Source organism: Miscanthus floridulus, chromosome 2 (assembly GCF_019320115.1).
Source record: "Miscanthus floridulus cultivar M001 chromosome 2, ASM1932011v1, whole genome shotgun sequence".
NCBI lineage: Eukaryota > Viridiplantae > Streptophyta > Magnoliopsida > Poales > Poaceae > Miscanthus > Miscanthus floridulus.
In genome coordinates this window covers 158,884,142-158,956,230 of record NC_089581.1, presented here as the reverse complement: position 1 = coordinate 158,956,230, position 72,089 = coordinate 158,884,142, and the positions used below count along the sequence as shown (strand labels likewise).

At 46.3% G+C, this 72,089-nt stretch overlaps 2 protein-coding genes across 2 annotated transcripts; one reads left to right on the top strand and one right to left on the bottom strand.

The window, feature by feature from the left end:
• Nucleotides 1–44,450: 44,450 nt before the first annotated feature.
• Nucleotides 44,451–45,116, bottom strand: LOC136537334 (uncharacterized). The gene has a single exon (XM_066529338.1). The coding sequence runs from the start codon at nt 45,114–45,116 to the stop codon at nt 44,451–44,453; it is 666 nt and encodes a 221-aa protein (XP_066385435.1).
• Nucleotides 45,117–54,059: 8,943 nt separating this feature from the next.
• On the top strand, nt 54,060–55,175 carry LOC136540311 (chaperone protein dnaJ 11, chloroplastic-like). The gene has a single exon (XM_066532312.1). The coding sequence runs from the start codon at nt 54,239–54,241 to the stop codon at nt 54,698–54,700; it is 462 nt and encodes a 153-aa protein (XP_066388409.1). The 5' UTR covers nt 54,060–54,238; the 3' UTR covers nt 54,701–55,175.
• The last annotated feature ends 16,914 nt before the right edge of the window (nt 55,176–72,089 follow it).

Sequence of the window (72,089 nt, the reverse complement as noted above, 5' to 3'; positions counted from 1 at the left end):
TGCAGTGGCGGCTTATACTCTAGGTGGCGTGTGGTGGCGGTAGACCTTCAAATCGATGCTCGATGGGTGGGCGGCTTCCACTCGAGGCACTCTGACAGCCGGCTGCGGTGACTACCACAAGTACCTACGCGTGGCATCGACGTACTTCCTCAGCTTCCCTATTGTGGGCTAGCTGCGTGATTGAGGTCTCTTCTCTGAGCATCCATCTGGGTACAGGGGGAGTTGCTACACCTTGGAGCCGATTTCGAGTGAGGGTGGCCTTGGTTTGCTTCAGCGAGCACCTGCTGTGTGTTTTGCCCCCAGGTGTTTGTGGAAATGTCACAGCAAGAGAGTCGACGCCCAGTGCTTGATTTTCTGTCTCATTCAGAAGCGGTTTGGGATGAGGAACTGCAACATACATTTGACGACCAGCATGGTTTACTGAAGGAGCTAGCTCAAGGTGGAGAGCGTCATGTTGGTGAGAACAAGTTCATGGTCAAGGGACCCATGGATGAGCCCACTCTTGACACTGGTGCTCCTATCCTCTTGGAGCTAGGCATGGCTTCCAGTCGATGTGATGTATGACGAAATGCCTCAGCTGGATGTGGTTGGGGATGTTGCACTGTTGCATAACCTTGACTCACAGGATGCATTAGTTTAGCACGAAGCTCAGTTTGATGAGTCCTTGGTTTCGGACAACAGAGCAATAGTTGATCTTGTCATCAATGATTTGATCCCTCATGACAGTGACATGGATACTACAGATAAATTGTTCAATGATATGCCGCTTGAGGTAAGATGGGATGAGGAGAGGCAATCTGACATTGGCACGCATGAAAGCCTGTTGCAACACCTAAGCTTGAGTTTGGATGATGAGCTAACAAAGCACATGGTCAAGCTCAATGCCAGTGTAGTGCTTACTCCTGTCAGCACCTCATGTCTTCTCAACCAATGTATGAATGCTGCAGACCAAGTATTTAATGAGTTTCTACAAGGGGAAGAGTCATGGGACAGTTTATTGGAGTTATTAGCTCATTGGAGAGTGTTCGATTGGCATGGACAACAAACCAATTGCCGAGCCAGTCTCTTTCAAGGCTCCGATGGCTAGGGGAGTTGTTTGATGAAAACCATGTATGGGATGACTGATCCACGGTATGATACTAAGCCACCTGATGACATGAGCTTGGGTGTAGATCATGTGGTAGAGCCACTCACCAAGGACTTTCAGGTACTCCCCAATGTCGAAGGCTCTGCTAACGAGACTGGAGAACATCACAGAGGAGATCATCTTGGTACTATGCAATGATGCATTGTGGGATGGCAAAGTTGCTGGATTATCACTGTTCCAAGAGTCCGATACAGAAGTTGCAGATATCATATCAATTCCATATGCATTCAGTTTGGGCAATATTTTTCCTTTGAGGAATACTGATAATGTACAGGTTGTTAATCTCATCAACCTAGAACTACTGTGACCTGGCACACTTTGGCACGCTTGTTCGGCAGCATGATGCAATCAGTTGTTGGACATCAACCTGAGCTTGGGATGGATGCAGGTGGATACTGTGTTTGATGAAACACCTCCTGAGATGTTTGTACTGGCTGCTGAGTTTCTGTCTGATGTTTGTGCTGCACATGGATTGCTCAACGGCATGCTCTATCAGGATGCGCTATGGGACGATGAGCTATTGCATGGCATCCATGACCTTGATGGTCTGTTGCAACAGCTAGATCCAGAGTTGGATGACTTGATGCAGGGCAAGTTGCTGTCTGAAGAAGTGATTTGTTATAGCATGGTGTGGGATGAAATACAAGCTGAAATTGGCACGCACCATGGTTTACTGCAGCAATTAGCTCAAAGTGGAGATTACTTTGATGAGAAACTGATTGGGTCAGACAAAGAAATACTTTCATCGAGGGCAGTAGCTAAAGACTCAAGAAGGAAAGTTCAGTAACTGAAATACGTTGTAGATGAGTTACAGTTCAAATTTGACTGTTCACTATCTCATCTTAGAAGCATGTGCAATAGCTTGAGGAATTATGAGTGGACGAAATGCCCCTCCTTGAACCTAAAGAAAGAAAGTCTTGCTGGAATCTGTCCTAATGAGAAAATATATGCTAGTAATGGAGATGGAAATGAAACTTATTCCGAAGTTGAGATATATGACCTGTACCTTGGGAAATGGATATGTAGCCCATCTATGTTGCTCTGTCAGTTTGCTCTTGCTGCATCTGAACTAAATGGAGTCGTCCATATGTCTGGTGGCTATGATGGAAGCGTGTACCTGGAATCAGCAGAAAGGTATGATCCAAGGGAGCGTTTCTGGGTCTGGCTTCCAAGTATGAGTACTAAAAGAGGATGCCGCACCTTAGCTGTCTTTGGAGACACCCTATATGACATTGGGAGTGCACTATTAGCAATATGTTTGAATGTACCATGGGATCCAGGTGGCAATCATGACTGCTTCATTCCAGCCATTGCTTGGGGACAAGCAATGTTTTGTGGGGGGCGGTAATGTCATACCTCGTACCACAGGATATATGGGCCTCGATATAATGGGTTGTAGGCCTTGTGGGTTTGTGCTGGCGACAATGAGTGGTGGCTATATAGGAGAGAAGCCAGAGACGGAGAAAAAAAAACAGAAAATATCTAGAAACACGAACGGGTCAGGAAGGTGTTCTTCCTCCTCGCGATTGAGATCATATCCTCTGATTTTCTCCTGTGATAGCTCACGTCACCGGATTGATCTCACCGGCGGCCACGAGTTGTGACAGGATCGCCGCCATCTCCACCGAGGCCGCCATCTTGCGGCCGTTCCATCAGGACTGATAGCAGACTGCATGGTATAAAGTTTAGGCATTACAGAACATACAATGATCAAACAATAACATCATCTGAAATAGACAGAGCAAATTATAAAGTATCAGATCACAGAATCACAAACACCTCTGACGAATCTGCTTGAGTTCCCTAGGAGAGGGGGGCACCTTCGGTAGGAGGCCCCGGCGACCGCTGCAGCTGCGATAACGAGGAGATTTAATGAAGGGGGCGAAGCCTAACCTAGGTCGATGCCACCGCCGTGCCGAGGGCCGCTCCCCCAGGACGACGACCTTGGCTCCCACGTCCTGGGGCTGGAGCTGCGCTGACCTAGGCCAGCGAGCCATGAAGGGCTGCCACGGAGGCAACATGCCGCTGGTAAGGCCAGCCGCTGGACGGAGCCGCTGCCGGAGAAGAAGAAGGCCTGCCACAGGTCCTCCCTCGCCGCGCCACCCGCTGCCCCGAGCGCCTGCTGAAGCCAGCGCGCGGCGGCGCCGGCGTCAACCTTGAGCGCCTTCAGCGCCTCGATCGTGGCGTCCACGTCGGTCTTGGATGCGCCGCCGCCGGCCTTGAGCGCGTGCACGAACTCGGCCTACCTGGCGTCACCTGCACCGCCATCGCTCCCGAGAGGCGAGAGCCCTGGTGAATCTTGCGGTGGAAGGGAGAGGTATCGAACTGTGACTGCGGTCGCGCACGGGCGTGGGAGATGCACGGCTGTTTGAAGCCGCGGGGTGAGAAGCCTGCCATCACACGTCGAACAGTGGCGGTTGGAGTTGGTTCGGGTGTTTTGATTAGCCCTCGATTTTAACAAGGACGAATTTTTGTGTGTATTTTTTTTGTACATGATAATTAGAGGCTTTCAGTGGAGGGCGTTTTCCTAATAAAACCTACTATAATTTTGATTGATCCATTATACTAGAGATATACTGTGAAGCTGGTGCTCATAAAAGTAAGATACGGAGTAAGAATTTTACTGACTTCTAGTTTATTTTAGAAGAAAATAAAAAAAATATTTTAGTTTATTTTAGAAGAGATAAGAACAGCCCAAAGTTATTATAGTATAACTACAATACATGAAGAAATCAAAATTGAAGCTAGCAGGAGGTACACCAAATGAGCCTCCTAGCGTGGCTCTGCTCCTTTTGGTGAGATGGACTTATTAGGTTTTGGCTTAGGCTAGGATAGAACTCGAACCGAATCAAAAATATCCTTTGCCTTACTAGACAAAATGATCTGAAGCTGGATATGTGGGGCAAGTTTGGTTACTTTGCCAGACACTAGGTGACCTCACCAAGCAAGGTTATGGAAGGGTGGTGCTAGTTTGAATACCTAGCTAGAGCACCTTAGAGCTTGTGTTGGCTAGTTTTTTTTTTTTTTTTTTTTTTTTTTTTGCCAAAGCAAGAGAGTGGAAATGGCTTGTTTGGTCTGGCAAGGCAAGATTGCGAAAAGAACCAAACATGCCTCGTGTTTTAGATAATTGGCTAGCTCACCTCATAGTCTATATTAGCAGGTTTTTGCCTTGCTTGGGTGGCGAGCCGGTTCTTCTCTCCTAACTTGACAAGGTTTGCCTCGCTTAAGCTAGTAAGGCAAGACAATGTTTGACAAATGACAATCAAACATCCTCTAGGAGTAGGGATGAAAACAGACAAAAAATTTATGTCACGTCTTGTTCCGTTTTCTATTTTGCTACGTCTGTTTTCGTATTTGCAAGATCTTGTTTTCACCCGGAAGAACCCATGTTTATCCCCTTTTCATCCTATTTCCAATCTATATGAAATATGGCTAGCAATTATATGTTCTTGTGTTGTGTTAATACACCAACTAATCACCAATTATGCATGTTAGTGTGTCAACACACATAACATCCAAGAGAATATTAGACCAATCTTCATATGTGTATATTGTTGTGTAACTTCACATATGTATACTTGAGAATATTATATCACGTGATCCTAACTTATTTTTTGGCTCTCCGGACGTATTTATCAGTTTCTGTATGTCTACATATCCCGATTCCCTTCAAACCCGGTCTCATTTCTGCAAAAAAAGAGGCAGAAACTGGCGAGGGGGTTTCCTGCCTGTATCGTCTCATTTCATCCCTATCTAAGAGCATACCGTGCACAATTCATATTGTATTGACACAGTTTCTATTGTGATAAATATGTTAATTCTTTGTTTGAATAATGACATGTTATAAAATGTCCTACAAATAGTTTGTTTTCATATGCATTTATTACAAGTTTGGTGGTATTTTATTCTTTTAGTATAGATACAACAAAATAAAGAGTACACAGGCAGAGCCTTTGAAGGAGGGACGTACTCCACGCCAAGTCGTGTCTGATTTCCTCGTTCTAGTGAAGGTAGGCTATGAAGCCTCCACCGCATAGACGGGCCTAGCTTGGGATCAGTCAACTAATCAAACATGCTAGGCATGTATGAATCAGTATCGGTTAAGCCTGGATAGCCCGCAGGCCAACCAATCAAACACCCAGGCTTATAGGTGTGGCGGGTAATTACCATAACCTTATATAAGTTTGCCTCCACAAAATGGCTTGGCTTATGCTGATCAGTTGTAATTGCTTCATGGGCTAGTCCAACAAGGCCGTGAGAGGTCTACTTATCTCCGCAAAAAAACACATGTCACCAATGATCCGCTGCTCTCGCGGATCCTACCACGACGAAGGAAGGTGAGTGTTATGTGCTGTTTTGTATTAGATCCGCTCCTGCTTGTATCCTACCCGACGAAGGAAGGTGGAGGTTGAAGGGGTACAAATGAAGATTTGCAACAACAAAAAAAGGCAAACCTTTTAATCATTTTTTGGTAAAAATGAGAATAATGGCATATAGTAAGGGATAGAAAAAAAATAGATACGATGATAGTAAAGGTAAAACATAATTTTAGATTGTAAGGAAAAGTTATAGTACATTCTAATAACATTGACCAAGTTTTCTCCAAGTCAACGCAGCCCTTTCGTCCTTCCAATGGCAAGATGGCAGCAAGTTGGGAGTTTGATTTTTTGGAGGCGCGATGATGCTAGCTGAAAATGCCATTCTTGTCCCTCCGATTATTCCAGTGCCGGAAGGAGTGATGGAGTCTAGAGACCACTAGTGGCAGGGTGCACGCGATCGCGCGCAAATGCGGGCACAAATTCAAAGACAGAGGAATGTATACTTGGCATTGCATGGACTAAGAGGATGTTTGGTTCTTTAGTCGCTCCTAAAATTCATGTCACGTCGAATGTTTAGATACTAATAAAGAGCATTAAATATAAATTAATTATAAAACCAATTATATAGATGGAGGCTAATTTACGAGACGATTTTTTAAGTCTAATTAATCTGTCATTAGCATATGTTTACTGTAGCACCACGTTGTCAGATCATGAACTAATTAGGCTTAAAAGATTTGTCTCGCAAATTAGTCGCAAGTTGTGTAATTAGTTTTATAATTAGTCTATATTTAATACTCCATACACGTGTCTAAACATTCGATGTGACAGGAATTTTAGAAACGCCTGTAGGCCTAATATAACCAGACAAGGCCTAATATAGTTGCGGGTTGAGGCATAATTATACAGATATTATACATGGAGCTAACTGTATAGTACTTGGCAGGAGTTTAGCAGCACATGTTTTTGGGTCTACATATATACAAAGAAAGACCTGGTTTGCTAAACCACGTAGTACGGTAGGTATACCAAAGCATTACAGTTCGTCGGGTTGAACTATAATACAAGGCTAGGAGCAAGTAGATGCAGCAGCGTCTAGTGGGGATTGTAGTAACTATGCAACTTGATTGGAGCCTCTTCTACACTTGGAGGTAGCTGTAGGAACGATCTGTGGGACGTGTTGCTGCGGTCGAATTCCCAGCCTTGATTGTCGTCGTCTGAGGTGTCCATTGAGGAATTGTTAGAAGTGTCTGCACAGATGTAAACATGTTGTGAGGCTGATGATGTTGATAAGTAAACGGCTACAGCAGCGGTAAGGTTGTGCAAATTAAATTTAGAGATTAGGCTTTTGTAGAGTAGGCCAATAATAGGGTTATAAGTCGCCTCCTGCATAGGGATAAGTACATATGGAATGTGTGGTCACTGGAAGTGTAAACGACATCAGAAGAGTTGTAACATTGCTGAGCAATAAGTTACAGAGGCAGTAATGCGCAAGCCTAAAGCACTAAAGTTATCGTTTTTTTAGAGGTTACCATAGCAGTAAGGCAGAATCTGAAATTGCTATTCTCATCGCTTTTTTAAAAGGTACCATTAGAACATGACTCCTTAAAACACATTAGAACCATTCTTAGGCTCCTCAATCTTGGTACCAACCAGATCAGGAAGGTCCCTTTAAGGGTTGTTTATGGATATCTATTTTATGCAACCACGTAATATTTCAAGCAAATGGAAGGTCATAACAAAATAAGAAAAACTGTGTAGAAGATAAAGAAAAAGCAGATGTGTCACTAACCACTTTCTGGAGAGCTGAATTTTTCACAAGGGCTTGACATGTTATTAACGATGTCATTCTAGCTTGCGCCGAAAGCCTAACAACCTGATGATATCAAGAACGGAGAATTCGTAAGAAGGCCATGTGACGCTGACAGGAACTTTACGAAATAAGAGCCTGTGAAGAATTATAATGGAGAGAAGCACATACCTTTCATTTCTGGATTTTTCACTTTGTTGTTGCAAAATCCTCCACCAGACCACCAACAACTTATTTTCATAAGCTGGAACCCGAGTTTGCTTTAGCCCCAAATGAGAAAACATAGTGATACAGGCATGGAAAAATTCTGAGGCTCATCACTGTACAGGAACAAACTAAGATTAGTTATAACTGATTATATGTCTAAATTATGGCGCCAGTGCAGAGTTCTGAACATTTCGAGTTTCAGCACCGAATTAAAAAACTAATCCAGCAAACATATGCATCCCTTCCGGACTAACTTGTATACATGCATACAATTTAGGCATAGATTTCTTTGATCTATACTTGTTAAAATATGTTTTGCCAGACATTCAAATATGTTTCGTTTGACACTGCAATGGCTTATGAGATTCCAAGTCTGCATTAATGCCTTTTTTGTATGCACTGGAAATGTAAAAACAATATTCAATTTTTTTAAAAAAAAAACTCAACTGGTCAACTCCTGTGAAAGGACCTAGGATGCCGCCTAAAGGAAGGGTGAATAGACGTTTCTGAAATTAACAACTTTAAATACGGAAACAATTAATAAAGGGAGTTTCCAAAATAAAAACTCCAAATAAAGAGTAGTACCACCCCTCAAAAGTTAGCCACAGAGTATACAAGGTATAAAAAATATATCTAGAAGCTACAACCCTGCAACACAAAGTTAAAACAGAGAATGAAATTCAGCATAGGCAGGAAATACCGGACGTGTCCGGTATGCACGTGTTCAGCAGAACACCCTGGCACAGTGATCAATACCGGACGTGTCTGGTATACACGGTTTCAGTGGAACAACCCTAAACTTGTTTTTTCGATTTCTAACTTCAAATCAAATTGCAGGTACCTACTAGATATGACAATATACACAGATAAGCTGCACAAAAGTAAGAGCAACACAAATATCGAATGAAATGTGAATTGAGACACGATATTTGTTTTACCGAAGCTTCGGAACTCGTTCGAGTCCTACTCTCCGTTGAGATGGCTGCGGGCGACCCAGCGAAGGTCAGCCCTAGAGGATACCACGAAGGTCACTCTAGCTGGAGTCTTTTTCCAACTCTTTTTTCTCCTTCCACTAGTTGATTCCGAGGACGGCAGGAATCGAACCGTTACAAACTTTCCAAGGCACACCACAATCTCTCGGGTGCTCTCCGACGACGCCTAACCATCTAGGACCGAAGGGTCTAAAGGTAACAAATGCGAATCACTGAAATAGACAATATGCACAAGTGCTCAAGTGGTGGCTTGCTCTCTTTTTCAAATTCTCTCTTAACCACATAATAGGATTTTGCTATTTGGACCACACACTCACTAAAGAGGGTTTGGAGAGAGTTGGCAAGACTCAAAAACATGTATAGAAACCAGCAGAATCAGTAGCATCAGCAGCCTCCAAAGGTGGAGGCTTGGAGGGTATTTATAGCTCCTTTGAAAAAACTAGTTGTTTTATAGCCGTTGCCATACCGAATGCACGTCCGGTATGACTTACACTGCCCCAACGGTAACTAAGTTACAATGACAATGTGAGGCGTCGGAACTCCCGATGAAAGCCGAAATACCCGACCGTCGGAACTCTTGACTCACGTCAGAACTCCCGACCCTCAAGGCATTTTGAAAACTAGCCATTGGCCTCTGGTCATCCATACCGGACACCAGGACAGTGAACCCTCCAAGTCAGTTAAGCGCGAAACGTCGGAACTCCCGACCTATGCCGGAACTCCCGACCGTCGGAACTTCCGACCCACATCGGAACTCCCGACGAACCAACCCGAGAATAATAAGAATTTAATCATGGCTGGGCACATACCGGACACGTCCGGTATCTTGCCAGACCAGCAAAAACAGATTAGCTCTTTTGTCTCTCAAACACTTAAAACTCACATGGGTTGACTTGAGCACTTATGAAACATTATCTATCAACATGATGCATCCCTCTTAATAGTACGGCATTCCTACTAACTCAAATTTAAAAAGTATAACAAATTTAAACCTTTTGAGTTGATCTCTTTCAATCCGAAGTCGTGTATTCCAATCTTCATCAAGTGAGGGTGCCAACATGTTGGTATTGATCTTTTCACTTGAGCATAGCTATCTTGAGCACGTGACTTGATTCCATTCATCAAATTTGAATAATCCCAAATGTATAAAGTCACTTCCATCAAACACTTCAACAGTGATTTGATCCTTCATATTAACATGACCATCATAGCTTGATTAGTACCTCAACTAAATACAAGTACTTTCTTCTTCACCCTAGCTAGGTTCTTCGACCGTCAAGCCATCGCTTGCCCTTCACCCTTGCTTAGTACCTTGAAGCCTTTTCTTGCTATCTTCACCATCTCAAGCCATCAAGTCACATCTTATGTTGAATCAACCATTCATTTGTATTGTTATCTTTTTCATTTAATTTAGCAAGCTTCAAATATAAGACCATTCCATGTGCAATCCCTCATGTCTCATTAATTAATTCTTACAAGCTTGCTTTCACACAGCTACATAGAAAATTCCACAATAAATAAGCCTTTGCATGAATTCCATTTGCATTGTTGTCTTGTGCTTGAACTAGATTAGTTTATACAACAACACATCATTTTGGCTTTCATTAAGTACCTTAAGATAACCTATTATCTATCCACACTTAGCAAACGGGTTAGACCTTTAATCACGTTGTCATTCAATCATCCAAAACCCACTAAAGGGCTTAGATGCACTTTCAATCTCCCAATTTTTGGTGATTGATGACAACTTGATTAAAACTTTACAAAAGAATATAAACATTTAAGATTTTGGGTTCAATGATTTATGAGAGGCTCCCCCTTAATATGTGCTTATGATTAGAATTCACAAAATGACCTCAAATGTCAATTGCACATACTAAAACATATAGGAGACTCCCCCTAAATCATTACATCCGTGGGGTGCATGTGTGTGTGATAAGTAAAACCATGATGCATATGACAAGATATATCACACAAGAATAAATATAAAGACATCACATCAAATATTTTATTCTAGTATGCATAGTCCTTATGAAAATAAATATAACACATGTATGTTACACATAGCACTCATTACATATTTTCTCAAGTCCACAAGCCACTAATATATAAATAAAGATCATGTCACAAGAGATACAAAGATAAAACATAAGTGAGTCTTATCTCTCACATGATACAATCTATTTCAAACTCAAGATATACATCAATGAGGCTCACAAACTATAGCCTGCAGTACATATCTTCAGGTACAAAGATAAGCAAATGAAACTATCCTAAAGCTTTAATCAGTCTCTCTCATAAACTACAGCCTGCAGTACATATCTTCAGGTACAAAGATAAGCAAATGAAACTATTCTGAAGCTTTAATCAGTCTCTCTCCCCCCCTTTGTCATCTATCACCACAAAGGTCCAATAATGACAAACTAAGGACAAAAAGAGACTGCAAGTTGTCTCTAAAAGCTATGATCACTCATCATCATCTTCATCTCTACTAGCATCCTCATCATCTGAGCATGTAGCACCGACTGGATGAGAACCACCCGCACCAGATGGGTCATAGAAACTACCCGTGAGGCCACTCCACCAGTCTAAAGCATACTCGTCTACTGCACTAGAACGTGGCTGAGAGTGAGTAGGCACATGAGCCTATAGTGGTAAAGTGTCATGGTGCTCTGGTGCCTACTGCTGCTGCTGCTGTCACTAAGGAACTTAGCAAACTCTGTGTCGTACCTGCCCTACTGTTGCTCCTCAGTCTTAGGCTCACTAGCTGCCTCATTGATAGTAGAGACCTAGGAGGATCAAGCTCAAGTCTAGAAGCAAGCTGCTTCAAAGTCCGAGTATCCTTCCTCCTAGCCTCCCTCTCCTTCTGCTGATAGGTCTGTATGTCCTTACACATCCCAAAGATAGCACTAAACATCTTGCGAATAGGAGACGAAGGACTATGGCGACTAGAAGAAGAATGTGAAGAAGCATGTGGTAGAGGAGAAGCTCATCCAGCTGCTGCACCACCTACAGGTGAATCTGCCTCTAGTGCTGCTGCACCTCCTCCTGGTCCTATTGGGGGCACCCCAATCTCTGTCAAGTCATCTACAATCTTTAGGACTTTATGCTTCTTGTCATACTCAAATGTGTGTCCTATGATCTTCTCAATCATAAATATGATGTAAGGTGCAAATCCACAGCCCTTGAGGGGCCTCTCTCCCACACTCCTGATCTTTGACCAAATAAAGTCAAACACACTAAATGGCTGAGCATCAGGTGCCATATTATGGAGTAGGTTCCTAGAATAATCTACAATGTTGCCCTTGTCTTCACCCTTGCAGTCAATAGTCCTTCCTGAACATCCTATCTAGGTATCTGTAAGTAGGGTGAAGACCTAGAACCTTCCCCACTGCTCCTCTCTCACCTCCTGGTGGATACATATAGGCGAGCTGCTCAGGAGGTAACACCTGCTCGGTGTGGATCCTGTCTCTCTAGAGGCCTCCTCTGAGAAGCCAAGAAAAGCTGCAAAGGCATCGTAGTCAACACTATACCACTAACCTTCAAGCATCGCCTCGGCTCCTCTTCCACAAATAGAGTGGCCATAAAATTATGCAATGACTTCAGAGTTCCAATCATGCACAAACTCCATGAGCGTGTAAACACCTGTGCACAGACAGGTGGCAATAGCATAGTCAATGGAGGACTTCTATAGCTCTCTGACATGCTTCCAATCTATCCACTAAGACTTGGCTACCATAGGATTCCTAGCAAGTATCACACTAGTATAATAATCTAGATGGAACATAGTGTGAAAGCGATGATCATACTAAATCCTAGGCAAACCTCTGGGATCAATCCTCCTATGATTTCTTGCTCTCATAGTCATACCATTTCCTTTATAGTTGACTCTGACAACATAGTTAGGGTAAAAATGGAGCATGTACTTCAAGAAGGCCATAGTCCATGCCCTGGCATGGGTGGTGCACTAGAGGTGCCTGCTGCTCCTCCTTTATCTCCTTAGAGCTGTCACCATCATCTGACTCTCTGTCTGAGTCTCTGTCAGTGCTCTTCCTTTTCCTATGCTCAAGTCTATAATCCCCTAGTTTCATCACCAGAAGAGGGGCTACTATCACCATCACCACCCTCTTTGTACTATGGAGCGCCCCTAGTGGCTCTAGAGGGTCTCCTGCTACTGCCCTGCTCCTGCTAACTGAATCTGGAATGCATGTCTTGCCTTGCCTTCTTGTGTTTCTCCAAAGCTGGATCATGCCTATGCTTGGACCTAGGCTCCTGTCTTCCACTCATAGCTGTTGTCCTGTATCTAAAGCTTTGTAAAGAATTTTAGATACATGCCCAAACGATAGCTTATTTAGTTAAAATATAGAAATAAGAATAATTATCCTATGCTTTGTAATCACCTTAACCAACTAGGTCAAAAGGTTCATAAAACACAATAGACAATTAAACTTAGTCCTAAGAATCAACCACTGAGAGGATTGAAACAAGGGAGCAAAATCTACTCAGCTGTCCCATACCGGATGCATACCGGTCCGGTATGAGCGGACAACAACCCTAACCGGGGTCCTTGACTCAATCTTCAACCAATCCAATCCAAACTTCTAGGCATTTCTTCTAGACAGGTAATGTAGCATCTCTACCGAAGGGATTTCAAAATCATGCCCTAACCACTTAGATCTGATGAGGTCTGGGATTAGGGTACCTTGAGAGAGTGAATGAGGATGCGATTGGAAATCCAAGTCTCGGAGTCTTCGATCTTGATGCAGATATCCTTCGATCTAATCTCCCTCTCTGCTTTTCATGGTGGAAACTTGAAATCGCCAATGAAGGTCGAAGAGAGGTGGCTGGGTTGGTAGGAAGAAGAAAAAACTAACTTGGCAGAAGGGGTATCGGCTGTTTTTATAATCCCGCTTATACTAAACACGTCCGGTATGCATACCGGACACGTCCAGTATTTACGGCCTAGCTGTCCTTTTTCCAAATTTCATTCACTTAATTCCAATCCCCTCCTCCATCATTTCTTGATCCAAAAACATGTATGTCCTTGATCCAAAGAAGGTGTAAATACCTTTCTTATCCAAATGCTATGAATATCACTTCTCTTTTCCAAATATTTGGTATATATAGATTTTGATTACTTGAGAGAGATATTTTGAGACATAGTAGATTGTGGACTTAAGAAAGCCATGTCATGTGTAATTAGCCAATCAAACAGTCAAGGAGAGCTATAATTATCACATGACAAGGCTAGGTCACAAAGACCAAGATTCAAATAGTTTTTCAAATTCACACCACCTACACATGCTAGTTATGGGTTTTGAAAAACATCTCTTCTGTGTCACATAAATGCACATTCTAACATATAAAGGGCCTTAGATGCACTTACAATGCATGTATGTAAAGACTATACCTTTGCCTTGAGCCCACAAGAATACCACTAAGAAGATATATATCATGATAGTCTTTATGTTGACCTTAGTTGCCAAATAATCATGCTAGATACTAAATCCAAAGGACTACAAAGAATGCTATATAAGTTTGTTAGTCCACAAGGTGCAAAATAGAAACTGAGCTCCCCCTAAATAAGTGCTTTAAGTAATTTGAATGACTTTCAATTAGCACTTTATCTTATTAAGAATTTGGGAGTCAATTTTCTATTTTGAACCACAACCTAAATAATTTGCCATATTCAAGATTTGAGTTCAAGAGATGCTCACAATTCACTTAGATTTGGTAAACCACAAGCTTCTAAGTGACTTAAGGATATGTGAAAATATATAGATCAAAGACTCAGTTGTAATCCAATTAGTGTTCTGCTTCCTAGCAATACCAGGACAAGCCCGGAATACACGTAGAACTAGAAACACTTTCTTTCTGTCCTTGGCCATATCGGACACGTCCGATAGTAATACCGGACACTTCCGATAGGTGCTAGGATAGAAATAAATAATTCGCTGCTTATGATTCTTCATTTAGCTTTATTATTCATTGTATACCTGCATCTCAACAAATGAATTGCTCTACTAGAGAGCTATTAAAACACCATATGGCAAACATGATAATTATCAAGTAAAAACTAATTTAGCCACTTTTAATTTTTCACAAATATGCCTATTTGTGAGTCATTGAGCACAAAACAAACAAAGTGACTATACTATAAGGTTTAGGTACTTGTTACCAATGGTGAGGATGAAATATATGATATATTTATTGAATTATCTTTGGGTCAACCATATAAGAGATTATTATAAGAATTGATTGATAGATTGAGTGAATATTATCAAATTGCTTGCTCAACCACCCCTAAAGCCTTCATCTCATCACCAAGTACCTACATCATTAACCTAAGCACACTTTGGTACCCAACTCTTATTGGGTCCTTTTGAGTTAGTCAACATGTGCTTAGGCACCCAAATGGTTTTAGCACTAGTTTATGGTGAACACATCACCTTGCTAGTGCTAACTCTATTTGTGGTCTTCCTAAGCATATCATTATAAATAAATGTGTTTGGCTTAGGAGCGTTACCATTTGGGCATTCATAGCTTAGATGTCCCTTTCTTCTATAAGTATAGCATATGCAGGCCTTTGTTTGCTCTATGCTTGTTTTGCTTGTATGAATATCTATCAACCTTGTGGCCCATCTCATTGCATCCATAGCATCTTCTTGTTGCAACTTGGGCTTCCTTTCTTGCCTCTTTGTACATTAGGCATTTCTTGGTAGGATGCCCCAATTTCTTACTCATGAGACGAGCGCTTTGTCCATCACTTTTCTTTTAGTTGGCCAACTTGTTTTGAGGCCTTTTGTTCGGCCACTTCACACTTGTTAGCCCAACTCTTATGTGGACACATAGCCCACTCATGTCCATATAATCCACAACTATAGCATAACCTTTTTCCATGTTTCTTGCTCTTGGTTGTGTTGGCCTTGCTTGAGATGTGATTCTTTTGTTGGGTTTTGGAGGAAGCAAGGTTTGAACCCTTTTCAAGCTTCTTCACCATGTTATCACGGTTATCTTGAGAAGGTTATGCTTTCTCCTTACCCTTCAATCGAATCACATCTTTCTTTAATCTTTCCACCTCTTCTTTGAGCTCTATATTTTCTATGAGATTTAGCTCAATCAAAGATTGGCTTGCTTGAGGAGCACATTCATTAGTACAAGAAATATTTAATTGAGATAGGTGTACTAGTGAGTGAATGTGTCAGAGGTTGAGAAAATTTTACTAATGTGATCACAACCTCATGAGCTACCTCAAGCATGATGCTTGATTCTACTACTTCATCATGAGAGCACTTTAGATGAACATAGTTTGCTTGTAGCACTATTATACTTGCTTGATAGTTCATCTAGCCTTGCCTTGAGCTCCAAGTTTTCCTTCTCTAGTTGTGAAACACTAGAAGAGGAGTTAGTAACTAAAGAATGCTCAATTTATCAATTTCTCATACCTTTCACTTAGAGCCTTTAGTTCTTCCATCTTAGAGATGAGAAACTAATTCTTGCTTTTGAAGTGATTGCTCTTGCTTCTCAATCTCTTCTCTAAGCTCATCATTCTTTTCAACTATCTTCATGATGATGAAGCTTGATCTTTGCAGGTTGAGATGATCAAGGATTGTAGTTGTCTTCAACTTCAACATCACTCTCATCTTGATCATCTACTTGTGCTTTCTCCTTTTCTTGATCTTTCTTGTTACTCTTCTTGCTTTTCTTGGCCATGAGACACAAGTGATGAGTATCATGAGATACTAAGGCTGACTCATCACTTGGTCACCATCGGGCTTGAGCATCGTTGCAAACAGTTGCTTGCTGCTCTACTGCCTCGGCCATACTAGACATGTTCGGTAGGCATACCGGACATGTCCGGTATGTGTAGGCAGATAGCAGGTCATGCGCTGCTTGCACTTCTTGCTCTAGCTTGGCGCTCTTGAGGTCTTGTGAGGCTTCTTCGCTGTATGAAGACACAATGGACATATTTTCCATTGACTTGATCTCAAGTGCATCATCACATTTGGATTTTCCATATAAATCAAAAAGTCTAGTCCAAATGAGATGAGCACTCTCCGAAGGTGGTTGTCCATTGAAGATTGCCCTCATCTTGAACCTCTGCACTTAATGTACTCAACATGACATTAATAGCTTGAGCATTGAGTTACACGCATATCTCTTCCTCTTTTGACAAATTTTTTATAGTTGCTCCAATCAACTATAGGAAGAGATATGCTTGTATCCACAATATGCTCAACAAGAGGACTAATATCCCTAAAAGCATTGAGTATATGAATTGACCAAGGTAGAAAGTTTAAACCATCATTTTGGAGAAGCACCGACTGCAACTCGATAGGCGTCGACATCCTTTTCTCACGGTGGTGAAGCTTTAGGTGAGATCTTGGCTCCGATACCAATTGAAAGAACCTAGGATGCCGCCTAGAGGGAGGTGAATAGACGTTTCTAAATTAACACCTTTAAATGTGGAAACGATTAGTAAAGGGAGTTTCCAAAATAGAAACTCCAAATAAAGAGTAGTACCACCCCTCACAAGTTAGTCACAGAGTATACAAGGTATAAAGAATATATCTAGAAGCTACAACCCTACAACATAAAGTTAGAGCAGAGAATGAATATATTCAGCACAGGCAAAAAATACTAGACATGTCTGGTAGGTATACCGGACGTGTCCGGTATGCACGTGTTCAGCAGAACAGCCTGGCACAGTGGTGGCTTGCTCTCTTTTTCAAATTCTCTCTTAACCTACAAATGGATTTTACTATTTAGATCACACACTCACTAAGAGAGGGTCTAGAAAAGTTGGCAAGGCTCAAAATATGTATAGAAACCAGTAGAATCAGCAGCATCAGCAGCCTCCAAAGGTGGAGGCTTGAGGGTATTTATAGCCCCTTTGAAAAAACTAGCCATTTTATAGTTGTTGCCATACCGGACATACCGGACACGTCCGCTAATACTTACACTGCCCTAATGGTAACTAAGTTACAATGACAATGTGAGACGTCGGAACTCCTGATGAAAGCCAAAACTCCCGACCGTCGGAACTCCCGACCCTCAAGGCATTTTGAAAACTAGCCATTGGCCTCTGGTCGTCCATACCGGACACGTCCGGTACGACCAGGACAGTGAACCCTCCAAGTCAGTTAAGCACGAAACGTCGGAACTCCCGACCTATGCTGGAACTCCCGACCGTCGGAACTTCCGACCCCACATCGGAACTCCCAACGAACCAACCCGAGAACAATAAGAATTTTATCATGGCAGGGCACATACAGGACACGTCCGGTATTAGCCAGACCAGTAAAAACAGATTAGCTCTTTTGTCTCTCAAACACTCAAAACTCACATGGGTTGGCTTGAGCACTTATGAAACATTATCTATCAACATGATACATCCCTCTTAATAGTACGACATTCCTATTAACTCAAATTTAAAAATATAACAAATTTAAACCTTTTGAGTTGATCTCTTTCAATCGAAGCTGTGTATTCTAATCTTCATCAAGTGAGGGTGCCGACATGTTGATATTGATCTTTTCACTTGAGCATAGCCATCATGAGCACGTGACTTGATTCCATTCATCAAATTTGAATAATCCCAAATGTATCAAGTCACTTCCATCAAACACTTCATAGTGATTTGATCCTTCACATTAACATGACCATCATAGCTTGATTAGTACCTCAACTAAATGCAAGTACTTCCTTCTTCACCCTAGCTAGGTTCTTTGGCCGCCAAGCCGTCGCTTGCCCTTCACCCTTGCTCAGTACCTTGAAGCATTTCCTTGCTATCTTCACCATCTCAAGCCATCAAGTCACATCTTGTGGTTAATTGTGACAGAACCGCCCAATTTATATAAGATCAAGTACGGTTGTCCCCGCTAACACGTTGACACACCCATACTTTCACTCATATAAACCCGGTAGTCCGCCGAGTGTCCCGAAAGACCTCGGTAAATCAACATCACAACCAAGATCGCGTGATGAAGCAAATACACATCACATACATCGGGTTGCAGCGGAAATAATATTAAAAAGGGGTTAACAAATAATAGTACAAGTTTGGGGTTTTAAAAACTGCTTAGTGGAAAACAACATAGCTTTCAAATGATTACATTAATATAAGTTCCAAATATATTGCTAGCATAGTGACATCATCCGACAAAAGCATATAGAGGAGAAGTAAGTATAGAATCACCGAGCCCACCGGTGGTTAGCCACCATCATCAACAGGTCGAGAACATCACCTGCAACAAGGTGGGATAAACCCTGAGTACTCGAATGTACTCAGCCAGACTTACCCGTCTTAAACCAAAATAAAGCGACACCAAGGATTATGCAAGGCTTTCTTTAGTGGGCTAGCTGACTTATTTGCGAAAAGCATAAGCTATCATGAAGAAACCATTTTGAATACTTTGCATCATCTTTATTATGACCTATCCATCTAGGTAAGCACCTGTACTATAGCAATCACTTGATTAACCAATAACATCCAGTTACCAATTTAGATTTAGCATATCTCATACCATCCAGATAACCATCATTGTTCCATAATAATTACTACGATGAAGTAACTCGAGTCAAGTGCTCACTATCCAGGAGCGATGGCGATTCGAATCGATTCCTAACCAGCTGGTGATTTATTCCTTACACAAACCTCACTCACCCGCTAAAGTGAGATATTGATCACCGAGTCAACTTTCCAGGAATCTCGAGTTTGCCAGGAACCACATGTACCCGGGGGCCGACCGACTGCACTTTGGTCTTATCATCTCGCCCCCGTGTCCTACCACACCTGCTCCGGCACAGTGCGTTGCGGGCAATCTACTCGGCCCGAAAAATCTCCCAGCTTCGCGGTCGGAAGGTACTTTATCCGGCCAGCTAAATGTAAGGCATGCGTTCAACATGACTCGAGGCCCAACAACGGTCGGTCCTTAATCGACACAGACGGAAACTAACAGCACCCCAGAACCCTGTCTGGTTGCCTCCAACTTTTTCCGTCCGGTCTCCAATTATCCATCACATATGGTTAATTCCAGGATATCATTCTTTCCATAGCTAAATTCTTCCAGTAACCACCTATAATGTAGGTGACCGGATATCACCAATCGCTACCGGTCTAAGCAAGGCTAAGCAGTTATTCGATCCTGACCTAACAGGGTAACAAGGTAGTAAGGTAGGCAAGGATAGTAATAAATGCATCAACGGTTTCAATCAACTCCTACAACTTAATGCAACAATATATAACTCATATATAGAAAGAATTGCTTTTATAAATTAGGAGACTTATAATGCTCCGGGGCTTGCCTGGGATCCGACACAAGTCAGTTCAGTTAGCTTGCACCATCCTGGTGACATCTCAGATCCTAGCACTCGCTTAGTCCTTCCATCTTCGGGATAGATACTCCATACATCGTCTTCGGATTCGGCTCCAACATCACGTCCTTCACGTGGTTCATCTAGCGTACCTAGATGAGATGCAAGATGCAAGTGCATGAATATGAAGAATAGTACCATGAGACGCATCACAAATAGCAAGCAAGACAAGCATCGTTTACACTAAACACACTTAAGTACTTTGCGATGCTTAACTTAACATCACACAATCTATCATGCTAAGATAACAAAGAATATTATACATGGCACATAAGTCTCACAAGATCTCAGGTGTATTTAACTTAATTACCAAGGACGTGAACCACACTTAGCAACATGCAAAGCAAGTCAAGGTGAAGCAACAACTATAACCGGAATATGCCAATTTCTGGATTTGCAAACAGCAGCTTCATAAATCAATCATATCTGGAGTTTTATAAATCCAAATGATATGAAACAAGACATTCTGGAAAGCTTAGGAAATTATCTACATTTCATCTTTAATCATCTCAGCATGATTCTCAAGTTAACTAAGTCAAATATATTCATTTACAGAAACTGGTCTACAATTGACAGAAAACAGCCATTTCTGAACCCAACTTTAAACAGCTATAACTCTTAAACTACTTGGCCAAATGACACCAATTTTTAATAGAAGCTAGATACATGAATTATCTACAACTTTTGTATAAACAAGTTTCACAACAAAGCACATTATCATGAAGAACTTTGCTAAGTTCCCAGATCTATCCATAAACCACATCGGCAAGAAAATAATTATTAACTTATGTTGCAAATACATAATTAGGCAAAACCAACTTTACCAACATGTCACACATGACTAAAGAACACCAGAAAACCTAGTGTCCATGACCAAATAAATTCTTTTAATGCATTTCTTAATTTATTTTAGATAATAAGGTGACTTAATGAACATATACCAAAAGTGCACAATAACTTCTACAAACATTACAGTGGCTCACATATCCTCTTAATAGTCTACTGTATAAATTTCACTCCATTTGGATATGTATAGCAACCTCTACGAAAAAGACAAGTTGCTAAAGCAAGAATTCATGTGAGAGCAAGATAAACCAATAACTCACTCATACTTCATCCAATACTCATGAAATTTTTATCACACATCAACTATCATATGAGTAGCATGCCACAAAAATTTCACTCCATTTGAAGCCCTAGATCTACAGTTATGAAAAAGACAAATACCACTAGTATTACAAACCTAGCTGCATAAATATATTTTTACAGCTAAAACTTTAAAGTAAAACATGTAATATTATAGATCTAGTGCATAGAGAATTTCACAAGGATTCCAAAAAGTCCTTATTTACTATTTTACGAATTTTCTACGATTTACTATGAATTTCCAAAGTTCCCGCAAAATAATTACAAACCAGTCCTTACGGTACTATTCACATGAGTCACTGACTTCGCAGTTAGGACCCTGAACTTCGTCGAATTCTAGTAGGAGGTCCCTGACGGGATTTGAGCAGGGGGAGGCCGTCGGAGCTCGCGGAATCCGGCCGGAGAAGGCACGTCGTCGGCGGCTGAGGGGCGGGGGAGCACTAGGGGGCCCTTACGCACCCGCCGGAGGCCTCGGCTCGGCCCGAGGGTGGCCCACGGCGGCTTGGCCACGCGCGGGCGGCGGCTGCAGCGGCGGCGGCCGGAGCTTCCATGGCCACGGTGGCGGTTTGCGACGGCGAGCACGAGCACGACGTGAAGGAGATGGCGGCGAAGCTGCTGGTAGTCCTCAGGAGGAGTGGAGAGGCGCGGAGTAGCGGGAACGCAGTGACCGCGGAGCTCGGCGGCGGCGTCCATGGCGGGCGCGCTCTGGCGCGCGCGTGCAGCGCAGAGGGCGAGGGAGGAGGAGAGCAGGGAGGAGTGGAGAGCGTCTGGGATAGCTCGGCCTCCATTATGGAGCAGCAGGGGCGCGGCAGGGCGGCCGGGACACGCGGCGAGGAGGTGGGCGCGTGGTGTCCATGCGCGGCGACCACGTCGGCAAGCGGTCGAACAGGTGGCGGGCACCGGTGAGGGCGACGTGGGGAGCCAATTTGGGCCACTTCCAGGCCGAATCAGTCCTTGGGCCAAAAATGAAGTTTGTAGTCCACGATCTGCTCTTCATTTTCATTTAGAGACCAAGGTCATTAGAGCTCTTCAACAGCGGGTAATTAGGCCACAAACTGTCAGTGTCAGCGCCTTGATAATGGTCACGGAAATTCACTTTCGGAGGTCAAAACTCGATCAAACTCAGTGCAACTTTTTGCATGCTCTTCTCCATAGTATAACCTTCAACTTCTCTTTTGGACCAACTCAAGTTGCTTAATGAATTTCGGAGAACGCGGAATGCCAACAGCGATGACAATGGATTCCAGACTTAGAAAATTTTCTAAGTACTGAAAACAGCTGTCAACTCAAAGTTCGAGCCTCGATTTGACTTAGTTCCAAGTTGATCTGGCTCTAGGGTCCAAAAACAAAGTTTGTTCTACTCTACCCAATCTTCAACTTTTATTTAAGGTGCAACTCCATGCAAGCACTGTAAGTGGTTGGTCAACATAGGTCAAAGTATCGTCACTATAAAGCTTAAATTAGAGTTATTGACCGATTGAGGCATTTTCTTGACTTCTCCTCAACATGAACCTTTCATGACTTTTGTTGTAGAGTTCATCTAGAGTCATTTGGGCAAGGTTGCAAGATTTGGTTGACGATCAAGAATTCCATTCACTTTATAAAATTATTCAAGCAAGGACATAACTCGTCATTTCATGTGACTTCTTGATTCCAAACTTCACGAAACTTTTCCATGGATCAATATAGATGGGTATTGATGTGAGACACATGAAGATATTCCAATCACACCACCCAAGCATATATCTTGAAAAGGGGTCTATAGGCGAGCAAAGGTGCAATATCCAAGTTTAGGTTAGGGCTCGTTTCTATAGGTTTGACCTTGACATCTTCATCATCACTTAATATACCATAGTTTTAGCTCAAACCTATTGCTTAACTAGTGGCAAACACCTAGGGTGTTACAGCCTTCCCCCCTTAAGGAATCGCGTCCCGAGATTCGATGCGAAAGACTTTGAAGGGAAGAGAAACATGTCATCCAGTTTCCAACATTAGTGATAGCATTAGGCTTCTTAACTTCGGAGCATCAGAGAGCTAATTTGGTCATGACACTTTCTGATACTTGCTCTTCGTCGTAAGCTGTTGTCTGAAGAATTTCCTTCTTCGGCCTTCATGAAGTATTGTTACTTTGGGAGGAATCCAAGATAGCAATGTCCTACGTACTTCGTCCTCGATGTACGAAGAGCGATACAAACGTAGACTAAATACTTGCAGCATCTACTTCCCGAGTGGATATAGCACAGACCATATGGACTTTGCACTAGATGATAATCTTCTGAAGGATACTTGTTGTAATGGTTCCATGTGCGCAGTTCTCTTTCTCTGATAACAATATTGTATGGTCTGAGTCTGCCGAGTGAGTGGTAAACGTAATAGCTGACTCTGTCGGCTCAACGTTCTCGATGATCATTCCTTAGGGAGCCTTCGTATCCAAGTTGCAACAGTGATCTGGGTTGAATCTGATGCAACCTCTTGGGTAAAAACACTCATAAGGTACCAAAGGCATGTCAGCATTGGAGAACCATTGGCGTAGAAGGATGTTAGTGAGGCTTGGAGGACAACACAAGTTGCAAGTAATCACAAAACTAAGGACTAGCTCACTACCAAGCAGGTTAAGTACAATTTGCCTTCGTGGTGCAGTTGCACAGCAAGTTGGGTTGACCTGCATCATAGCAAAAACTAGCTTTCTTACTATATTTGTCATCGAGACTTCCATTCCAAGGCCAATCAATATCTCAAAAACCATAATCCAAAAATCTGCGGTTTTGACATCTTTCCAATTGCTTTCGAATTGCAAGGGCACAATTTTGACTTCTAGAACACCTTGACTGCTCACGCATTGCTGATCTAAGAGGGCAAAGGCAAGGCACATAGGGGTGCAATTAGTCTTCTCAAGGGTATGGAGGGTTGTCTAATCAGCAATACACCTACAAGTTGTAATTTCTTGGCATGAATTACAAACACAACCGTTTAATGCAAATGATGACCGCAGTCACAGCGAAATTGCAGATTCTGTACCCTTTTGTTTTCTATTCATATCTCACCAACTACTGCTCCAATATGCACAAATTTTTGTGGACATGTAGATCCATGGGTCTTCTAACTACTCACCAAAATTCAACTCAAATGGGCACCGTTTGACCATCTAAACAATTCATCTACCAAAACTGCTGTGTTTGAAAATGGCAGCAAACCAAGCCGACAAGATATCTCTCTAATCCGATGTTTTACTCAACCAATACTCAAACTAACTTAAGACATTGAAGGGTCCTAAGCAATGAATGAGATCACCAAGTTTGGGGGTCAATCCAACTTCGTTTGAGTCACTAACCGCCGGCTTGAAGATAACCGGTTTAGTGCCACAAAATCTGGACAGATTTCGTGTCCTCCCTTTTCTTCGCTCCACACGTTGAGGTGTGTGTTTGGCACTCTCTAACCTTTCTCATAGCAGCAGCAGTCTTTCTCTAGCTGAGGATGGAGGCTAGAGTTTTCCTTACATGCTTCTCTAGTAATACTTCAACCATCGTTTTAGGCACCAACTTGACTATGCACAAGCATTGGACTTGTGGGCTGTTTTCGCAGGGCACAAAACATTATTCCACATGTAGGGCATTTCTACATTGACAAGGAACCATTCCTATATATCCTTCGGCACTTCATCCAATAGAGTCCGGACACATGTGTTAGTGGCACCTTGGGGCATAAAGATGCTAACTAAAATCAGGGACGTGCTTTCACTAGCTCCTACCTAGCCGATACCAACGTCTTGTACTATATACGTGATTGTCAAAGATAGAATTGACTAGATAGCACATTTGGAGAAGAAGTAGCACTTGCATTGTGGGGCCAGGTTTGCTGTTTCCTTGATCAACATTGTTCTGTGAAATCTGGCCTTCATAGTTACCAAATAGTCGTTACCTAACTGAAGACTAACTTTCCTACTGGTAACAACTCAGTTGTCCCTCAACACTAAAAAGGTTCCGAATCTTCACTTTTGATAATAAAAATTGTGGTTAAAGCTTATAGATGGTCGCCATTGAAGTCTGCAGAAAGGGGTCACACCAAAGAAGGTCGGTTCGTCTACGTGATCCTTATGCACCTAAAGATTGAGAACTTGGACAGGAATCTCATATATACCAGGTGACCTATTACAGCACATAATCTCCTGGTCCATTTATCATCCGACTGATAACTTGTTCAACCTTAAGTGTGGTGCACCTTTCTGATCCAATGAAAATGACATAAGTTGCTCACTAGATGATTGACATCATTACAGGGACAGTCACGTCGAGTAGAGTCACTTGTCTACCCTCTTGCAGTCTGTTTATGTTCATGTTAGTGACCTGTTCTTCAAAGGTTAACCGTTGGACTACTCCAGCAAGGGAGTCCTATTGCATCTAGTTCGACATATAGATCGCTTGACATGATAAGGAGGGATAACCAAGGAAGAGCTCAAGTGAGAATAACATATCGGTGTAGTTCTATAATGGATCATGACTAGAAACCTCGATACCAGCGCGTGCCAAGCAGCACAGCCTTGTGTGTGCACCCACAGGAGGCTCTCGGTTTCATCGCGGCACCATAGATCGCTAATCATGGCACCATTACTGAACATACAACCTACAAGAAATCTCACATGGCACAAATTGGGTTGCATAGGAGCAAGCACTATGCGAAGGAGGGATAGCAAACAAAGGTAGTCACAAGGTTAGAAGTCAACAAACAGGGGATCCGAAAATCAAAACACAACGCAAGAGAGCATAGCTTAATTGCCAAAGACAACTGAGCAGGGGACTTCTTGCCAAATTTCCATATACGTCTTGTGTCCACCAAGTGATTACCAAAACTTGGACGTGGTTCTAGGATAGCGCTCTTCAACACTCGTATGCTTACCGATGACAAAAGGGGTGATAACTATGGCACTAATTAGATAACAAGCATACATACCCACCACTTGGCTAAACTAGAGGACATTAGAGGTTAAGCATGTAACCACAATTATTTCTAGCAAGGCTAAGCACACACTTTTCTCAAGCACTTCCTATTCAAGCAACATGGAACAAGGCATTCTTGTTTAACTCCACACGAGGAAGATAGTGCAATACATCGATCACAAGTTACTTAGTACTTAGAATAAAGGAAGGGAAGTATATTGATGCACAATCACAATCATGATGCATGCTCGTCCTATTCGTCCTCACGAAATTGCCAGCCTAAGGCGACAATCACGTTTTATGTCGGTGGCATAACACGTACTCTCTCGGTATATAGCTAGTCGTCAGCTACATTCAATCTACGCATTCGTGGTTAGCGTACCTGCAGGCAAATTCATTGCAGCCCATCCCCACAAAGAGATAAATAAGCACATAATGAAAGCAGTAAACTAAGATACTCTCCATATATACATCCCCAGATGTATATACTTCGATATCCATAGCTACCCGATAAATATACCCGCAATTAAGTACCTTCATATATACATGTGTGTAACATGTAAATATTCCAATAACCACAGCTAACTCTCCCCTAGACCGATAGTTGGACGGTCATACTCTCACAACTCACACTTACCTGGGCGTAGAGGCAATTGATCCATACAGTACCATTCAAGCGAATGGCATCCATACAATAGCACGCCGTATGGACGACGAAAGAAAAATTGCAATAAAGTACATCCCTTAAAGTTAGTACTTAGATAGCCACCTAATAGTCCTTAACTGGGCATAAAGGAAGATGTCGCTAGCATAGTTTTGCAATTAAGTTTTGACAAATTTGCCTGTAGCTAAAGTTTTAGTTAAAATAGACCTTTTAAAACCAAAACTTAGCTTTTAAAACTATGTACCTGACAGTATTATGCTTAATCTCGCTCTGATACCAGCTGTGACAGAACCGCCCAATTTATATAAGATCAAGTACGGTTGTCCCCGCTAACACGTTGACACACACATACTTTCACTCATATAAACCCGGTAGTCCGCCGAGTGTCCCGAAAGACCTCGGTAAATCAACATCACAACCAAGATCGCGTGATTAAGCAAATACACATCACATACATCGGGTTGCAGCGGAAATAATATTAAAAAGGGGTTAACAAATAATAGTACAAGTTTGGGGTTTTAAAACTGCTTAGTGGAAACAACATAGCTTTCAAATGATTACATTAATATAAGTTCCAAATATATTGCTAGCATAGTGACATCATCCGACAAAAGCATATAGAGGAGAAGTAAGTATAGAATCACCGAGCCCACCGGTGGTTAGCCACCATCATCAACAGGTCGAGAACATCACCTGCAACAAGGTGGGATAAACCCTGAGTACTCGAATGTACTCAGCCAGACTTACCCGTCTTAAACCAAAATAAAGCGACACCAAGGATTATGCAAGGCTTTCTTTAGTGGGCTAGCTGACTTATTTGCGAAAAGCATAAGCTATCATGAAGAAACCATTTTGAATACTTTGCATCATCTTTATTATGACCTATCCATCTAGGTAAGCACCTGTACTATAGCAATCACTTGATTAACCAATAACATCCAGTTACCAATTTAGATTTAGCATATCTCATACCATCCAGATAACCATCATTGTTCCATAATAATTACTACGATGAAGTAACTCGAGTCAAGTGCTCACTATCCAGGAGCGATGGCGATTCGAATCGATTCCTAACCAGCTGGTGATTTATTCCTTACACAAACCTCACTCACCCGCTAAAGTGAGATATTGATCACCGAGTCAACTTTCCAGGAATCTCGAGTTTGCCAGGAACCACATGTACCCGGGGGCCGACCGACTGCACTTTGGTCTTATCATCTCGCCCCCGTGTCCTACCACACCTGCTCCGGCACAGTGCGTTGCGGGCAATCTACTCGGCCCGAAAAATCTCCCAGCTTCGCGGTCGGAAGGTACTTTATCCGGCCAGCTAAATGTAAGGCATGCGTTCAACATGACTCGAGGCCCAACAACGGTCGGTCCTTAATCGACACAGACGGAAACTAACAGCACCCCAGAACCCTGTCTGGTTGCCTCCAACTTTTTCCGTCCGGTCTCCAATTATCCATCACATATGGTTAATTCCAGGATATCATTCTTTCCATAGCTAAATTCTTCCAGTAACCACCTATAATGTAGGTGACCGGATATCACCAATCGCTACCGGTCTAAGCAAGGCTAAGCAGTTATTCGATCCTGACCTAACAGGGTAACAAGGTAGTAAGGTAGGCAAGGATAGTAATAAATGCATCAACGGTTTCAATCAACTCCTACAACTTAATGCAACAATATATAACTCATATATAGAAAGAATTGCTTTTATAAATTAGGAGACTTATAATGCTCCGGGGCTTGCCTGGGATCCGACACAAGTCAGTTCAGTTAGCTTGCACCATCCTGGTGACATCTCAGATCCTAGCACTCGCTTAGTCCTTCCATCTTCGGGATAGATACTCCATACATCGTCTTCGGATTCGGCTCCAACATCACGTCCTTCACGTGGTTCATCTAGCATACCTAGATGAGATGCAAGATGCAAGTGCATGAATATGAAGAATAGTACCATGAGACGCATCACAAATAGCAAGCAAGACAAGCATCGTTTACACTAAACACACTTAAGTACTTTGCGATGCTTAACTTAACATCACACAATCTATCATGCTAAGATAACAAAGAATATTATACATGGCACATAAGTCTCACAAGATCTCAGGTGTATTTAACTTAATTACCAAGGACGTGAACCACACTTAGCAACATGCAAAGCAAGTCAAGGTGAAGCAACAACTATAACCGGAATATGCCAATTTCTGGATTTGCAAACAGCAGCTTCATAAATCAATCATATCTGGAGTTTTATAAATCCAAATGATATGAAACAAGACATTCTGGAAAGCTTAGGAAATTATCTACATTTCATCTTTAATCATCTCAGCATGATTCTCAAGTTAACTAAGTCAAATATATTCATTTACAGAAACTGGTCTACAATTGACAGAAAACAGCCATTTCTGAAACCCAACTTTAAACAGCTATAACTCTTAAACTACTTGGCCAAATGACACCAATTTTTAATAGAAGCTAGATACATGAATTATCTACAACTTTTGTATAAACAAGTTTCACAACAAAGCACATTATCATGAAGAACTTTGCTAAGTTCCCAGATCTATCCATAAACCACATCGGCAAGAAAATAATTATTAACTTATGTTGCAAATACATAATTAGGCAAAACCAACTTTACCAACATGTCACACATGACTAAAGAACACCAGAAAACCTAGTGTCCATGACCAAATAAATTCTTTTAATGCATTTCTTAATTTATTTTAGATAATAAGGTGACTTAATGAACATATACCAAAAGTGCACAATAACTTCTACAAACATTACAGTGGCTCACATATCCTCTTAATAGTCTACTGTATAAATTTCACTCCATTTGGATATGTATAGCAACCTCTACGAAAAAGACAAGTTGCTAAAGCAAGAATTCATGTGAGAGCAAGATAAACCAATAACTCACTCATACTTCATCCAATACTCATGAAATTTTTATCACACATCAACTATCATATGAGTAGCATGCCACAAAAATTTCACTCCATTTGAAGCCCTAGATCTACAGTTATGAAAAAGACAAATACCACTAGTATTACAAACCTAGCTGCATAAATATATTTTTACAGCTAAAACTTTAAAGTAAAACATGTAATATTATAGATCTAGTGCATAGAGAATTTCACAAGGATTCCAAAAAGTCCTTATTTACTATTTTACGAATTTTCTACGATTTACTATGAATTTCCAAAGTTCCCGCAAAATAATTACAAACCAGTCCTTACGGTACTATTCACATGAGTCACTGACTTCGCAGTTAGGACCCTGAACTTCGTCGAATTCTAGTAGGAGGTCCCTGACGGGATTTGAGCAGGGGAGGCCGTCGGAGCTCGCGGAATCCGGCCGGAGAAGGCACGTCGTCGGCGGCTGAGGGGCGGGGGAGCACTAGGGGGCCCTTACGCACCCGCCGGAGGCCTCGGCTCGGCCCGAGGTGGCCCACGGCGGCTTGGCCACGCGCGGGCGGCGGCTGCAGCGGCGGCGGCCGGAGCTTCCATGGCCACGGTGGCGGTTTGCGACGGCGAGCACGAGCACGACGTGAAGGAGATGGCGGCGAAGCTGCTGGTAGTCCTCAGGAGGAGTGGAGAGGCGCGGAGTAGCGGGAATGCAGTGACCGCGGAGCTCGGCGGCGGCATCCATGGCGGGCGCGCTCTGGCGCGCGCGTGCAGCGCAGAGGGCGAGGGAGGAGGAGAGCAGGGAGGAGTGGAGAGCGTCTGGGATAGCTCGGCCTCCATTATGGAGCAGCAGGGGCGCGGCAGGGCGGCCGGGACACGCGGCGAGGAGGTGGGCGCGTGGTGTCCATGCGCGGCGACCACGTCGGCAAGCGGTCGAACAGGTGGCGGGCACCGGTGAGGGCGACGTGGGGAGCCAATTTGGGCCACTTCCAGGCCGAATCAGTCCTTGGGCCAAAAATGAAGTTTGTAGTCCACGATCTGCTCTTCATTTTTCATTTAGAGACCAAGGTCATTAGAGCTCTTCAACAGCGGGTAATTAGGCCACAAACTGTCAGTGTCAGCGCCTTGATAATGGTCACGGAAATTCACTTTCGGAGGTCAAAACTCGATCAAACTCAGTGCAACTTTTTGCATGCTCTTCTCCATAGTATAACCTTCAACTTCTCTTTTTGGACCAACTCAAGTTGCTTAATGAATTTCGGAGAACGCGGAATGCCAACAGCGATGACAATGGATTCCAGACTTTGAAAATTTTCTAAGTACTGAAAACAGCTGTCAACTCAAAGTTCGAGCCTCGATTTGACTTAGTTCCAAGTTGATCTGGCTCTGGGTCCAAAAACAAAGTTTGTTCTACTCTACCCAATCTTCAACTTTTATTTAAGGTGCAACTCCATGCAAGCACTATAAGTGGTTGGTCAACATAGGTCAAAGTATCGTCACTATAAAGCTTAAATTAGAGTTATTGACCGATTGAGGCATTTTCTTGACTTCTCCTCAACATAAACCTTTCATGACTTTTGTTGTAGAGTTCATCTAGAGTCATTTGGGCAAGGTTGCAAGATTTGGTTGACGATCAAGAATTCCATTCACTTTATAAAATTATTCAAGCAAGGACATAACTCGTCATTTCATGTGACTTCTTGATTCCAAACTTCACGAAACTTTTCCATGGATCAATATAGATGGGTATTGATGTGAGACACATGAAGATATTCCAATCACACCACCCAAGCATATATCTTGAAAAGGGGTCTATAGGCGAGCAAAGGTGCAATATCCAAGTTTAGGTTAGGGCTCGTTTCTATAGGTTTGACCTTGACATCTTCATCATCACTTAATATACCATGTTTTAGCTCAAACCCATTGCTTAACTAGTGGCAAACACCTAGGGTGTTACATTAATCAACCATTCATTTATATTGTTATCTTTTCCATTTCAATTTAGCGAGCTTCAAATATGAGACCATTCCATGTGCAATCTCTCATATCTCATTAATTAATTCTTACGAGCTTGCTTTCACACAATACATGGAAATCCCACAATAAATAAGCCTTTGCATCAATTCTATTTGCATTGTTGTCTTGTGCTTGAACTAGATTGTTTATACAACAACACATAATTTTGGTTTTCATTAAGTACCTGTGAGATAACCTATTACCTATCCACACTTAGCAAACGGGTTAGACCTTTAATCACGTTATCATTCAATTATCCAAAACCTACTAAAGGGCTAGATGCACTTTCATCCTGAATATTATTTTTTGTGTTAGAAAAAATGAAATAGCTAAGAACTGATTAATCATTGGTTTTGATTATGTGAACGGTACTCTATGAAGCATGTGCAGTGACTTTAGGCCACCCATTCAACCAGAAAAACACACCTAGTGCATAGTGTCGGTGTTTTATACAAGCACCGGCAAGTAAATTTATAGTGATGTGCGTTAGGCCTGGATGGTGTGCTAAAGGACACAAGATATATACTGGTTCGGGCTGAATGTCCCTATGTCCAGTCTGTTGCTGCTCGTGTTATTAGCACTAAAAATAGTTCATAGTAGGGGGTATAAACGGTCGAGAGAGGGACTGATCCCAAGTCTCTGATGAAAGGGTCGAAAGGATGCCAAGAGCCTGGTAGCAGCTTGACTGTGTGTGATGTGTTTTGTGTTGTTCAAAGTCTGTCCCTTTGTTGGAGGAAGCACATGCCCTTTTATAGATGAAGGGGATGGCTTTACAAGTGAGAGGGCAAGGGTGTGTACGCTTCCTAGCCTTATTGTCCACGTCTACCAAGCCTTGTTTTCCATTTCGGCGGGTGTGAGAGGATGATAATCGCCAACAATACTGTCGATGCCATTATAGAATGTCAGGATGGCTACAGAGTACTGCCTCGCATAGGTTATGGATTCTGGTATAGTGGTTTTGACTTATGAGCCTTGCCTAGCCTTGCTCCGCACGCCTTCTGGTTCCCATGAGTCCCTGTCAGAGGGACGTGGGGTTAGGGTCTAAGGTAGCGCTATGGGCAAGGCCTTCCGATTAGAGAGGGCGTCTGGAGGCTGAAGCGACTGCTCTGATCTGGTGGACCCAAGGAGTCATGAAGTGGGCGCCGCTCCCTTGGGACCATAACATGGTGATAGCATATCCGTCATCTATGGAGGTCGTGAGTCCTTTCCTGGAGCATAGTGGTTGTCGTATGTCTACGTTGGGTTCTGTGTTTGAGGGTCGAAGGCGGTGCCTACAACTCTGTAGGGCGAAGAACACGTGCCTACAACACTATTTAGGCTCTGCTATGCCTAGAAGGGCTAAAGCACCCATCCCATCATTCCTTGGCAGTACTTTTCTTGCCGAGGTACAGGGTATGGTCCTTGAAGCTGTAGTTGACCTGAACGTCTTGTCCTACTCTGTACCTATCATCGTGAGGGGTGGGAAGAGGTTGATAGGTGAGATGCAGCTAGCCTTTGGATATTGGATGAGGCAGAGTCTATCCCTAAGCCCTTAGGCGAGGCGGAGCTGGCCCTTATCCCTCGAGAGAGACTGAGCCCGGCCCTCGTGGGTCGGGTAAGGCAGAATCTATCCCTAAGCCCTCGGGCAAGGTGGAGCTGGCCCTTTTCCCTTGAAAGAGATCGAGCCCAGCCCTCGGGGGTCAGGCGAGGTGGAGTTGGCCCAAGAGCGTCGGACGAGGCGGAGTCTAGCCCTTAGCCCTCGGGCAAGACGGAGCTGGCCTGAGGGCGTTGGGCGAGGCGGAACCAAACTCTCGTCATTTGGGTAAGGAAAGCAGTGGCGTCCTTATCCATCCAGAAGTTTTTAGTGTTTGATGGTTATTGGTTCCACCTCCTAGAGTACCCCGGTGTTAGGTCCCCGACAGTAGCCCTCGAGCCCCTAGGTGATTCAGACAGAATCGCTCAGGGGGTGTCTTCGATTTCGTCGGAGTCAATTTGCCTGAGGGTGCGCGTGAGCACACCCGATGGGTGTAGCCCCTGAGCCCCAAGTGTTTTGAGTAGAGTTGCCTAGGGGGTAGTATCGGACCCTTTGTGGGTAAGGCTAAAAGACTTGGTTTTTCATCAACAGGATATTTCAGTCAGTGTCGGCCTGGCTGGGACCTAACTGTGGATCGAGGCCCTAATGACGCTCGCATCCTTGAGTCTCGATAGTTTGCGGGCCTATCCCTCATTAGGATGGGCCTTTGGCTTTGGGACCCTTGGTGAACCGGAGGGAAAAAGCTCTACGACTCGTGTCCCCTCGATGGAGAAAGAGTCCCGATCCGCCGGGGAAGGCGAACCATTCGGTGCGATTTCTTGGGAAGGGATAGGGATCGTGTGCGCGTATCCCGCGAGGTGATGCGGCGGTGCATGTGGCAAGCTTGGAGATCGAGGCAGATGGTTGCCCTTCTTGCATCCTTCACCCCTATAAGACCACGGGGTTCGCCCCTTGGGTTTCGCATTTTGCCTCCTCGCCTTCACGTCCTTAGCCTCCGCCGTCAATCGCCTACGTCTCTCGCACCCATACTACCTCTGCCATTAAACTCATTGCTGCCTTCTTCTCCATGCTACTCCTACCATTGCAATGGACCCAGGGTTCAAATCCAACATCTCTCATCAGCGCTTAGAGGGCCTCATCCATCGAGGCCTCCTTTACCCGTTGACCGCCGCCATGGAGTGGCGGCTACCCAGTGAAGAGGGGGAACTGGAGCCACCCGAAGGGTACATCGTTTCTTTCGCCCACTTCCATGAGCGAGGATTTGCCATGCCTACCCATCAGTTCCTTTGGGGACTGATGGACTACTACCAGGTGGAGCTTCAACACCTTACCCCCAACAGGATTCAGCACATTGCGGTGTTCGTCGCCCTATGCGAGGGGTTCTTGGGGATAGATCCCCACTTTGACCTATGGCGGTACCTCTTCACTGTCAATCTCATGAAGAGGTGGGTCAGGAAGCAAGATATGCATGCACCGGTGGGGTGTGCCAGCATCCACCTCCGTAGCACCTGAGCGGGGGCGTATCCGTTGAGGCGTCTGACCACCTCCGACAAGGGGTGGCATTCGCAATGGTTCTACGTTAAGAACGACGCCGCTGCTCCCCTGCCAGCCTTTACTGGGTGTTACATCTTGGAGGCCTCGGAGTCGTGGGGATGGGGTGTTAAGGCCAAGGAAAAGAAGAATCTCAATGGCCTTCTTGCTACCCTCCAAACCCTGAAGGAGAGGGGTGTGAAGGGGTCAAGGATTATTGGTGCCTACCACGTGAGGAGGGTTGCACCGTTGATGGTGCACGCGCTTCCCCTATATTAGATGGTGCCTAAAGCGTCATTCAAAGGGACGACGCTTGTCGATGATGCGCTCCCTCTTTCCTAGGTTGCACAATGTATTAAGGAGGTGATGGAGCCCACGAAGGACTCTGTTGGCACCATCCTCGACTTTGTGTACCCGATGCCAGGACATCCCCTGATGCGGCCGGAGCCAGGATTTGTTGATTTTGTAAGTTTTCTTTTCCCTTGCTCCTCCTTTCGCTTGAAATTTTTTATCCTCTGACGCTAATCGTGGGATAGTGGGTTCAGTCGGGGGGACTGTTCTTCAAGAATAGCCCAGTTCTGCTACCGAGGGACCCAGCCCGGATGGCAACAAACCATGCCCTGGCCAGTTGGGACAAGAAGATGAGGGAGCTCACGAAGAAGAAGGCGATACAGAAGTAGCAAGCTCGCGATCGAGGAGAGGAGACTAGTAGTGATGACGACGACGATGATGATGACGATGATGAGATGGCAGCCGGCGTGGATTGGGGTGACCTAGTGAATGAGGACTCACCGTCCCTATAGGGACCCTTTCCATTCCACGTGGAGGGAAGTGAGTCCACGGGGACAGCGGAGCCAGGCCTGCCTCTAGGTCCAACGAGAGCCAGAGGATCCACCATCACCCGTGGGGTGCCGGCGGTGGATCGGTGGATGGGAGGGGACGGATCTGCGGCCATCCCCAAGGTACTAGAGGAGGGGGTGGCTCTGATGCCGTGGCCCATGAGCTAATGGAGGGGGGCGGCTCTGGCACCGCGCCCCATGAGCTGATGGAGAGGAGCGGCTCTGGTGCCGCGCCCCCGGAGGCAAGAGAGACGAGCCCTCCTGTGTCGGAGGAGGGGATAGGCTAGAAACGGTCCCACCCACATGAATTAGAGCAGGGGTCTAGGGGTTCATCCCCAAAACGTACCTATCGACCGAAAGCTTCAGAGTACATCACCGATTCCCCTCGTTCTCCTCCTTTATTTTTCCGTTCCAACCTTATGCTCTTTTTCCATTTTATAGATTCTTGCGACGGGGCCGCCCTTTAGGACCGGCGCCTAGGAATAGCCCTGCCCTTCAGGAAAGATGGATCACGCTGTCCGGCGTCACCCCTATTCCGGGCAGGAGTGACGCTGCCGCTACGGCCTCGTTGGCTGGTCCAGCGGCGTCCGCGGTGGCGCCCATGCCCTTGGTGGTTGTCGAGCAGGCAGCCACGACCACGACAAGCCGAGAGCAGCTGGTTGTGGCCACGGTGGCATATGAGGGGGTGGTGCATTCCATGCCCCCAGTGGCCGATGTGACGGCGCCAGACGCGGGCCGGGCAGAGTTGGATGCCACCATGGTGGCATCCGATGGAGCGGCGTAGTTCGCGCCACCAGGGGTCCAGTCAGAGGTGGCCACGACTGCAACAAGCCCGGCTGGGTCGGATACTATCGTGGTGGCATCTGAGGGGGTGGCACAATCTGCACCACCAGCGGTCTAGGCCGTGGTGCTTGGGGCAGGCCGGATGGAGGAGGACATGGCCGGAGGGTCTTTGGTCGTCATGACGGTGGTGGGGAGGACCTGAAGGGAGCCGCCTTTGGCCCTGTTGTCAAGAGGCAGTTGCTCTCCCACGAGGGGAGAGCCATCGCTTTAGTGGATGGCCACCGAGGACTCATCATCGGCTCTATTCTTGCTCGATGATGCTACTGAGAGCCTAGAGCGGGAGAATCTGGACATCGGGTTTTTGGCTGCGTTGAATGCCTTGAATGAGGCCACTGGTGCCTTGCACAAAATCCTCGCTCCTTCTAGCCGGGTATCCGCTTGATCTTCTCACTTGTTTTCCTTTTTCTTCACATATTTTTTTGTGTCTTCTGATTTTGGTCCTTTTTTTAGAACATTGTTGCTCGTAGCTGAGACAAGTCCCGGTTCCTTCGTGAGCAAAAGGTGGAATGGGACTGCCTTACCGAGGAGGCCAGGCTACGAGCAGATGTAGGCACGCAACTCGCTGCTGCATAGTAGTGGGAGGCCGAGGCACGTCGAGATGCGGAGGAGGCTCATGGAATGTTTGAGGATCTGTCGGTGAAGGTGAAGATGGACGAAGAGGATGCCACCAGGATTCAAAAGGAGCGAGACGAGCTGCTATAGAAGGACGCCGCAGCTAGTGAGCGGGCCAGCGAGCTCCTGGCGGAGCAGGAGATGGAGCGAGACCTCAAGCTAAAGGCTAAGGAGAGGTTCGTGGCGTTGCAGCAGAGGGTGAACCGGGACGCCGTGTCGATCACCCGGTTGCATGAGGCGCGGGATGAGCTACGCCGAACCGAGGAAAGACTTTGCTCAGAGCGCAGCCCTACTCATAAGGATAGCGACTGGGCCATCCAGGAGCATGATGAGGCACATGGGGTGGCCAACTCCCTCTAGGCTGATCTTGGCATCGCGGTGAACTAAAGGTTGGATGTTGAGAGCGCTGCTGCCTGGCTAGAGAAGGAGCTTACCGAAGTGTGAGCGATCCTCTAGACCGAGAGTGACGAGCATGACCTTCTATAAGCCACTGTCGGGGTGGTCATTGATGCCCTGAGGGTGGAGCAGCCGGTGGAAACTAGCTCGCTTGCGGCTCATGCCGTGGGTATCACAGCACGGGTGGGCCAACTTGAGGAGGATGCCTTCTACAACGGGATCACCCAAGCCTTTGCTGTCGCTCATTCCCATTATGCTTAAGAGATCAACCTAGAGGTAATGAGCCATGGCTTTGCGCCTATCTATGATGACGATGAGCTGGACGAGATGGAAAAGGCAGTGGCTCCCCTCGCACGGAACCTGGCGAATAGGTTGAAAGAAGAGGTCCTTCCTTCACGGAAGTAGTTAGCTTGATAAACACTTATTTGTAATATGTGAACAAGTGTCAATACTTTTGTGTCATGGAAACAGTTTCGTAATTTTTATTTTGTTTGTTTGATCTTACCTTCTCCTTTTTTTGTGATGAAAAAGATTTAGACAATCGACCCTTTCGTTTGTTAAGACCATAGGGCCCGAGGTTTTTAGGGGAAACTTGAGTGTGCTGGTGAGCAAAATTACCGTAGCTGTCGGGGCGTGGGCTTTTTGCGGCCTTACCAGTCTGTTCCCCCAAATCTTGCTACCAGTCTTGATGCGAGGAGGAGATCTAATGTAATGTTTTTTCAAAAAAAAGAAAGGAGGTACCCATACCTTTATCAGCCCCTGAGTGAGATCCGACCCCTTGCGGTTGCTGGGGTCGGATGTTACTGGAGACCGAAGCGAGGGAGGTGAACTTACGTTTGTATTTACTCGTACCTCTTACCTAGGACTTTGATGATCGCTGCATGACCATGCGCTATGAGCTCGCTATCAGGGATGTTCGGACGAAATCCGATCCCATTTGCTTCGCGGCAGGGTCGGCGAAGCCCTCGGGGGGTGTTCCGTTACTCCTTTGCCCGCCTTCCAATAGATTCCCCCTCAATGGGGTTTCTATGGGCTCGGCTAGATGCTGGATTGAACAAGAAGGTTGAGATGACCCTATTCACCTTAACGTGGGTCGAGCAAAGGCCGTTGAGGCTCATTTGTGTTTTCTCCCCTGACTCTTGTTTGACACGAGGTGGCCTCGGACCCTTTGCTGGTCAGCCTTCGAACCTCGGTCTCTTGATCTTGGATCGAGCGGCTCGAGCCCTTGAGCCTTTAGGGTCTTGTTAGGGGTCGGCCATGTTTTTGCGCGCTACCCCATCCTTGGTTTCTACGACTGGAGGGGCTGAGTTGATGATACTTGCCTTGATGGCTCAGGTGTCGCGCTCAATGAGCTCGCTAATGGGTATGTTCGTGTGGAATCTGGATCCATCATTTGCTGACGAGGTCGGTAGAGCCCTCATGTGGCATTCCACTGCTTCTTAACCCACCTCCCGACAGATGCCCAAGCCGTTTGCTGGGCTCAGGTGGCCCGTTGGCCTCTCCTTATTCGGAGATTCTATGGGTCATGGCTTGAGGTTAGAATCGAACGAGAAAGGTCGAAATGTCCCTGTCCATTTTCTGAACGGGGTCGGGCAAGGCCGCTGGGGCTCATTTCGGTTTTCGTCCCCTAGCTCTGTTTGACATGAGGCAGGCCTCAGAGCCCTTCAGGGGCCGGCCTTCGAACCCTGGTCAGGCGTCGCTCATATTGAATGAAGTGGCTACCGCTTCGTGACGCGACACGAAGCGTTGGGATGCAAGAATTTGCATATGCAACATTTGGACGTATGAATTTAACATATAGTTTAATCGAAATGAAAGTGGGGGTTGGTAACGTTACCTTGGTGGTATGAGCCATGGGAAGCTCCTACCAGACATGTCCGAGCCAGGTTCAGGTCTGACATTTTTGACGAGGCCGACGTAACCTGCATAAGTATTGCTACTTTTGTTTTTGCAATTGATTTTTAAGCGATCCGCTAGCTTCCCCCTGAAGGGGGGCTCTATAGGTGGACCCCTCCAAACTCCTTTCAGGAAGGCGGGAGCCAAGGCTAGTAATGTGAGGAACTGTATGCTGGTGAACAAAAAACACCATAGCCGTCAGGGCGTAGGGTCTATTGGTTTGCCTAGTTGTTTTCACGTTTTGTTCCCATACGCCGTGCTTCCGGTTTTTTAAACGTAAGGAGGGGTCAGGCTAAGAGGGTGTTTTTAGACAAACAGGCACCCTCGGTAGCCCCCGAGCGATGTCCATGCCTTTGTCGTTGCTGGGTCAGAAGCTCGGTAAAGAATTCAACACTCAAAGTAAGTAAAAAGGGGTGCTTATCTTTCAATTGGTCGTTTGTTGGTGGTTTTGCCTGGGCCGCCCGATTGACCCGAGAGGCCTACTGGGCTCCCCCTGGAGGAAGGTTCCGTCGTTGGGTTGTTCCGTGGTCCTACCTGAGGAAGTGGAGAGTCGCCTATAGGTGAGCGTGCCCCGGTTCTCATGTCTGGGGCGCATTAGTGGTGGGCCATGCCTGGGTGATCTTCTGGCTTACCAGGCGGCGTCCCGTCGACCAGAGCGCGTCCCATCATTTCCGGTGCATCCCCTCGGATTTCTGTCAGCATTGATTTTGCATTTGTATTGAATAGGGGAAGACAGAAAGTTTTTTGTCTAAACCTTTCGCCTTTCCTTAGCTGCTAAGCCCCCTCTTTAAATGGGGGGGGGAAGAGTTGTCGCCCCACCTCCTCGCCAGCCTCTGAGCCACCACCTCTTCTCCTTTCTTCTCACCGAATGCATCGGCTCCTAAGTAAGAGAGGGTAATGTCAGGGAGAGAAGAACTCACAAGTCCACCCATGATTTCAGAGTGCAATGTCGAGCTAGAGGTTATCCAACGTAGATGAGATGGCATGGTTCGCCTATGCTGAGGAGGGGTCGCCGCTGCCAAAGGAGAAAAGGCGTCGAAGAGCGATGAGCGTTGTTGATTTCATCGCCATTGGTTGCGGCCTTCCCTTAGTGGGAGGTGCTTCCTGCCTCATCGCCGTTATTAAGGTTGTGACCGATGACAATGGCATAGTCCCTGGGCATCCCAGTGGAGGCGTCGTCGTTGCGGTTGCAGCTGATGACGATGGCGTAGTCCTTGGGCGTCCCAGCGAAGGCGCTATCGTCGAGGTTGCGGCTGATGATGATGGCATAGTCCCTAGGCGTCCCAGCGGAGGTGCCATCATCGGGGCTGTGGCTGATGACGATGGCGTAGTCCCTGGGCATCCTGGTGGAGGGACATCGTAGTCACTGGCGTGGTGCTCGTCGTTGTAGATGACGGCGTCGTTAAGGATCCCATGAAGTGATAGGACTTCGTTGATGAGGAGCAGTGCACGGCAGCCATAGTAGATGAACTAGGCCATGTACGTGCCCAAACATTGCCGATGGAGAGCTTGGCGCGGCAGTCGCAGTAGACGAACTAGGCCGTGTACGTGCCCGGACGTTGCCAATGGAGAGCTTAGCGCGACGACCGCAGTAGTACTTGTAGTGAAGCTAATCAGAGACTATAATCGAATGAGTTTGGGGGAGCCCCCGAGTGATCAGTCCTTTGAATTTTAGGAGTACATTAGTCCTTTGCATGATGAAATCCCTTCGTAAGTGGTGAATTTGTGCAAAAATGAACCAATTTCTCATCTTTTGTTACGAAAAATAGTTTTTCAGTTTCCTCTTTTTTGTGAAGAGGTTTTAATGCCTTCCCATGGCCCAAGTTGCAAAAGACTAGGAATGCGGGTGAATTAGTTCTGATTATGCTGGTGAGCAAAGAGGTTGTAGCCGCTGGGGCGTGGGTCTCCCACAGTCCTACCAGTTTACTCAGAACTTGTTCCCAAAATCTTAGTTTTTAGGACTTGTTATGAGAAGAACTGAAAACTTAGATGAAGTTTGCAAAGATAACGTGAGAAGTGTTTGCAGAATGTGCTTGTATTATTTGTATCAACCCCCGAGTGAGGTCCGGCCCCTTGCGATTTGCAGGGGTCGGATGTCACTAAAGATCGGGGATTTGTAAGGACAAAAACTGATAAGAAAAAACATGTGTTTATTTAAGGGTAAAAACAACATAGCTGCTCAATGTTCTAGGTGTTAGTGAAGATCTCGTCGTTGATGGTTTTCAACCTATAGGCGCCCGAGTGAAGTACTTCCACGACGATGTATGGCCCCTCCCAGGGCGGGGAGAGCTTGTGGCGGTCCTTGTTGCTCTACACAAGGTGGAGGACGAGGTCCCCGATGTTGAAGGCTCGGTCCCACACCCGTCGGCTGTGGTGCCATCGCAACGCCTACTGGTACTTAGCCAAATGGAGGAGGGCGATGTCACGGGCTTCATCTAGCTGGTCCATGGAGTCTTGGTGGGATGCCTCGGCACCCTATTCATCATATGCTCTAATTCTTGGTGCTCCATAGTCAAGGTCCATTGGGAGAACGGCCTCAGAACCATAGATCATGAAGAAGGGTGTGTAGCCGGTGGCCTAGCTAGGAGTTGTCCTTAGGCTCCAGAGCACATCTAGGAGCTCAGTGAGCCAGCGCATGCCGAACTTGTTCAACCAGTTGAAGATCCTAGGCTTAAGGCCTTGCAGGAGCATGCCGTTTGTGCGCTCGACCTGCCCGTTCGTCTGGGGTGCGTGACGGCTGCCCAATCGATCCGGATGTGTTGTTCATCGTAGAATCGAATAAATTTCCTACCGGTGAACTATGTGTCGTTGTCTATGAGATGGAGTTCAGTACTCCAAAGCGATAGATGACGTCGAGGAAGAACAGCACAGCTTGCTCGGATTTGATCGTGGAGATCGGTCGAGCTTCGATCCATTTTGTAAACTTGTCTATGGTGACAAATAGATGGGTGAAGCCCCTAGGCGCCTTTTTGAGTGGCCCAACTAGGTCGAGCCCCCAGACCGCGAAGGGCCATGTGATGGGGATCATCTAGAGCGCCTGGACTGGAAGGTGAATCTACCAAGCATAGTACTGACACCCTTCGCAGGTGCGTACAATTTGCTCGGCGTTGATTACTGCAGTGGGCTAGTAGAAGCCTTGTCGGAATACATTTCTAACCAAGGTCCTTGGTGTGGCATGGTGACTGCAGACCCCATCGTGGATGTCGCTCAGCAGAAGTCTTCCTTGTTCGCTGGGGATGTAGAGCTGCAGGATCCCGATGTGGCTCCATTTGTAGAGTTCGCCCTCTACAAGAACAAAGGACTTAGTGCGGCGTGCGAGTCATTGGGCTTTCATCTTGTCTACCGATAGTGTGTCATGGAGGAGGTAGTTGAGGTAAAGCATTCTCCAGTCGTTGAGAGGGTCGGGTTCTACCGCTAGACCCTCTTCAAGCTCCATGACCTCAGGGTCGGGCGGAGCAGTCGGCGGGTCGGCCCCTGGGGTCGGATCAGATGGGCCATCGTTGGCCTATTCCGACCCCACGTAGCGCACCGAGGGCTTGTGTTGATTACTGGCGAAGACACCTACTAGAACTGGCTCTCGGCCAGATGCTGCTTTCATGAGCGCTGTCGGCTGCTTCATTGAGATGCCTTAGGATGTGGATTGAGCTCGAGGCCATCGAATCTATCCTCCAGTCATCGAACTTCTTGGCAATATGCCACCATCTTGGTGTCATGGTAGTTTGACTCCTTCATAACCTGATCGATGACCAGCTTGGGAGTCGCCCCTGACATCGAGGCGTCGGATGCCCAGCTCGATGGCGATTCATAGGCCGTTGATGAGCGCTTCATATTCTGCGATATTGTTTGATGAGGGGAAATGGAGCCAAACCATGTACCTCATGTGGACCCCGAGGGGTGATACGAAGACTAGTCCTACACCGGCGCCCTTTTTCATCAGCGATCCATCGAAGTACATTGTCCAGTACTCTTGATCGACGACTGCTAGTGGCATCTGGACTTCGGTCCACTCCGCGATGAAGTCAGCCAGCACCTAGGATTTGATCACCGTTCAGGAGGTATAAGTAATGCCCTGATCCATCAGCTTGAGCACCCACTTTGCGGTTCTTCCCATAGCGTCCTGGCTATGGACGACCTCGCTAAGGGGGAACGACATCACGACTGTCACAGGGTGCAACTCAAAGTAGTAGCGTAGCTTCCTTTTAGTGATGAGGATGGTGTAGAGGAGTTTCTAGATTTGGGAGTAGTGGGTTTTAGAGTCAGATAATACCTCGCTGATGAAATATATAGGGCGCTACACCTTGAAGGCGTGCCCCTCTTCTTCCCGCTCTACTACCAAGGTGGCGCTAACCACTTGCGTGGTGGCCGCTATGTACAGGAGGAGGGATTCTTCGTTGCTTGGAGGGACCAGGACCGGGGTTTAGTTAGAAATTGCTTAACCATGTCAAGCGCCTCCTAGGCCTCGGCTGTCCACTCGAAGCGGTCGGACTTCTTCAGGAGTCGATAAAGGGGGAGTCCTCATTCGCCGAGGCACGAAATGAATCGGCTGAGGGCGGCAAGGCACCCCATGATCCGCTGAACCCCCTTTATGTTTTGGATTAGGGCCCATCCTTGTGATGGCTGAGATCTTCTCTGGGTTGGCTTCGATGCCGCGCTCAGAGACAATGAAGCCGAGCAGCATGCCCCTCGGGACCCCGAAAACACATTTTTCGGGATTGAGTTTGATGCCGTTTGCCTAGAGTTTCGCAAAGGTTCGTTCGAGGTCAGGCGACAAGGTGGTCAGCCCGTTTGGACTTAACTACGATGTCATCGACGTAGGCCTCAACCGTCCACCCGATGAGGTCCCGAAGCAGTTGAGCATACAGCGTTGGTAAGTTGCCCCTGTGTTCTTCAGACCGAACGACATTGAAATGTAGCAGAACGATCCGAAAGGGGGTGATAAAAGACATCGCGAGCTGGTCGAACTCTTTCATCACGATCTGGTGGTAGCCAGAGTATGCGTCAAGGAAGCAGAGGGTGTCGCACCCTGAGGTGGAATCGACTATTTGGTCTATGCGTGGCTAAAGGAAATAGGTCTTTTGGGCATGCTTTGTTGAGGCCCGTGTAATCGACACACATCCTCCATTTCCCGCTCTTCTTCCACACTAGAACAGGATTTGCTAACCACTCTGGGTGGTGTACTTCCCTGATAAACCCAGCAGCCAACAGTTTCGCTATCTCTTCACCGATGGCCCTACGTTTTTCCTCGTCGAAGCGATGCAGGCATTGCTTTACCGGCTTGGAGCCTAGGGTGGATTTTCAAGGTATGCTCGGCGACCTCCCTAGGGATGCCTGACATATCCAAGGGTTTCCACGCAAAGATGTCTTTGTTATCATGGAGGAAGCCGACGAGTGTGCTTTCCTATTCGGAGGAGAGCGCGGTTCCGATGTGGACTTTCTTGCCCTCGGAGCTGCTGGGGTCCCGAGGACCTCCTTGGACCCTTCCGCCAATTCAAATGATCCGGACGACCTCTTTGAGTCAGGTGCTTCTTCAATGACCTCCTCTCTGAGGGTGGTGAGCTCTTCGGAGGTGGCGACTGCTGTGGTGTGGCCGCAGCATTCGACTTCGCACTCGTAAGCGTGATGGAAGGAGGTGCCGACGGTGATGACCCCATGGGGGCCCAGCATCTTCAGCTTGAGGTATGTATAGTTGGGGATGGCCATGAACTTCATGTAGCGTGCACGTCCGAGGATGGCATGAAAAGTTCCGGGGAACCCTACCACGTTGAAGGTGAGGGTCTCAGTCCTATAATTGGACTGATCCCCGAAAGTGACGGGCAGATCGATCTGCCCTAGCGGTATGGCCTGTCTACTAGGTATGACGCCATGGAAAGGTGCTCGGATGGGGCAGAGGTTCTTTCGGTCGACGCCCATCTCGTCGAGCGTCTTGGCATACATGATGTTGAGGCTGCTGCCTCCGTCCATCAGTACTTTCGTGAGTCGCTTTAGGCCGACAATTGGATCGACAACAAGTGGGTACCTTCCCGGGTGTGGGATGGCATCCGGGTGGTCGGTCTGGTCGAAGGTTATGGCGGATTCTGACCACCGGAGGAAGGCTAGCGTGGCCGATCCGGCCGTATAGACCTCACGGCGTGTGACCTTCTGGCGATGCTTAGAGTCATAGGCCGCTGATCCTCCAAAGATCATGAGGGCACCGTTCGGCGTTGGGAAGGCGTCATCCTTCTCCTCTACGTCGTCTGTGGTGGGGGCAGGTTCCTTCCCTTGCTCTCCTTTGTTGAGGCCCCCAGACAAGTATTTGCGCATGAGGCCACAATCCTTGTATAGATGTTTGGCTGGGAAAGCATGGTTTGGGCATGGCCCCTCGGGCATTTTCTCAAAGTGGTTCGGAGCGCCCTCCGTGGGCTTCCGGCCACCCTTGCGGTCGGCAGCGGCCACGAGCGAGCTGTCGCGCCGTTGCTTCTTGTTTTTCTTTTGGTGGGACGGTTGGAGGCAGCCTTCGCTGGTGTCCTTGTCTCGCCTCGCCTTGCCGTCGGAGCGGTCGAAGATGGCTCCAACCACCTCCTCTCCTGAGGCAGTGGCTGGTGGCGATGTCCAGGAGCTCCTTGGTGGTCCGTGGGCCCCTTGCCCCAGCTTGTGAACCAAAGACTCACAGGTTGTCCCAGATAGGAAGGCTCCTATCATGTCGACGTCGGCGACGTTAGGGAGCTCATTGCACTGCCGAGGAGAAGCACCGGATGTACCCACAGAGGGTTTCATCGGCCTTCTAGCGGCAGTTCTTGAGGTCCCATGGGTTTCGGGGCATTTGTACGTGCCCTGGAAGTTGCCCACAAAGATCTCCGTCAGATCTGCCCAACTTTGAATGGCATTGGACGGTAGGTGCTCCAACCACGCTCATGCCGAATCGGCCAAGAATAGTGGGAGATTGCGAATGATGAAATGATCATCACTCGCACCACCGGCTTGACATGCAAGCCGATAGTCTTTGAGCCAAAGCCCGGGGGTTGTTTCCCCAGAATATTTAGGGATGTTGGTTGGTGATCGGTACCTTAGTGGAAAAGGCAGCGTTGAGGATGTGTCGGCCGAAGGCCTGAGGGCCTGCAGGCCAGGGCTCAGGCTTTGGTCCTCGCTGCTGTCGTAGCGTCCACTGCATCAAGATGGTAGCCGTGGTGGGCTCCCTCCCCTGCGTCACCGTGGGTGCGCCTACAGGCGTCAATGGTGCTGCGCATGTCGTGGTCAGTGGCTGAGACATTGATGTACCGGGACAGTGGTGTGCTGCCTGCCGCCTGGCGATGTCTGGTGAACGGACGTGTCCTTGGTGGGGCGCACTAAGGGCGTGCACTAGCTGGCATCAGGCTTGCGTCGTTGAGACAATGAGCTTTCTACATGCTGTGCCGCCGCACGCTCGAGCAACATGCGAATTTCTCGGTGGGCCCGGCGATCCTCGGACGTCGCGGGATCCGGAAGGCTGTGCAGCAAGGCTGTCGCAGCGGTGATGTTTTGGCTTGCCCGAGCGAAGTGAGGGAGGGTCCCATCATCGGTGAGGATCCTCTGGTGTACAGTGCGGGCCGTGGCATGCGCACGCCCACCGTCTACGCGGTGTTCAATCTTGCGATTGATGTCCGCGTACTCCCGGACGAGCCCTTGCCCGGCCTCATCGATCTCTAGCTTGCGGGCCCTTAGCTGCTCCATCCTTAGGCGAGATGGGGCCGCCGTCTCCTCCCCGAACCTACCATCAGGGTTGCTTGTCGGGGTGGCCTCTTCCTCGGAGACACTTTCGATGTGCCCCTCGGGGGTTTGCGCCATGAAGCATTCTCGGGAAGGGTGATGGCTCCCCCTGCTGGAGTCAGAGCTGGAGGACGATCCTAGCTCCTCCATGAGGAACCTGTAGAGAGTCTCCGTATCATGTTCAATTGTCCCCACGAACTCGCTGTCCGTGGACGGCTGAACCATGCATAGTGCCAGAAGGTGGCCAGCGGTCGCCGCGGCGTTGCGGAGACCGAACGGAAACGCTGTCGGGGTGCTTCGCACGGGGCCTTCCGGAGAGAGGGTGATGTAGCGCGGGGCTTCCATAGATAACTGGGGTCCAAGGGAGTCACCGAGCTGGCCCTCAAGCCCCCGGTGGCTGAGGCTGATGGAAGGGAGAGACTGCACGGCCGTGTGGGCTAGCGCCAGCCCTCCTCCTAGTGTGACGATAAAATCTAGGTCACTGAAACGCACGTGTGCGCCCGGGACTCAGCTGATTGCGTGGGTGGCCATCCAAGGCCTAATTTGGAACGCGCAAAGGCCCCTACCTGGCGCGCCAACTGTCGGTGTTTCGTACAAGCACCGGTAAGTAAATTTATAGTGATGCGCGTTAGGCCCGGATGGTGCGCTAAAGGACACAAGATTTATACTGGTTCGGGCTGAATGTCCCTACGTCCAGTCTGTTGCTGCTCGTGTTATTAGCATCGAAAATAGTTCATAGTAGGGGGTACAAACGGTCGAAAGAGGGACTGGTCCCAAGTCTCTGATGGAAGGGTCGAAAGGATGCCAAGAGCCTGGTAGCAGCTTGACTGTGTATGATGTGTTTTGTGTTGTTCAAAGTCCGTCCCTTTGTTGGAGGAAGCACATCCCCTTTATAGATGAAGGGGACGGCTTTACAAGTGAGAGGGCAAGGGTGCGTACGCTTCCTAGCCTTGTTGTCCACGTCTACCAAGCCTTGTTTTCCATTTCGGTAGGTGTGAGAGGATGATAAGCGCCAACAATACTATCGATGCCATTGTAGAATGTCAGGATGGCTACAGAGTATTGCCCCGCGTAGGGTATGGACTCTGGTATAGTGGTTTTGACTTATGAGCCTTGCCTAGCCTTGCTCCGCACGCCTTCTGGTTCCCATGAGTCCCTATCGGAGGGACGCGGGGTCGGGGTCCGAGGTAGCGCTGTGGGCAAGGCCTTCCGATCGGAGAGGGCATCCGGAGGCTGAAGCGAGTGCTCCGATCTGGTGGACCCGAGGGGTCGTGAAGCGGGTGCAGCTCCCTTGGGACCATAACGTGGTGACAGCACATCCGTCATCTGTGGAGGTCGTGAGTCCTTTCCTGGAGCGTAGTGGTTGTCGCATGTCTATGTTGGGTTCCGTGTCCGAGGGCCGAAGGCGGTGCCTACAGCTCTGTAGGGCGAAGAACACGCGCCTGCAACACTATTTAGGCTCTGCTACGCCTAGAAGGGTCTAAAGCACCCGTCCCGTCGTTCCTTGGCAGTACTTTTCTTGCCGGGGTGTAGGGTATGATCCTTGAAGCCGCGGTTGACCTGAACGTCTTGTCCTACTCTGTACCTATCACCGTGAGGGGGTGGGAAGAGGTTGACAGGCGAGACGAAGCCAGTCTTTGGATATCGGACGAGGCGGAGTCTATCTCTAAGCCCTCGGGCGAGGCGGAGCTGGCCCTTATCCCTCGGGAGAGATCGAGCCCAGCCCTCGGGGTCGGGGGTCGGGCGAGGCGGAGTTGGCCCAAGAGCGTCGGACGATGCGGAGTCTAGCCCTTAGCCCTCGGGCGAGGCGGAGCTGGCCCGGGGGCGTCGGGCGAGGCGGAACCAAACTCCCGTCATTCGGGTAAGGAAAGTAGCGGCGTCCTTGTCCGTCCGGGAGTTTTTAACGTTCGATGGTTATTGGTTCCACCTCCTGGAGTACCCGGTGTTAGGTCCCCGACAATAGAAATAGATATAAATTTGCATCAACAGAAAAAAAGAATAAGCCGAGGCTGCAGAGCCCTAAAATTGCATTGCTAAATTAGCAGTTCATGCAGAACTGTTTGGTTGCAGAAGGATTGGCTAATTATTTATGGAGTAACAATTTATTTTAGGCTCAAAGTCGACTGGAAAGCATGTAATTGCGTAACTCAAACTTAAATAATTGGTCTAACCATTTGAGGTCGTGTGATGAACTAAGTATGGAGTAATAATTTATTGCGTAATAAGCAAAGTATTGTAGTTTTCAAGAATCCAACATATGTAGTACAAAATTCTAGCAAACAATATGCGGCATGCGCAGGGGAAAAACATCTTGGATACTAATTTTAGTAGCCTGATCTGTTCACTGGTAAGCAAACCCACACCGGCAACGACAGAAGATTAACAGTGTTGCAATGTGCATTGATAGCTACAGAAAGGGAGTTCATAATTAAAGGAGACAAAAATACCTTGGTTCAGTGGATGCCTAAGAGAAGGCTAAGATTCAACGTACATTGGCAAATCACATCTGATAAAAGAGAAGGGTAAATGAATATGCAAAAGTAAAGATCACTTTGCAACATAAAAGGGAGAATAATGCTTTGCTAATGCCACGGATCCGCAAAGACGGAACAAAGAGATCTATTTTCATTACATGGCAACCAAAACATGGACATATTAGCAATTCAGACACATGATTCATAGGAAACATATGTGAGCTCAGGAAAGACCATAGAAGAATGGTAGCAGGACAAGACCAAAACTACTAACCATGTGATAGAAACACCAAGTTAGGATGTTGCGGCTGAATTCAGCAAGACAGTTGTCACTTTTAAGACGAACATTGTGCTTCCTCTGGGATATTAAGCCACTATCTATTTTTTTCCTGTAGCTTTACATTCAGGACAACTTCCAATAAAAAATGCATTGAAGCTAGAATTGCAGGCACTAAAATTAACATATCCTAGATAGTATTAGTATGCTAAGCAGATGGTCCTTTTTTATAGCGGGAAAAGGATTTTTTTAACATGATAGTCGTACTTCTATTTCTGGTTAACAATGATCAAATAATGAGCCTAATTTCATTTGAAATACTGTGGTTTGAATAGCTAATGAGCAGACCCTAGCAAATTTACAACATTACTTTTTAAAATCTCACAAAGTAGTCCAACAACATCCTATTCTGGTAACATAAGGTAACTTAAAAGGAATCAAAACAGAACCCTTTTTTTCTAACCAGGAAAACAGCAGGGGAAGCCCCCACTGTTAGATGACATGAGACTGAATTTTTTGTACTTAGTATGAACACCATGCATTGAAAAGAAGCATTCCTTACTACAAATGAGGCATTAAGCAAGTTGCCAACCTGTAAATCAATCACCTTGTGCTTGCCGTCCCTAGCACAGTTTTCTCCGCGGACACCTATTAGTCTGCACTGTTTTCATCTGACATCATATTAAAGGGAGGAGGATCAGTCAAAAATGATAAAAAAAGAAAAAGTAGCAGACTATCAGAAAAAATGGTTTCAAAAGGCTCTGAACCAATTAATCGCAGGAACTATCCTATCATAATGTGTTACAATGGGACAACATGAAAAAACAAAATGGATTACCTTGCAAGCAAAATTAAACAAATTTCACAGTACTGTGTATGGTATAAAAGTCCCCAAATAAGTGCAATAGCTATTTAACATTCAGCAATAAATGGGCATATTTACAAAGGCTCAACACACACACACACACACACACACACACACACACACATATATATATACACTGCAGCAAAAGTGCTTTGCAAAGGAAGTAGATTCAGCACAACCTGTGCACACATAAAAAAACAATTACATAAATTAGGCGGAACACATAAAATTAGTCAGAACTATTAGATTGTAAACATGACACGGCCCATGAGCCTGCCGTATCCGGCTCCCCATCATGCCTATATGTACACAATACAGGTCCCTGAGTAATGCATCGCGTATTCCACAAGTCCTATTACGCTTTCATGGTATCACAACGGTTCGCTCCCGCGGCCGCTTCCGCAAACCCTAGCCGCCGCTGACTACATCGCCGGCTCGTCGCCGCTGACCTCACGTCGCCGGCCCTTCCACTGCCCGTTGCTGACATCCTCGCCGGGCCACCTTCCTGCCGCTGCATGCTGCTGATCCATTGCCAGGCATCTGCTGCTGCTACTGATGGCGCCCAGCGATGACGACGCCGCCGCTACTGCTGCTCGTGCCGCCGAGGCCAAGCGCCTCGAGGAAATTGTACATGAACTGCCTCAATGTGAAATCAAAGTTTCTAAATTCATAAACTGAGGAACACGCCTACAATCAAAAGTTGGCAGGTATTTAGATATATAGGGTACAAAAAACAGAATTTGAAATAAATGCAGAAGAATTGAATAGTCGATTTATACACCATAGTCAGGTAAAAATTGCACCTACACAAGATCCACTACAGACCATTAGCAAACTCACTAACTGTACAGAAATTTTTGTGAGACCAATAATTCAATGACCACATTACTTGTTAACTGTCCAATCAAATATATTGAGATGTTCTACAAGGTGAGCATTAAAGAATAGAACTTCACTGTTGAGGAATATATTGAGATGTTCTACAAGGTTAGTATTAAAGAATAGAGCTTCACTACTGAGGATCCGAGCGGCCGCGTCGCTGGGAGCAGCTCGCGGTCGTCAAGCACAGCGCGGACCAGCGGGAGCAGTCAGCGCCGTGGGCCAGCCACGCCAGCGGCCACCGGCGGTGCCTGCTAGCGCCGTGCCGTGGTGGGGACGGCTACCGCCGGAGTCCACGTGCGCCGCCGCGCACCAAACCGGCGGTGCCGTCGCCCTGGCAGCGCGCCACGTGGTGAGGCGGCGACGCTGGGGCCCGGCAGGCACGCCGCGACACCGGGGGAGAGGGAGAGGGAGAGGAGAGAGGAAGGGAAGACAGCGTCGGGAGCGGCGAAGGCGCCGTGGTGCGGGAAGACGTCGTGGTCGGGAAGAGAACTAGCACTCTTATAAGTGTTCCTACATATTTATCACAGACAGAACAATTTATAACTTTAAGCCATTTTTGCATACGTGGCAGGACACATAGGGAAGTCAGCGTGTCTGTGGGATGCAAAGTAACTTTGTTACCCCTCATCTATTTCTTCTTCGTCCGTCTCATCCTCATCGCTTGGTAAAGATGCATCCCGGCCTACGCGCCTCTCAGCTTCGCCCCCTCCTCCCTCCCATACGCGAGCAGCAGCAGATGAAGCCGGCGAGCATGAGGTCTACGTACCACCTCAGCTAGCAGCGCTGCTCCGATGGCGAACGCAGGCACAAGATCCGCCTCGCGTGGGCTCTGCCGCAGGCGCGAACTCTACCGCGCGTGCGTCCCCATCCCTGGTGTGCCTCCCCATAATTAGCCGCGCGAGGTCCAGCTCCTCCCCTTCCAGGCGATGTTCCCCCATCCCGACGGCGCGCGCAAGGTCCGGCTCCTCCCCTTCTGGCCGCGCGAGCTCCTAGGTCTGGCGAGGTGCCACCATGTTCGTCACCGGTGGGGGAAGCTGGCTCACCGGTACCAGCAGCGACCGCGCACGAAGAGACGTGGCGCAGCTCGTCTGTGGCTGGGGATGCGCGTCCTCCACCGACGAGGAAGCAGAGGAGCACGAGCACGAGGAGGCACAGGGCCGCCATGTTCGTCGCCGGCGCCGAGGAGGCCGTGCTCCTGCGCGTGCTCCACGTACCGCCATGTTCGTCGCCCACGTCGGACGCGGCCGTGGACCTGCTGGCCGTGGCCTCGGCTGCCTCTCCTCCAACTTCCCTTATGTCCTGTCAGCCACCGCCATGGACCCCATCATCGGCCATGGCCGGAGCTCGAGCGAGGAAGGTATAAAGATAGAAGAAATAGATGAGGGGCAAAAGTGTCATTTCTCGTGGCCGGTCTATGCTATCAGGTCGAGTTGGCGTGCCACGTCAGCGAAAATGGCAAGAATATATCAAATGCTCTCTCTCGATGGTAAATATGTAGGAGCAATTTTAAGAGTGCTATCTGAAGAGGTGACATCCGTTATAATAGTAAAAAGTTAAATATCTCATCGGGAAGAGTCTCGACCGAGGACGGAAGAAGCTGGAATCCTGACTATATAGGCCCGTTCGCTTCGCCGAAAAAACAAGCGACTGATTTATTGTAAGAGAAAATACTGTTCCGACTGAAGAAACAAGCTAAAAAAAGAAGGATTATAAGAAAAGCTAGGAGGGAACGGTCGTAACACCAGGAGTCGGCGGAGAAGCTGGAGAAAGCGTACAGTGTAATCCAAAGCTGATTCTAGAAGATTCTTGCTGGGGCTGGGCCGTCAGATTGGAAGATCTAACGGTCAAAAAAAAATTCTGTCGACGTGGACACGTCTTCCATCTCTAGAGCTAATGGCTTTTGTGGGGTTAAATGCGTCCATGCCCATGCCCTGCAGCAGACGGTTTCCGGTACACTTATTTCAAAATCATATCCGTCCATCATCCATGGCTGGCATGGTACACCGAGATTCCCGTCCCCCAAAAATAAGATCTTGTTTAAATATAGTGTGTAAAGTTTTAGGGTACCACATGAGATATCGTATGAAGCGTTTAGATACTAATAAAAAAATAAATTACAGAATTCGTCAATAATCCATAAAACAAATTTATTAAATTTAATTAATCCACCATTAGCATATATGGTACTGTAGCACCACTTTGTTAAATCATAGATTACTTAGGCTTAAAAGATTCGTCTTACAAATTAGTCGTAAACTGTATAATTAATTATTTTTTAGTCTATATTTAATACTCTTTATACGTGTCTGAATACTCGATGAGATAGAGAGTAAGTTTAGGCTTTGTTTAGTTCGTGATTTTTGGGAATTTAGCTACCGGAGCACTTTCGTTTTTATTTGGCAATTAGTGTTCCATCATAGACTAATTAGACTCAAAACGTTCGTCTCGCAATTTCCAACCAAACTGTGCAATTAGTTTTTTTCTACATTTAATGCTCCATGCACGTACCGTAAGATTCGATGTGATGGCTACTGTAGCACTTTTTGAAAATTTAGTTGGAAACTAAACAAGCACTTAAGGGGAGACTAAACCAGCCCTAAAAGTCATCCAGCGCAGCGCAGGCGCAGCAGCCAATACGAGCAGCCACCCACAGAGAACGTTGACAGCGGCGCATAACCCGCGGCGGAAAGCGACGCGCGCGCGATAAAACAGCGGGGGAACCGGCAGCAAGCCCAAGTGCTCAACTCGCCTCTCAAAATCTTCGCTCCGTCCGCTCCTCATCCCACTTCCTGCTTCCTACAGCTAGACTCATCGGTCAACCCCAATCCTTCCTCCCCGTCCCACGGCTCCCCCACCAGCAAGCATGATCTCCCCGCGCCCCGCGCTCTCCCCGAGCTTCCTCGCCTTCCGGCCCGGGTCCCCGGCCGCGTCGCCGCCGCCCTCCCCACGCCTCCACGCGCCGCCGCCCCTCTCCGCCTCCTTCTCCACCGTCGCCACCGCGGCGCCGGCGGGGCACGCGGCGGCCAGCTCCTTCTACGACGTCCTCGGCCTCCGCCCCGGGGCCAGCGCGCGGGAGATCAAGGCCGCGTACCGCCGCCTGGCCCTCGCCGTCCACCCGGACGCCGCCGCCCCGCAGCACCCCACCGCCTCCTCCGCCGAGGACTTCATCCGCGTCCACGCGGCCTACTCCACGCTCTCCGACCCCGACAAGCGCGCCGACTACGACCGCCGCCGCTGCCTCTCCGCCGCCGTCGCTCTCGGACGCTCGCCCTCGTTCCCGGCGCACCGTTCCCGCCGGACCTGGGAGACTGACCAGTGCTGGTGAGTGGTGACATGTGAAGAAAGATCTTCGACGTCGGCGGCTGGTGCGGCCCCCGCAGTCCCCGTCGGGCCGCAGAATCTTCCGACTGGTTGGTAACGCGAAGATCCTCGCACCCGCAGCCACTGGAGTAACTTGTGGCCGAGCGATATGCTCTCAGAAAGCATGGCGCAGCCTTGCACGCATCCGCTGCGGCCTGTAAAAATGTTGAAATGTATGGTATGTGACGTCCTCTGTTTTGGATCTGGATGTGTAGTGTCTGCATGACTTGCGCGGCCATGTGAGATTGTGATAGGATAGGTTGACTTAATACTCCGACATGATCGAGATAAGGCTGATGACCACAGCAATAATGCAGTCGAGCTATGAGAAGAAAGCGATTGGTCTGTCTCGTTGCATACTCTTCTTCTTGGGTGATTCCGACTGGTCGTGGACGCGGTTGGAAGATACAGTAAGTAATATATGGCAGTGTCTTTGCATACTCTTCTTGCGTGGTGAATGCAGACGTGTCGCGCTGTTTTTGAATTCTGAACATTTCAAGAGACAGAATTGCTTGTTTTCCATTGGGGGAAAAAAAGGTCTGCGTGACTGCGTCCATCTCCCAAGTCGAACCACGAGCGACATATTAATAAATAATAATCGTATAAAAGTTCATCAAACCGATCTGATTGCGACATATTAATAATCGTATAGAATTTCATCGATTCAATCTCTGATTGCTATGCTTGTCACCATCACGCCATGTACTGTGAATTGTGCCGTTTGATGCTATTGCCAGTGCGTGCATGATGTGTGCTGTTTGTTGGTGAAAAAACTGACCTAGCGGCTAGCGCCCTGGATTCTTTATACGAGCAGCAGTCGCTCGCACGGCGGCAAGGGCTAATCCGTTACAGTATTCTGCTGATGCTGCGTCACAACACCACAACTGCACAACATAGGGATAGGGCTAATCCGTAGTACTATCATCTAGAAGTTCAGCGGTCACCATCTCACCTCATTTTCAGAAACCCACAAGGGACGATAAACCTTGATTTTGTGCTATAATAGCCAGTGGGTCCGACAGAGGCGCTGAGTCTGCATCCATCCAAACAAATCTGTGGATCCGATCCTAAACCAGCCAATGTCGGATGCAAACGTTTCAACAAAATATGGACAAACAATTGGTTGATGTCCGGGCACATACTTTTCTACCCTTCTAGAATCTTAAGACTTTAGATGTGTTTGGCTCCTCGGTGGCCATCCACCATGGTCATGGATTCGTGGGCGGCAGGATCTACATCCACATGCTCTACTACTCTGCTTCGCTTCACGTCAAGGCCATGCTTTCTTGGCGCAAAGATGGATGTTTTCAAGGAGCGTTCTTCGTGTGGCCACTGCCCACAAACATTCTTTTTCTTTCTTCTGCCCAATAGAAACTTCTTTCTTTGAGAGTAGCGGCGCCATTGACAAAGTAATGGGGTCATCCATACCCGTGCCCTAAAATATCCATCTCCAATTATCCAACAACCAAGCATCTATTCAGTTGAAATTCCGAAGACGAGCAACAACAGAACAGGTTAATGAACAGAGAGGCTACTATGGATGAGATATGAGTGTATACAGAAAGTGAAACACAAGGTCCTCTGCCCGAACATCCAGACGGACAGACACCCACGCCTACACTCCGTTTCGTGCGCCACACAAGGCCCGCACCCACTTGACCTCACGCGAGGACCGCTCACGTCTCCTCCGCTTCCTATAGTTAAACATCCGGAATAGGTTTTAGTTAAACATCCGGAATAGGTTTAACTAGGTTCTCTCCGGTGGACTGACTCTCACGTAGTATACGATCTTTATGTCAGTCGCGCTAGTAATGCCTTAGTCGTCGTGACCGTATTGCTGGTAGATGCGTCCTTCACAGATGTCATGCGAGTCGTATTGTGCACGACTGACCCGTCCTTGTTCAGGAGTTATTGCTGCATTGTGGCTTCGTGCTTCGCGTTCGCATGTGGTTCACGCCTGTTGTGACCCACGTCTCCCCATACTCCTTTCTGCGCTCTTGCCGGATCCTTGCCCTGCAGCCATACTAGTCATTAATGGCCTCGGACATCACTCGCCTCGAACGCGCGAAAAATTCGGTCGATTCATTTGTAGTGGCCCCGCGCAGGAACCAAAGGTGGACTGTGGCAGGGCCACTGACCGCTCTGCCATTACAAGAAGGGTTCTGGCTTAGCCACTGAGTATCACCACTCAGTGCATTCCAGCTCACCTAGCCCTTCGTTTTGAGCAAGCTTTTCGCTCAATCCTCCCTTGCAACTGCCCACCCGGGATGACAGGAGCCTGGGTTAACAGTTACTACCTAAACACTGAGGGTTTTTCCAAAATCCTGTATGCCACCCTGCAAAAACTCAGGGTCAAGGATCGTCCCGAGTATGAGGGCCGTGAATATGAAAAGCATGGCACTGAGCGGTGTGAAGTTACCGTCTATATTGGAAAGAGTGAGGAGTTTTCCGACATCACTGAAGCTTGGAATGTGACCGCAACCGGGTTTCGCTTCGTCGACACCTACCAAGTTGTGGCCCGTAAAGCCTTGCAGCACCTTTGCCGGATCTATGAAGAGCTCATTTCTCGTACCCCCATGAGGTTCTTTCCACCTTTGGAAAAGAATCGACAGGTATGGAGGGCTCGCATGGAGGCTTTGCAAGGGCGGGATGCGCAAGAAGACATTCCAACCATGGTGCATTTGACCACATACCTACTTACTCTGGATGAGCAGTATGACCGGCAAGCCTCGGAGCTGAGGAAGTGCGTCCGACGAGCCGAGAAAGTCGAGATCTTCTCCAGGATGCTCCAGGTGCAACTTGCTGAAGCGCATGCCAGTGTGGCAGCCACAGAGAGTCAGGAGACTGCCATGTTAGAAGCCCTAAAGAAGGCCAAAGATCGGCATGCCCATTAGTTGGGAGAGGCCTACCTTGTCACCAGGGCCAAGCGGAGGACGCTGGCCGCTAAAAGGCAGGATCCCTTGACCTTGGAGGGAATCCCTGTCCACCCGCCAAAAAGAAGGAGAACCGGTGTTGCAGTACCGCCAGCACCCCCATCCTCGGAAGTGTCAGAAGTAGAACCCTTGTTTCCCCTCACTCAACCACTATCAAGAGAGGAGGCAGATCCATAGCCAAGGCAGTAGAAGAATCCGCCGAGCCCAGGAATGAAGATGTGTGGTCCGATAAAGTAGATTAGTTGCCTTGGGAAGATGTACCCGTAGTTAGTGGTGTCTTTCATCGTTGTCCTCCAGTATTGCAATCTTCCCATTGTATTTCGTTCGTAGTTGTTGAGATTGTTCGATCGTAGGGAAGGTGAACGATGTGTCGAGAATGGGAGACTGAGTGTCGGTATGTTGTACCAGTATAAGGACGTTTGGAATGTGCATTTTCTTTATTTTGTTGTGTTTATTGCGTCCGTCTACCCTTAGGTCTCGTTAGACATGCTTAAGGTTTTCAAGGACGATGTTAAGTGGGTTACAAGAGAAGTTGCTATTCAGATGCCAGTAGACTAGCCATGATGGGATAACGAACGACACTGTATCGACTAATTGTGGATGTCCCAGCAGAACACTTGAATCTCTTAAATCAAATCCGTTGTGGGATTTGAATTCCTTGTTCCTTGTTGCGAAAGGAACCCTTGTTGTCTGAATCTTCCCTTGCAATACTACTCAAATTATGTGGTCTATAACCCCACCGCCTTCTTTGCGTATAAGTTGGTAATAGTTGCCTGGTTAATAGCTTATGGTGCCACGATGAAACTGAGGGCTCCTGTGATATAGCTGCCACATGATGACGCTACTCGACATGCGCTGGTATCTAGGGTGTTGACCAAGTACCTTTACTAAGTTACACCACCATACCGCTCTTGATACAAAATATTCTTCTTGGAAATATTTGGGTGTTCAAACGGGAAATCCACAACGGGTTGATGAAATAGTGTTCCCTCAAGTAAACAAGAGAATGTGGTTTTGGAGGAAGCATGTATGTCATGATCCTAGTTCATACAAAAGGTTGACGCATATTGTGACAAGAAAGGGAAGGAAAAGAAGTGCAACAAGGAAAAGTTAGCCTCGGGTAGTAGGGAGTGATTGGAAAAGCCCGAGTGGACGTCATGACCCAAGCCCAATGTCTAGCTCGACCACGTTACGCACGTCGGTCACTATTGCCGCATGCCCTGCGGACGCCATCAGTGTCAGGGTCCACTAGCACCCTGTCCTCGCATAACCACGGCATTACGTTGCATCCACCATAATCGTGCATTGTGCGCTTCCCTTTTTTCGGCATCCAATCGGCTCTCGATCCTTGCCCTCATCCCTGTAACAGACTCCCCTCTTGTTTTCCTCTTTTGGGACACAGCCACCACACGCCTCCCTCATCGAGTGAACCCCCTCTCCTCTCCTTTTTCCTCCCTCCACTCAAGCTCGCGCAGGGAGCGCACCATGGCCGACGCTCTTCCCACCTTGTGACCGTTAGTGTTCCCTTCCACGCCGCCTGTAACACCCCTGGTGTTATGAGCTTATTTAGCACCATGATTTAGGCCTAAGAAAATTTTTTGAAGTGAGTTTCTCGGATTTTTTATTTAAAACATACTTGAGGTGATAAGCGAATCTTGTGTGACTTAGTTTTGTGGACTCAAATCAACACCCAAGTTAAATTACTCAGTGCGTAAAGATATTTAGGAATGTTGAACGACGATGCTAGCGAACGGTTTGTTCTGTTAGATTAAGCATGAAAAGCAACTTTTATAAATAAAATAAAATCCATTAATAAATAGAGCGATATATATATATACTCACCGGTTTATTTTGTTAAGAACGAACTAAAGAGAAAGAGAGCGCAATAGCTTCGTTTATTTTTTCCGACATACAGCGTACTCGTTGCATGGCAATTATTCACCGTCTCGTCTCCCGTCCTGGCGCGGTAGTGCAAAGTCTCCTCATCCATCTGCATCCTTATATTTGATTTTCTCCACTTCTGGTGCACTACGCCACCACCTCCATTCGCCACTATAAGATGCCCTTGGCCTTTGCTCTCCTTCTTCATCCCCATCCCCTCAAATCCGAAGCAGAGCTACGAGATCCAGTTGTCATTTGAGGAACTAGGTTCGTCAGTCAGAGGTGATTGTGTAATGTGAGAAGAAGAAGGGATCTAGTTTTTGTCAAAGAAGTTCAAGTCTACCATTGGTTAGTTTGGTCTTAGGGTTCACGATGTTTGAGTTCTCAGTCTCCTGTTTCTGAATTTGTTGGGCATACGCCATGTTTTGGATAATCATTTTCTTGTTGTTTCTCCATTGTACTCGTCTATCTCGACTTCTAGATTAAGCCTTGGTTGTACTAGGTTTCTCTTAATCATGTATCTCTAAATCTCTGTGTGGTTTAGTGTTCAACGTTGTGTAATCTTCCGTGTAATTTCAGATCTGCTAAGTGTAATCGCATTTTCCCCTTTCTGATTCTTGTTTCAAATCTCGGGATGAGATTCTCTTAAGGGGGGAAGATTGTAACACCCCTGGTGTTACGAGCTTCCTTAGCACCAAGATTTAGGTCCGAGAAGGATTAGCCTAACAAGTTTCTGGGTTTTAAAAATTTATAACGCACGTGAGGCTAAAAACAATTTCTAGGAACAAGGATCAAACATAACTTGTATTTAGTACTTGAATAAAAATTGAAGTACAAGTTTAGTAGATGGAAATGCAACTTTAACTTTTGGAAATAGATGTTGTCAACTAGTGTTTTGAGAGCTCAAAAATTAAATTTGACGTTAAGATAAGCTATTTTCGTTAAGTCGACAAACACGAACTATTGTGTAAAATACCACTTTTGGTGAATTATATTGAGCAAAATAGTTAAATGGTGCTTAAATATTTTGTTCCTATGGGTTAGTATAAGGTATGGACTATCACATGAAATACTTGTTGGTAGCAGTTAATAGGGTTTAGGCCTTTTAAAAATTATAACAAAAGTGTTAATGACTGTTAGTTTGAATTGAATCCTTAACTTTTCTAAGTATGGAAAAGTAGTATGACAATGCTATTTTGACATTTAATTTCTAACAAAAATGTTTAAACACTAGCTGTATGTTTTGGTATTGTTGATTGCATCAAAGCGAGTACTTGAGCATGGCTTAGGTCAAAGTTGTGTTGGATGTCATGTTGCTCTTGTAAAAATTGCCCAAACTTCATTGGAACGCGTTGTTAACTATGTTGTTTGCGCTCTACTCGTGAACTGGCACTCCAGCGATGAACCCAAGTTGGCATCATTTTATCTCCCTCTCTGATTGCTTTCGAATCATGGCGATTGCTCTGTGAGCTAGCTGGTAGTGTCGACTTTAGGTTAGTAGGATTGGTTGAACTTCGGTTGAGATCATCGGTATCCTTTGCTTTGCTTTAAAATTCATGCACATCATATGTCTAGCTCGTGCACATGGTCACTTCATGCAGCTGCTCGGCATCATGCGGCTGGCCGCGTTTCACGCATCGTGATGCCAAGCCCAGTTGGCCAGTCTAGCCGTGGGTGGTCGTGATCGGCCCTGGTGGGCTGCTGTCATTGCCCTACGTGGCTGGTCACCGCTCTCCTGCCCCCGCTGCCGCCTTTCCCACCTCACGCTGTGTTGCTGCTACTGTCCTTCTCGCTATTAGGCGTGTGGGCGTGTCCCTACTACCGGCGCCATCGTGTCGCCGTCGCGTCCGCGCCCTCTGCAAACCTACACCACTGCTTGGCCCTGTCCGATGGCACTACCTCTATCGCGTGCGCGCTGCTGGCCTGGCCATGCTTGGGGACAAGCCGACGCCATGGCAGTCACTGTCTGGCTGTCATGGCGCTTGTCTTGCCGTTCGATTCACCTACCCGCTGAGTCACTGTTTGCCTCGGCTATCTTATAACGTTGCGATCTTGCCCCCACTACCTTGCCACTCACGCGCCGTTGTCACCTCGCTGCGCTGCGCCTGGCACTCTTGCTTGTTCTGTTTCCATCGTTATCCCCTCACTCAAAGATGCACCTCTATTATCGCCTCCACGGTCATGTCCCCACACGGCTGTGCCCTCGTCGTGTCTTGGCCAATCCGCGTTAAGTCAAGGCCACTGCCCACAACGTAGCAGCGGCAGCACACCATTTCTTCCTTTCTAAATCTCTAGCTTAGGCTTTGCAGCGCAATTCCCCGCATCAGTGGGTGGCATAGGTAGTCAGCTACGCGCCATGTTCCCCTCAAGCCCGGCCGATCACTACGATCGGCAATTTGGTGTTTTGCTCACCGCCGGCCGTGGGCGCCGCCGAATTGGTAGGTTGGGAGGTAAGGCATGTAGGAGTGGTAGAAGTTCGATTGCTCGTAACCCTACGCTCGCCTTGACTGCCTCTTTCCGGTGCGCACACTATTTTGGCCAAGGACCTTGTCGGTGAAGTGGTGACGCATCGATGTCCGGCTTGGGGCGTCGTCGCCGTGCCCGAACACACGTGGCTAGACCACCTCAGCTTTTCCTTGCTTCAACCATCACTATAGCATACATCCCGATGAGCTAATGATGCTTCTCTGCCATCTCTACCTTTCTGTGAGGGCGTAGGCTCGCCGAAATGCTTGCGTCACCGTACGGATCCACCATCGTTGAGGCTAGTGTTGAGTAGCACACCATTGGACTTTCCGCTGCCTCTCACCATTGCGCATTGGCCCACGGGTCCCAGCAGGTCCATTGGACGCACTAATTTGGCCCTCGGTAGGCCGGCATGCAGATCCTGTGTTGACTAGAGCCACGCCGTCGCGCGTGGGGACGCCGAGGACCACCCCGTTGCAAAGGCAACACATTCCAGGGTCCTAAGTGCAAAACTTGAATCTGTTGTAATAGTGTTGTGGTGTGCCCCTTAATTGTCCAAAAATATGAGTCCTATTTTGCAAAATGAGCACGCCCGTGTGGGCACCTCCGTCCTTGGGCCATACTGGGCCACCGCAACGCGCTGGGCTGCCAGGGCAGATGAGGTGGGTGCCGGCCCTTTTCCTTTTCTAAGTATTTCTAATTTAGTTTCTAAGGTAAACTTATAAATTCAATATAAAATTGTGTAGTTAACCAAAAAATGTAAAACCAATTTTGGTAATTTCCTAAAATCATGATTTATCTGCTAGTATATTTTGTTCACATAGTTTTATAATATTTTTAGGAGTTATCTAATTAATTTAAGATGCTTAATATTGTAAGATATAAACTTGTAGGAATTTTTGTGATAAATTGGTGATAGTGTTGGCTCTAAAGCTTTCATAGTAAATTCCTCACATTATTAGGTGCTCACGGTAATTTTTGTAGATCCATAATAATTAGTTTGCTAAGGTAGCTAAATAAACCCAAGTTCAAAAATATATGTTTAATCAATAAAATGCCGAAACACCTTAGGATTTTAAAACTAGAACATTTTTCTGGAGACAAAGCCTTTGTTTACACCAAAATTTGGGAAGAAAAACACGGGAATTTGAGGCTTCCAAGATTATGTCATCAAGGAATCAATTGCATAAGGATCGATATCAGCTAGTTTAGATGCGGCACTGGAATCGGCTCTCTTCGAATGACGTCAGCAGATAACGACAATAAGCTACGATTGGCGTTGGGAAATACATGTCGACTCTACAAAAAGGGAAAGATTAGGGTCCAAGTTATCTTAAGTTAAGAATGTTTTCTTTTATACCAAAGATTGTAATGAATCGTATTTAAGTAGGATTCATGCTTAAGCTCTGGGTATAAATATTGGACCCCGGCTATTGTAAAAAGACATCAATCTAATCAACCAATACAAGTTACTTTTTTGGCTTTACGCCAACCCTTAGGAGTAGGAGTAGTGTAGATTTCGATGAGTTCTTCGACAAACAGGGTTGCATCAGTCCGGCCGATCTCCGTCTTCTCTGTTAGTACCATCATGGCTTATGCTTTTGTTTGTACGGCTGCATCGGTTAAGTTCGACCTCCACTGTGAACTTTAGTATAAGCTAGTTATTGACTCTTATCTAGTTCAAGTATGGCTGCATCGGTTAGGTTCGACCTCCACTGCTCGAATTAGATTAAGGTCAAGTTATCGGCTCTACCTAAGAGTAACATCCTTTGGGTAGATTCATTAAGTTACCGATCTTGTTGATGTTCTTATTGTTATTTAGTTTTCAGCAATATCAATCTACCCGATCGAGATCGATCTAGATCGGCCTCACATCTTTTAAGTCCATCCTTTGCTTTGTTACAATATGATATTTCTTACAATGAGTGACGGGTTACGTTTTATCGGCTGTTCTACTTCGATCTTGATCGTGCATAGTACGCGGTTAAGGCACGTATGATCTTAAAGAGGTTTACTGGGTAGTTAAATCTAGTCTATAGTTTGCTATTATGGCTGCAACGATTCAGTCGATCCCCACTGATGGCACTTTAGATTGGAGGATGCTAGTTGGTAGATTTGTTCTCGATCAGGCATGACCTTAAATATTTGCTATGCCTGCATCGGCTAAATAGCCGATCGCCCATGCTTTAACGCCTACAGTGTGTCTCCATAATTTTATTAAATGTGAATAGATCTGTGTGATTTAAAGGTTTGATTTGTTGTCTTTATCATGGCTGCCATCGATCTGGTCGAACTCTACTGTTAGAGATAGCAGGTTAGGTCTGATGAGTTCATAGGGTTGTCCATGTTAAATAGTCAATTGTTCACATGTTGTAGTCCCTTTTCACCTGAGTCGGCTATTTTAGTCGATTTGCCTGAGCATCCACATATATAGTGTGTCTTTCGAAAAGCCTGTCAATGTATAGATGGTTTTACGGATTCTTTGGTTTTGGTTTGTTATTATCACCATAGTTGTCATCAATCAGGTCGAACCTCACTGTTGATAGTAACAGATTAGATTCGGAGCGTACGTAGATCTAGTTGTACTAAACAGTCGATTTGTTTGCATGCTATATCCTTTCTCATTAGATTCATTGGCTCAATGCTTTACATTGGCAATACTCACCTAGCTGATGATTTTACTTACATTTGCGTGCATTGTACTTGTCAATATAAAATCAATTGCGACCCATGAGCTTCACGGTCAGAAAATAGTTGATTTATTCGCGTATCGGTCGTTTATTCGCTTTTTTCTCGTCTGGCTGCTCCCGAAGCGGCACACTTGGAACTATCTAGGCGAAGACCGACATGTTCCACCTTAAATTACTAATAAACTTTCTCTCCTTGTTAATTGCAGGTTAAATTGACTAGCACGCCTCGGAAGGAATTCACAGGATCAGGTAGCCCTACGTTGAAGCCAAGCGGATCTCCAGCCTTGCTCCATCAAGCAGATCCTTCCGGCTTGCTGTGTGCCTGGCGTATTGACATGTTTTTTGCACCGACAGCTTTACTTGGCAACGTGGATACGTAGATTAGTACGTTAGTCATTAAAGCTAGCTCATTAGCTTGTAGAGCATAATCGTATTTTAGAGTTGTAGTTGTCGTTGATTATTTACATCTTTGCATTGCATCCACGTATATCATAATAGGAATAATGATGGATCATGGAGTCTACTGAAGTAGCAGAAAAGATGGTGTCTTGATGATCGTGTCACCATAATGGAATGCTAACTTTTGGTTATATCTTACCCAAGCAAGCCCCCGTGCATAACCTCTAATATTCTGCACTTTATTTTAAGCTTGTGCATTAAGTTTTGAGGAGTTGAATAAAACCCACTTGCTATATATATATATATCCTTATCCTATGAGTCCTACTATTACATCAGGATCGTGTAGATTGCTATGCTATAGCGCCTGGTAGAAGTCAAGTGAGTACCTGTCACTCACGAGAGATAGAAAAGATATTATTGTTGTTATTATATTACTGTCACATGGAATATATATGAATGATAATTGGAGACCGGGTGAAATGGTACTTTGGATCTAGACTTGGTTAGGCATTCGAGTGAGGCTCGGATTGCACTTGTTCCACCTGTGTCGATTGAGGACCATCCATTGCTGTGGATTGTAGTCAGGTCATAGGCTTATTATCCTAAGCACATACTTGCTTATGGGAACGGGAAGGCTCGTTATGCTCTTGTCGTGGGTTCTGGCTCTTTCCGGACCGACTAATTGTAGGCAGGGAAAGATGGAGGTCTAAGTACCATTCTGAGACCGGGTCTCAAATGTGGGGGCTTGGAGTCCAAGTTTGGACGGGGACCTAGACCCCGTGATAGGAGTGGAATTGGTTGGTCTCGTTTGTGCCTAGGGTATATACGGGGCATGTGTTTCGGGGTACCCAGCTAGGATAAATTGGTTTGCAAATCGCCATTTCTGTGAGACAGTACGTGTAACACCCAAAAAATTTTGCAACATTTTAAAAAATAGGTGAATTGGATTTATTTATGCATTAGTGTGTGCATGCAACATAGAAAAACAATAAATTTTATCAAATTAAAATCAAATATAAGACCTACATATATGCTTGTGCATACATGTTGCTGCATATTTATGTTTGGTGTTGAGTGGATTGATTCAAAATTCAAAAGGAATTCAAAATTGCTTTGGAAATTTAGAAAAGAAAATGAAAAGGGAAAAGTCTCTCCCTCTCCCCTTTCAGCCTGTTGGCCCAGCTCGCTCGGCCTCACTCCCTTCCTTGCAGGCCTAGCAAGCCACTAGCCTGCTTCCTCCCCTTTTGTTCTTCCCCGTGGCCCGCCTCTTTTCTTCGCCCGCGTGGCTGAAAGGTCCTAATGGCTAGAGAGGGGTGAATAGCCTATCAAAAAAAATCTACAACAACACTTAACAAACCGGTTAGATAATTATGAGGCAAAGCAAGTGTTTTGCTAGCCTACTAAAATAGCAAGCCTCCTACCACAGTTCTAGGTTATATAGTTTCTATCTACACAATAGTTATGACACTACACTAAGTTAGTGTGCTCTCAAAAGCTAACTAAAGAGCCACACTAACCAAACTAACAAGCTCTGACAACTAGTTTGCGGTAATGTAAAGAGAGTGAGCAAGATGTTTATATCGCCGTGTCGAGGAAGGAGCCAAACAATCACAAGAATGAATACCAATGAAGACCAATCACCTCAGAATCAAATGATGAACACAATAATTTTTTTTACCGAGGTTCACTTGCTTGCCGGCAAGCTACTCCTCGTTGTGGCAATTCACTCACTTAGAGGTTCACGCGCTAATTGGTATCACATGCCAAACCCTCAATAGGGTGATGCACAACCAACACAAGATGAGGATCATACAAGCCACGAGCAATTCACTAGAGTACCTTTTGGCTCTCCGCTAGGGAAAGGTCAAGAACCCCTCACAATCACCATGATCGAAGCCGGAGACAATCACCACCCTCCGCTCGATGATCCTTGCTGCTCTAAGCCATCTAGGTGTCAGCAACCACCAAGAGTAACAAGTGAATCTCATAGCGAAACACGAACACTAAGTGTCTCTAGATGCAAACACTCAAGCAATGCACTTGGATTCTCTCCTAATCTCACAAAGATGATGAATCAATGATGAAGATGAGTGGGAGGGCTTTGGCTAAGCTCACAAGGTTGCTATGTTAATACAAAATGGTCAAAGAATGTGAGCTTGAGCCGGCCATGGGGCTTAAATAGGAGCCCCCATGAAATAGAGCCGTTGTACCCCTTCACTAGGCACAACACGGGGTGACCGGATGCTCTGGTCATATTGACCTATGCTGGACCTCAGCGTCTGGTCACGCGATGCATGCCACGTGTCCCCTCTCTTCAAATGTTGATCGCCTAATCTTAATGGTCAAGTGATGACTGGACACAGCAGCTCAAAGTGACCGGATGCTGAACCTCAGCGTCCGGTCGTTTCTAGTAAGCATCCAGAGATGACTTTTCACGACCGGACATGTCCGGTCATACTCGACCGGACACACCCAGCGTCCGATCACTCGGCGACTCCTCTGTCCACTACCACATCAGTAGGACCGGATGCACCCTGTTAGTGTCCGGTCACTGAGTGACCCAGCGTTCGGTCAGAGACCGACGTTGTGCGCCCTCTGCTGCCACTGACCGGACGCGTCGGTCCAACCAAGACCAGTGTTCGGTCACTTATAGTGACCTCCGTCTTTTCTGTCTAGGGCGCCGGTGGCACCATCGGACTGTCCACACTCTACGGGCGGACACTCCACCGGTGAAGTTCCTAACCCTTGCTCAAATTTACCAACCACCAAGTGTATCACCTTGTGCACATGTGTTAGCATATTTTCATAAACATTTCCAAAGGTGTTAGCACTCCACTAGATCCTAAATGCATATGCAATGAGTTAGAGCATCTAGTGGCACTTTGATAACCGTATTCTGATACGAGTTTCACCCCTCTTAATAGTATGGCTATTGAATCTAAATGTGATCACACTCTCTAAGTGTCTTGATCACCAAAACAAAATAGCTCCTACTATTTATACCTTTGCCTTGAGCCTTTTGTTTTTCTCTTTCTTCTTTTCAAGTCCAAGCACTTGATCATCACCATGGCATCACCATCATCATGTCATGATCTTCATTTGCTTCACCACTTAGAATGTGCTACCTATCTCATGATCACTTGATAAACTAGGTTAGCACTTAGGGTTTCATGAATTCACCAAAAGCAAAATAGAGCTTTCAGTGGCCCGCTTAGCAGGCGACCTAGCTGAAGCCGTAGTGGTTCGCCCTCTCTCTCTGGTTCCGCTGACACCCCAGGCCCACACGTTAGGGCCTTCCTCTTCCTCCGCTCATGTTCGAGCTGGACACCTACAGGATTGCTACAACCACTGAGGATACCTGAGTGGAAGTGGAAAGAAGTTGGTATGGATTTTATTGTGGGGTTACCACGCACTTAGAGAGGTTATGATTCAATTTTGGTGATAGTGGATTGGTTAAATAAAGTTGCTCACTTCTTATCGGTCAAGACTACCTATACTAGACCCCAACTGGCTGCATTATATATGGAAAGAATAGTATGTCTGCATGGTGTTCCAAAGAAGATTGTGTCTGACAGAGGTACTCAATTCATGTCACACTTTTGGCAAATAGTACATACCTCATTGGGAACAAAGTTGAATTTTAGGACAACGTATCACCCGCAGTCCGATGGGCAAACTAAAAGGATTAATCAAATATTAGAGGATATGTTGAGAGCTTGTGCATTGTAGTATGGTACAAGTTGGGACAAGAGCTTGCCTTATGTAGAGTTTTCATATAACAACAGTTATCAGAAGAGTCTCAAGATGGCACCTTTCGAGGCTTTGTATGGACGAAAGTGTAGAACCCTGTTGTTTTGGAATCAAATGGGAGAAACTCAAGTGTTCGGACCGGATGTTTTAAGAGACGTAGAAGAGCAAGTAAGGATGATTAGGGATAACTTGAGAATAGCACAGTCTCGACAGAAGAGTTATGCTGACACTCAGAGGAGAGAATTGGTTTTCGAAGTCAGAGATTATGTTTACTTGAAGGTGTCACCGATGAGAGGTGTGAAAAGGTTTAACATGAAAGGAAAGTTAGTACCAAGGTATATTGGGCCTTTCAAGATTTTAGAGAGACGTGGTGAAGTAGCTTATCAGTTGGAATTGCCTGAGAGTTTGTCAGGTGTACATGATATGTTCCATGTGTCTCAATTAAACAAGTGTCTGTGTGTACCTAAGGAACAGATACCGTTAGAGGAACTTATAGTTAAGGAAGATCGTACATATGAGAAATCTTTGGTAAATATTTTGGAGATGGTAGAAAGGGTTATGAGGAGCTGAGTTATAAAGATGTGCAAGGTTCAGTGGAGTCGGTAAACAGAAGATGAGGCTACCTAGGAAAGAGAGGAGGATCTGAGAAAAACATACCCACAGCTTTTTGAGTAAGCATCGTCTGAATCTCGAGGACGAGATTCATTTTAAGGGGGGTATAATTGTAACACCTATTTACACCGGAATTTGGTAGAAGGGTCTTAGAAGCTCAGGAGCTCCTAGGATCATGACAGTAGGGGATCAGTTGCGTGCAGATCGAAACCAGCTGATTTGGATGTAATGCTAGAATTGGCTTTCTTCAGATAGCGCCAGTAGATAACGACGGAGGCTATGATCGGCGCTGAGACGAGACATGCTAGACTCTACAAAAAGGGAAAGATTAGAGTCCAAGTTATCTTAAATTAGGAATGTTTTCATTATGCCAAAGATTATATTAAGTCGTACTCGAGTAGGGTTCATTTTAGGCCCCGGGTATAAATACCAAACCTCAGCTATTGTAAAAGGAGAACCAATCAATCAAATATAAGTCAATTACTTTTTTTTTGGCTCCGGCCACCCCTTAGGAGTAGGTGTAGAGTAGATCTCGGTGAGTTCTTCGGCAAGTACGGCTGCATCGATCCGGTCGACCTCCACTGCTTGTTGTAAGTACCGTCATAGTTTATACCTCTGTTCGTATGGCTACATCGATCTGGTCGACCCCCACTACGGCTCTAGTATAAGCTAGTTATCGACTCTTGCCTAATTCAAGTATGGCCTGTGTGATTCTGCCTCACACCCCACTGCTTAAATTGGATCAAGGTCAAGTTATCGGCTCTATCATAGAGTGGCAGTCTTTGGTAGATTCATTAACTTACCGGTATTGCTTATTGCTTTCATTGTTTATCTAATTACAGCAATATCACTCTGCCTGATTGAGATTGGTCTAGATCGGCCTTATATCTTGTTTAACTCATCGTTTACTAATCTGAAACTGATCTAATCTACATCTTAAGCGATGATTTATGTTTTTATCGGTTGTTTTGCGTCAATCTTAATCATGCATAGCATGCGGTTAAGGCATGTTCGATCTTGAGTAAATCTATCGGTTAGCAAGAACCATTTCATGGCCCGTCATCACGGCCTATGGGATTCTACCTCTCACCCCACTGTTGGCACCATGGAGTGGGGATCGTTGGTTGATAGACCCGTTCTTGAGAAGACATGACCTTAACTGTGCGCTATGCCTGAATCGGCTGTTTAGCCGATATCGCATGCTTTCATGAACTGTTCACATTACGAGATCATTGAAGTAGAGATAAGTTGAAAGATATGTTAGCCCCATGATCTTATTATTGTATTACAGTCTGCATGATTCTGCCTCATGCCCCACTGATATTAGTAATGAGTTAGGGTCGTCGAGTCTTTTGTTGTTTCTACGACCTATATGATTCTGCCTCGTGCCCCACTGGTCATGGCGATAGATGAGATCTAACATGTTCATTAGATTTATCTTTATTAAATGATTAAGTGATGTTGAATTGTTTCTTTACATAAAAAGGAGTTCGGTTACTCGTAATCATTGGCTCAGCATGGACTGATCATCATTGATATCTTATTGCCATGGATTAATATTCGTTTAAATGATGTTTATCCTGAATGATAACCGATTCTCTTCACACGACCCCATGAGCTCTAACTGACTTATTCTCATGAATATACTGGAATCAGCTATTTAGCCGATTTCCTTTCATATCAGCTCTCACAGCCGTATATTCGGGACTGTCTGGTAACATCGGCAAGTTCCACCCTTAATTACTGATGAACTTTCTCTTCTTGTCAATTGCAGGGTCAAATTGACTGGCATGCCTTGAGAGGATTGCGTAGGATCGACCACCCCTGCGCTGAAGCTAGGCGGATCTGCTCCATCGAGCAGACCCTTTCGGCTTGCTGCGTGTGTCCTCGGCATGGGATGAAATTCTGTATCGACACATGTTTCTAGCACGCCTAGTGGGAAACCACAGTCAGCATGGCGGTTCACAATACTGACAGCACCCTTATGGTACATTATGAAGACCTACCAGATGAAGATAAGGATACCATCAACAAAGCTACGGAAGAATTTCAGAAGAAGTGTTTGTTGTCCTACACCAAAACACATGACAGCACAATTATTCAGAAATTTCCACTACCAAGAGTTCTACTACATGGGCACATAGATATGGTCGAAGCAGAAGACATGTGTTTCTTTACGGAAGCCATAGACAAGTCTGTTCGTGATGCCATATCAAGCCGCAATGAAGCTTTCGTTGACGCATTTCACAATGCCATGAAAGAGGCGATTTATGGAATTCCAGTTGGTCAGGTTGGATCGACTTGTTATAATATTCCAGATCCATTGACCCAAGGGACGAATCAAGTCGGTACTAGTCATCAAGAAGCAGCACCAACTGGTAATGGTGGCGTCCAGACAATTCAAGGTTCATCTGAACAAACTCCAAGTACTGCTACAAATTAGATACAGTACAATTCTGGACCGTCAGTACAGCATGTGCAGTAGCCAGTGGGGCAAAGTCAAAACCAGATGATCAATTTTGGCACATCAGGCCACATACCATCGTCGGCTCAAAAGATAGCACCATCCATTCAGAGAATCCATAGAGATATAGATCCTTATGTCTATAATCAGAGACTTTA

Coding starts and splice junctions, on each gene's coding strand:
- LOC136540311 (XM_066532312.1), top strand. CDS start 54,239: ATGATCTCCCCGCGCCCCGCGCTCTCCCCGAGCTTCCTCGCCTTCCGG.
- LOC136537334 (XM_066529338.1), bottom strand. CDS start 45,116: ATGGACGGAGGCAGCAGCCTCAACATCATGTATGCCAAGACGCTCGAC.